The 69,750-nt window shown below is 51.7% G+C and overlaps 1 protein-coding gene across 2 annotated transcripts; it reads left to right on the forward strand.

Moving 5' to 3' along the window:
- The first annotated feature begins 8,191 nt into the window (after positions 1-8,191).
- On the forward strand, positions 8,192-52,573 carry TCERG1L (transcription elongation regulator 1 like). Of its 2 annotated transcripts, none has more exons than XM_085064574.1 (13): positions 8,192-8,541; positions 10,567-10,713; positions 11,558-11,738; positions 18,711-18,857; positions 34,194-34,319; positions 38,006-38,106; positions 39,110-39,198; positions 41,162-41,316; positions 43,902-43,968; positions 44,734-44,872; positions 48,710-48,799; positions 50,330-50,448; positions 51,665-52,573. In XM_085064574.1, exons 1-13 carry the CDS (start codon positions 8,248-8,250, stop codon positions 51,819-51,821), a joined length of 1,812 nt encoding a protein of 603 aa, XP_084920700.1. In that variant the 5' UTR covers positions 8,192-8,247; the 3' UTR covers positions 51,822-52,573. The 2 variants fall into 2 exon arrangements, with proteins under 2 accessions (XP_084920700.1, XP_084920699.1); XM_085064573.1 differs by having other exon boundaries at positions 8,193-8,541; positions 43,899-43,968.
- Positions 52,574-69,750: the final 17,177 nt, after the last annotated feature.

Below are 69,750 nucleotides of genomic sequence, written 5' to 3' on the forward strand. Positions count from 1 at the left end.
CACGTCCAATCCCAAGCTCTTGGATGATCCAAGAAGCCCACAAAGTCTAGGATCAATCAGCACCTCAGGATTTCACGGAATCCATAAAACCACTAATGAATTCTGATTTCCATCCTTCTGCCTGTGCCTGCTCTTGGGAGAAGCTGGGAAGGAAAGGAGGAGAGCAGCTTTCCCTTTGATTCCATCCAGGACTGGCTGTGCTCCGCAGCAACTCAGGATTTAATCTGAGAACACGCTCAGCATTAAGAGCTGAACTGAATTTAATCTGAGAACACGTCCAGCATTACCACTGTGGGATGCAATGTTATCAGGTGTTAATTCATTAATTAATTGCAGTGCTGAGCTGGCCACTCCAACAGGACATTGCGTGGGGGCAGCAGGTCACACATGTCCTGCAGATCCCTGTGAGCAGGAGCAGCCCTGGCATTTGCCGTGCTGAACTTCACCCGAGCGTTGCTGTGCCTCTGGGGTCTCCTTTGATCCGTGCTGTTTATGTTTGATTGGATTAAAACTGCTTTAATAACTGCGCAAAGCCCTGTTTGGATTAAGGAGCGGAATTAATGCTACGAGGAAGGAAATAATGAGGCTGATCCCACGCCTTGTGCCTCTGCTGCAGCCTCCTGCAGCCCTGGGGCTGGGGCAGGGATGGGTTTGGGGGGACTGAGGGGTGCTGCTGGGTTGGGGCTGGATTTGGGGGGATTTTCTGAGCTGAGCAGCTCCCTGATCCCATGGCTGGGGCAGCCTTGCCTGGCTGCTGCAGGATATCCATCAAGTGTCAGCAGGCAAACGAGGGGTTTGTTCAAGTGTCCTGAGCTCTGATGGCAGTTTGTCACTTGCTGTCGGGGCAGGAGGGACAGCAGGACCTCTGTGCAGAGCTGCCCTCAGCCCTGCTCTGTGCTTGGGGACAGTGATGGGGACACACCTTGCACAGTGCTGGATCCCAGCTTCTCCAGAGTGGAGCTCAGCCTGGGGAACAGAAGGCTCTGGGGACACCTCAGAGCTCCTGCCAGGGCCTGAAGGAGAGCTGGAGAGGGACTGGGGACAAGGGATGGAGGGACAGGACACAGGGAATGGCTTCAAACTGCCAGAGGGCAGGGATGGATGGGAGATTGGGAAGGAATTCCTGGCTGGGCTGGAATTCCCAGAGCAGCTGTGGTGCCCCTGGATCCCTGGCAGTGTCCAAGGCCAGGCTGGACATTGGGCTTGGAGCAGCCTGGGACAGTGCAAGGTGTCCCTGCCATGGCACTGGATGGGATTTAAGGTCACTTCCCACCCAAGCCATTCCCTGCCCCTGTGGGTTTGGAGCAGCAGAGTGAGCTGGTGCAAAGCCCAGGCTGAGGTGAGATGCTCCATCATGGGATCACCAGGACCAGCTGCTCCAGGGACAAACTGACCCCACAGCGATGGCCAGCAGGACCAGCAGGGGAGCACAGGTGGGAAATCCTCCTGCTCATCCCCATCCCATGGGAAAACAAGAATTCCTTATCAGGGTCCATCCACTCTGCAGCAGGCAGTGAGAAGTGCTGGTTGGGGTTTTTTTAAAGCTTTTATTGGTATTCAACAAACAATAATAATGTAATCAGAGCGATCAACTCCTCAAGTACTGTCAAATTATTTCTGGGAGATGAAAGCATGAAATGTTCAGTGCTGCTGGCAGTTTGTGCTACAGAAACGGAGCAAACTGGAGGGTTTGATAATGCATTAATGGGGCTGGTTTGAAGCAGAGCTGCCTGAAATGCCACATTTCCCTGTCACTGGGTGTTCTCCTGTCGTTTGATGCGTTGGGGTTTTTCTCTCCTGTCTCTGACCAACGTTCCCAGCCCTGACAGAAATCCCTGCATGTTCCCAGAAAGAGAAGCACCTCCTGCTCCCCCTGTCCTGCCCAGGGCAGGCTGAGCCTCACCTAGGGACAGGGCAGGTACAGGAATTGCCCCTCATGGTGACACCTGAGACATCTGGGGACTCACAGATCTCATGGTGACACCTCAGAGATGCAGGGAACCAAACCCTGCTGTAGGTAAATGTTTGGGCATTTTTTATATTGAGTTTTCTCTGAAAAACCCCATGAAAAACCTCAAAGAAACCAAGAAAAAACCCCAAGTCAAAGCCCAAAAAAGCCCTCAAAAGGCTGTGATACCTCAGGGGTCTTCCCCCCCACTTTCTCAAGGGTCACAAGAGACACAGAACTTCATCACCAAGAAGAATTCCCACGGCAGATGGAATTGTCATCTGCCAGCAGGACCCTCTGGAATTGATTCCCTTTTCCCTTTAGGACTTTGCTCATCAATTGAGCTTTGCCTGCATTGAAACACTTCTTTCTTCTTTCAATTCTCATCTGCCCAAAAATATCCTAAAAAGAAACATCGTTGTGTTTTTTTTCCCCTCTCTAGTAGAATGGCACTACCAGCAGTTACCCAGGTTATTTTTAAATGAAACAGAGCAGAGGAATTTTCTAATAGGATGGGAGGATTTCAGTCATTATTAGTGCCCCTGAAAGCCCAAAGCAGGCAGCTTTTCCTCTCCCTGGCTGTTCCTATTGGAGAAGGAAGGAACAAGTCTGTTGTGTCAGGCATGGGGTTGTATTTTTGGTTTGGTTTTTTGTTGTAAAGCTTCTGTCTTGAATTTGCAGTGTTCAAGGTGTCTGGAGAATCCAGTGCCTGACAAGGTCACTCACGAGCCTTTGCTGAGCAGTGACAGTGATTCTTTCAGTGGCTATGAGGGGATTTCCTCCAAAAATGCAGTAGTTGGGTTTTTTTAATGTTATTTAGAAATCACAGAATCAGAGAATGGATTGGGTTGGAAGAGACCTTAAATATCATCTCATTCCACCTCCTGCCAGCTGGAATTCCCAGGGATCCAGGGGCAGCCAGAGCTGCTCTGGGAATTCCATCCCAATTCCTCAGGGGATGGCTGAGCACTCCCATGTGCAGCCCTGAGCTGGGGCAGGGGCCTGGCTGTGACCCTGTGTCCCTGTTAAATAATTATTAATGAATTATTAATTAAGCATTCCCTGTGTCCTGCAGCCCCTCCTGGCACTCTCCAGCCCCTCCAGGACTGCCGGGAAAGCTCTGGAGCAGGGGAGGCAAAAGGCAGATTGCAGCCCTGCTCCAGGGAGTGCCAGCCTGGACTGCAGGAGATGGCACTGGGCTGGATGGATGGCCTGGAGCAGGGAAAATCATCCCTAATTAGCAGTGGGTGATTAGGCAGGGAGGAGAAGGGGCTGCAGTGAGGGGAGAGTAAGAAGCTCCATCCTGGGAACGAGCAGAGCTCATTCCAGCCCCATTGCAGCCATCCCGGGGCTGCAGTGCTGGGAATGAAATGGGAATGGAATGGGAATGAAATGGGAATGAAATGGGAATGAAATGGGAGTGAATTCTCCATTCCTGCAGATGGGAGAATTCATTCTTAGTGCCTTTTCCTGTGACTTGGCTCTGCTCTTGCCAGGCTGGGATCCTGCAGGCTGCTGGTGTGGTGTGGGATTTGGGGCTCTGTCTGCACCAGCCCACAGTAATGGTGATGTTACTTAAGAGCAATAATCTGCGAAGGGAAATAATTAGGAAACAAAAGTGTATTAAAGTTACTGCAAAGAGGATAAAGCCCATAAAACTGTAATTGCTCTGCTGATAAAGTGAAGTTTAAAACTTGCAATCAGCTTTGACATAATTGCGCTAATGTGGGGAGGTAAAAACACCTAATTAAGGAGCCAAAGCCATGTGTTTTACCTTGGGATAACACAGGAAAGGCAGAGGTGGTGATGATTTCCTCTCTGTGAGACACAAGTGCCCAAAACTCCCTCCCTGCCCTGGTGGATTTAACCCCTGAGGATGGGGTTGGGATCCTGGGGCAGCTCTGAGGGGCTGGAGGTGTCCAGGGGAGGGAACAGAGCTGGGAAGGGGCTGGAGAATCCTGAGGGAGCTGGAAAGGAGCTCAGCCTGGAGCAAAGGGGATCAGGGGGACCTTGTGGCTCTGCACAGCTGTGACAGGAGGGGACAGCCGGGGGGTCAGGCTGTGCTCCAGGGAACAGGGACAGCAGGAGAGGGAACAGCCTCAGGCTGGGCAGGGAGGGGCAGGGTGGACAGCAGCAGGAATTTCTCCATGGAAAGGGTGCTCAGGAGCTGCCCAGGGAGGTTTGGAGTGCCAAACCCTGCAGGTGTCCAAGGAATTCCTGGCTGTGGCACTGAGTGCTCTGGGCTGGGGACAAGATGGGCATTGGGCACAGCTGGGACTCAGTGGTTCTGTGATGACACAACCATCCCTCAAGGACCAGCAGTCCCTGACCATCCTGGAAGCAGCAGGATGTTTGGAGCTCCCCACACACAGATTTTGCTGAAATTGGTGAAAGAGTTAATTTCCAGACAGGTCGTTTGGAGTGAACTCATTGATCTGACTTCACTGAGAACCTGCAATGCTCAAAATTTCTTCCTCAGCTCCCTGAGGTTCCTGGAATGCTTATGAGATGAGTGGTGATGCAGAGGACCAGATCTCCAGGCTTCCAGGGATGGCTGAGGAATGTCAATGAGGAAAACATCCCTGGGAGCACCCGGGGCTGGAGCAGCTGCAAACCAACTTCTCCTCAATCCCACGAGTGTCTCGGTGTTCTGGAGGGCTGAAAGGTGTAATTCTGACTCTGAGGGTGCTGTGTTTCTGCAGTGTCTCCTTGGAGATCCACAGAGTCTCCAGACAGTCTGGTGGCTCTGAAGAGATGGGAGGGAATGAGGAAATTAGTGTCTCTCTGCTGTGGCCAGCAGTGCTGCCAGGAGAGTTTCCATGGAAAGGAGAAGTGTTGGCCTCTAGGAAAGCTCTGGGGCCCTTCTGGAGCAGTCCAGGGAGCAGATCCATGGGATCAGGGAATTCCAGACTGGATTGGGTGGGAAGAGACCTCAAATCCCACCCAGTGCCATGCAGGGACACCTGCACTGTCCCAGGCTGCTCCAAGCCCAGTGTCCAGCCTGGCCTTGGACACTCTGAGTTGCTGCATCTGCTGATTGCTCACCCCAAACTGGGCATGGAAATTGTTCTGGAGTGTTTCAAATGCATGCCCAGACCCAGGAGAGCTGTGTGTGCTCTCAGGAGAGCTCTGTCCCAAAACCAGGGGAGAGGCAGATATCGTTATCCTGGTTTTGTTTTATCCTCCTGCTGCTGGGGGGTGGCAGAGGGAGTCACTCCCCGAAAGGGTTAAATCCCTGGACTGGAGGTGTATCCCAAAGAGCTCCTTACAAAGCAAACCCTCTGTGCTCTTTATTCTGCCATTCACAAAGAGAATGTTTCCAGCCTCTCCGTCTCTCTCGCTTGCCTTTTCTTTTTAATGTTTTTATTTTTTTCCTATTTCTCTTGGTTTGAATGTTTTCTGTTTCTTTTCACAGCTACCTGAGGTGATTTTCCTGTGTGCAAACTCTGCTGGGCCTTACCCTGGATCTGGGCTGGTTTTAAAGAAGAAAAGCTTATTTGACTTCTACATGCAGCAGGATTAGAAGAAATTCAGGATCTGAGTGGACAAATCCAGATGTTGCCCAGCTGCTGTGGTGCCTCTGGATCCCTGGAAGTGTCCAAAGCCAGGCTGGAGGTGAAATGGGATAAACTTTCATGCTCTTCACACCAGTCTGTGATTCTGGATTTGCCTCTTGATCTGCTTCCAGCTGACCATGAAGTGAAGGGCAGTGATCCCTCCTTTGTTTTCCCTTAAAAATAACCAGAGGCTGAAATTTTGGTGTCAATAACTCCATCTTCGGATAGAAACAGCCTGTGAATATTGGATAAATACCAGAAAACAAGTTGATTGAAGTACAATAGAAAGGAAATGATGTTTTACAGGCAGAATGCTGCTCCGTTGTTTTCTCCACTGACTTTGCCAGAGGTCACCTCCTGCCAGAGAGGTGGGAGAGCCTCCTGAGGAGCCCAAGGCAATTCCCACCAGCCCAGAGACTGAAAAAGGGCTCCTGGGAAGGCTGAACTCCTGCATCACAGGTTTTCCTGCAGTGATTTTTATTGCACTGAAGCTACTCTTCATTTACCTCTTTTTTTTATTATTTTTTATTTGATATCTCTTAATAGGGTTGAAACAGGGCTCATGGAAGTCAATGGAATTCAGCAAAAATCACATCAAAGAGTGGGTATTTCACATGCCAGGGGCTGGAACAAGGGGTCATTTGATGCCTGGGTTTTGATTTGATGTGTTTGCCTGGGGCTCTGCTTGACCTGTGCTCCGAGGAGCAGTGGGAGTTTCTGCCCCACCCACAGGGACACCCTGAGCAGCCTTGGGATCCCCTGGGAACCCCAAAATCCCCTGGGAACCCCAAAATCCCATGGGAACCCCGAAATCCCCATGGAACCCCGAAATCCCCTGGGAACCCGCTGTGGTTTGGGATTTGAGCTTTAATCCCCAAACCAAAAAAGGGAATTTGTCAAAGCTTGTGATGAGCTGTGCAGGAGGATGAAAGCAGCCGCTGTGCTCGAGCTGGAATCACAGCCTTGGGACAATCGAGTCCCTGTTTCAGGGGGTGCTGGTGGCCTCGGGAGCTCATTGCCTCCCTCGGTGGCTCTGCACAGTTAGGTGCAAAGTGGGTTTATTGGATACATTCTGGAATCTCAGCTCCTCAGCGCTGCTGGGAGCAAGAGAGTGAGGCAGAGAGAGGGATGGACCCAGGGGTGAAACCCATCAGGGTGGGCTGCGGAGGGAAAACCCGATGGAAAAATCCCCCCGGGTGACCCTGCTGAGCTCTCCCAGGTGCCTTTTCCTCTCATGGCATTCAAACCCAGCCAGAGCAGCACTGCATTTCATAGGAAACAACCTTTTATCTGTTTGGTGGTTTTTCTGTGGTTGATTCTGTCACTGTGTTTCCGTTCCTCTGCTCCCAGTTACCAGGATGTGGTTTGGAGTTCTACAACAACCACACACTAAAACATTTAGCAGTGATCCTGTTCATCTGATTTCTGTCACTTCGGGCATTACTCCAACCTCCAATTCCCACTGTCTCTCGGGGTAATTCCAAGGAATGTATTTTCCTGATCTCGTGTTTAGCCACAGATCGTCATCGCTTGATTCCAAACTTCCTGGGTATCACCTTTACTGAGGTTATTCACCGCCACGGGAGATCCAACCCTCTGCAATGAGTTTAAACAGTGAAGCTGAAACATTCGTGTGCTCTGCGAACTCGGGCTCAGCCCGTTCTGCTGTTATTCATTCCTTTAATTTCTGCCGGAGCCGCTGGAAGCTGCGCTGCCGTCAGCAGAGGCTTGCTCAGCTCCTCCATCTCACAGCGGGGAGGAGACGGCAGGAGAAACAACCCCACAGGTTGTAAGGGAACGCGCGGATGGCCCTGAGGGGGTTTCGCCCCAAATCACCTGCACTGGGCTGCCAAAGGGACATCTCTCCCACAGCAGCAGCCGTGCCAGGCTCGTCCCTCTTGTCTGCCCCAAAATCCATGGGATCCCAGCCTGGTTTGTGTGGGAAGGGATGGTAAAGCTCATCCCATCCCACCCTGCCCTGGCAGGGACACCTCCCACTGTCCCAGGCTGCTCCAAGCCCAATGTCCAGCCTGGCCTTGGACACTGCCAGGGATCCAGGGGCACCACAGCTGCTCTGGGAATTCCATCCCATCCCTCCCATCCTGCCAGGGAGAGATTGCTTCCCAATATCCCATCCATCCCTGCCCTCCGGCAGCTGAAATCCGTGTTCTGTTCCGTGCCCCAGAAGGCTCTCAGCTGAGGGGCACAGTGGGTTTCCTGACCCTGCTGTGCTCTGATCCGCCGCACTCGCACGGCCTGGGGAACGGGAGATTTGGGGGTCGGGAAGGCTTGGGGGCTGCGGCGTCTGGGGACGGAGAGGAAATTGGGGACCTTTGGGGGTCGGAGGTGTTGAGGGGTTTGGCGGGTCTGGGGGCTTTCCGGGCTGAGGGGGCTAGGAAAGGTTGGGGTGCCAGCCCAGCCCAGCCCAGCCCAGCCCAGCCCAGCCCAGCCGCGTGTGCCACCGCGCTGCCTCCCGCAGTGACACCGCCAGTGCCACTTGTTCCTCCTCCGGCCCACGCCGCTGGCCGCGCTGGCACCGGGGGCTGCACGGGGGCTGCACCGGCGCCCCTCCCTCCGCCCACCGCTCCCCAGCCCTCCCCCTGGCCGGGCGCCCCCGCCCCTCTCCCCCGCGCCGGGCGGAGCCTGTCCGCGCTGCCGCGGGCTCGGAGTTGCGCCGGGCGGCGGAGGCGAGCGGAGCGGAGCGGAGCGCTCCCGGCCCCAGCCCGGCCCGGGCCATGCAGGATGCTCCCGGCCGCCGCCCCGCGCCCGCCGCCGCTGCTGTGGCCGCCGCCCGCCGAGCCCCCCGCGCCCCCCTGGGCCTGGGTGCTGCCCGCGGCCGCGGGGCTGCTCCGGGTGGGCGCTGCCGCCGCCGGGGCTCCGCACCCTCCCCACCCTCCTCACCACCCTCCGCCGCCGCCGCCGCTGCTGCTGCCTCCCCCCGCGCTGGTGCGGCCCGGGCCGGGCTGGCGCGGCCCCGCAGAGCCCCCGCTGCTGCCGCTGCTGCCCGCCGCCGCCGAGCCGCTCCTGCACGGCCAGGTAAGGACGGAGCCGCCGGGCGCAGACACAACTTTCCCGGAGGCGCCGGCCGGTGCTCAGCGCCAGCCCCGGCACCGAGACCCCCGCCCGAGGTGGAGACGGGATCGGGGCGGCGGGACAGATCCCGAGGGGCGGCGGGGGCTCCTCGGGCGCTGCATCCCCCTTTCCCGAGCTCGGCATCCTCCCTTCCCCGAGCTTTACATCCCTCCCTTCCTGGGCTCTGCATCCCACCTTTCACTGCTTCTACATCTCCCCTTCCAGAGCTTTACATCCCTTCCTTCCTGGGCGCTGCATCCTCCCTTTCCCGAGCTCTGCATCCTCCCTTCCCCTGGTTCTACGTCTCCCTTTCCCGGGCTTTACATCCCTCTCTTCCCGAGCTCTGCATCCCTCCCTTCCCGGGTTCTACATCTCCCTTCTCTGAGCTTTACATCTCCCCCTTCCCCGGATTCTGCATCCTCTTCCCGGGCTCTCCATCGCTCCCTTCCCGGGCTCTCCATCGCTCCCTTCCCGGGCTCTCCATCGCTCCCTTCCCGGGCTCTCCATCGCTCCCTTCCCGGGCTCTCCATCGCTCCCTTCCCGGGCTCTCCATCGCTCCCTTCCCGGGCTCTCCATCGCTCCCTTCCCGGGCTCTCCATCGCTCCCTTCCCGGGCTCTCCATCGCTCCCTTCCCGGGCTCTCCATCGCTCCCTTCCCGGGCTCTCCATCGCTCCCTTCCCGGGCTCTCCATCGCTCCCTTCCCGGGCTCTCCATCGCTCCCTTCCCGGGCTCTCCATCGCTCCCTTCCCGGGCTCTCCATCGCTCCCGTCCCGGGCTCTCCATCGCTCCCTTCCCGGGCTCTCCATCGCTCCCTTCCCGGGCTCTCCATCGCTCCCTTCCCGGGCTCTCCATCGCTCCCTTCCCGGGCTCTCCATCGCTCCCTTCCCGGGCTCTCCATCCTCTTCCCGATGCTCTGCGCCCCTCGGGCTCGCTCGCCGCTCCAGCCCCGCGTGTGTCGGATCGCGGCACTTCCAGCGGCTCTGCAAACGTGCGGCGGGGGTTTCTCCGGGAGCAGGAGGGCTGGCAGAGGGGCTGGCGGTCCGTTCCGGGTCCCTGCGGCGGGGCTGGGCTGGGCTGCCCGGCGGCTGCGGGATGCGCTGTCCGCGGGTGAAGGCGGAACGCGGGGGATGCTCCGGGCGCGCTCCGCCAGCATCGCCGCCGTGCGTTCTTTGAATATTTATAAAGACGAAAGTTTCGAGCCGTGTCACTGGAACCAGCGTGTCGCGCCAGTGCTTCCCCTGATGAATATTTCAATTATTAATTGCTGCCGCGAGGCTGCTGGCAGGAGCGAAGCCTCCAGCCGGGGGTTCATCCCGTCACAGCGGAGGGCTCGGAGCGGCGCGCTCAGTTTTGCCTCGGCTTTATGCTTTTTGGGTAGACAGAAGTGCAAATAAACGCGAGCTGCGAGCGCTGTAGTGTCCGCTCGATTCCGCGTGATGATTTCCAGCCTTTTCGAGCTCGAGCGTCTCTTGTGGTTCGCGAGAAAACAGTCGGCGCTGCTCTAATGAAACGGGAGCATCAATTATTCCCCGGCGGGAGCCCACCCGACGGACCTGCAGAGGTGGTTTTGCTGGGGGAACCCATCTGCCCGGCGAATTTCAGTGGACAAAAACCACATTGCTGCCGTTTCCCTTAGCTCTCAGGCCGCGTTTTGAAGGCGCTTCGCGGTGCTGTTTTGGGTTTGTGAGATTCAGTGTGAGCACAGAAACCCGCGCTTGCAGCCACTGCAGCCACTGCCCGTGCTGCCCTGCTCAGGCTATGGTTTGTGCCTTCCTGAGCCACGCTGTGCCGCCAGGGCTGTTTGCTGCTCGCCCCGGGATGCCCCAGGAAGCACAAACCCTCGCTGGGCTGAAGGGATGTCCTGAGATTTTCCATGCTCATCTCTCCCATAATTAGGAAATCATGGAAAGCATCGCTCACTCAGGATAAAATCCCTTTGTTAACTCCTCCTCCTGTGTTTTTGTTTTTGGCTTTTTTTCCCCTCTGAAGTGGATATTTGGAGGTCATTCCCCAGTCGTGGGATTTTCCCCTTCTTCCAGCGTGGAGTTTGTTCCCGTTTTCCCTCCCGTGTACACAGCCACGGTGCCACCCCACGCTGCCAAAAGCTGGATTGATAAACGGCTGCCCAACTGCAAAGTAAGTGATCCTGGCGGGCTGAGGGGATTTCAGGCTGGAGGACATCGAGTACAGAGCTGAGGAGTGGTGTGGGCTGAGTGGATGGGAAGGGTGGGAGAGGTTGGTGTTTGTCAGCAAAGCCCTGCGGAGGAGGAATGCTGGAGGGGCAGGGGATGGAGCAGCAGCTCCAGCTGCTCTGTTCCCAAGTTTTAATAAGACTAAAATATCTTTAATATTTATTCCTTCGAGTAGAATGTCTTTGTGATGTAGAATGTGATTGTGGGAGTTTTCCATCTTCCTCTCCCCCTGGTTTTCCCGCTGTGTGTCCCACAGGGTGCCGCAGGCAGCGCTGGCAGAGTGGTGTCACCATGGGCACTGCCACGTCCCCAGTGCCAGCTGTCCCTCGGGGTCCCCAGTGCCAGGTGTCCCTTGGGGTCCCCATGTCCATCCCACCTCTGCTCCCCACACTGCCCACTGTCACTGACTGCTGGCCACCCAGTTCTGTGCCCCTGTCCCGCCCTGTCCCTCATCCCCGTGTCCTGATCTGGGAGGTGACCGCTGTCCCCAGGTGCCATGGGGTCACTCGGGGTGGCAGTGTGGGGTCAGCGCTGCCTTCAGTGATTCCCTGCTCTCTGTGCTGCTGCAGCAGCTGATGAGTCACGTTGAAGCCAATTCAGCCTGAAGTGGTTGCTTCAATTCAGCCTCAGCGCTGAGGGAGCAGAAATCCATCTGCTCTGGCAAGTCTGTCCCCAGCTGAGGCACTGCCTGTTGCAGCACTGACTTAGAGATGCTTCATTCTCACTTGTATTTCTGAATTTTGGATCTCAAACTGTCATATTTGTCTTTCTTTCCTTCTCTTGGACAGATCTACTTGAACAATGCCTTCGCCCTGGATTCAGCCTGGGTCCAACCCGAGGAGTCCAGGCTGTTCCAGGGGGCTGAGAAGCCTCTGCTGCTGAGCAATCAAGTAGCCATGGCTGTAGCCAGGCCAGCTGCTGCCTCCAGGCCACTGCCCACGCTCGTCTTGGCCCCTCAGCTCATCCCAGGTCAGGAAATAAGTGCATCAATAATTAAGTACTTGCTGGTTCTCGGTGCTTTTCCCTTAATGCATCCCCCAGAGAGGCAAAGCTGCTCTCTAAAGCAAAGGTTTGCTTCCATTCAGCTGAAAATCTCTTGCTTTAGCAGAACCTTGGTGGCCAAATGCATTTCATCCTCTAAATGACTCGGAGAGACAGAAAAGGCTGTGTGTAACCACAGCAGATTGTGCCAGGCTGTTCCCTGGCTGCCTGCTGACCTCTGCAGGGAAGGGACCAACCACTCCCCACCTACTGGTTTATTTTTCCAACAAGAAATCGCTGACAGCCTCAGTGATTCTGTGATTCTGTGCCACAGCCCAGGCAGGATTCTGCTGGCTGCTCATTTGAGGGGTTTGGTGGGGTCTGTGCAGAGAGCCAGCAGGAGAGAAGAGCAGGAGATCCATCATCTCATCAGGGCTCAGTCATTTGTGAAATAAAGTCCATTCATCTGCATAGCTTAACAGAAGAAGTATAAATACAAATATTAACTGTGCAAATATTCCGTGGTGCTTTAGGTAACTAAGATTTATACCCGATAAAGCTATAAAGAGGTGTATCAGGTTTATACCTGATGAAAAGAACATTTATCCTTGGGCAAGAACAGACCACTCATTCCAGCAGGGCTGAGTCTCTGTTTTGTCACTGCAGTAGTAAATTAAACTAGCAGTTGTTCCATACAGGAGGTTGAGGAGTAAAGTGCTGCTGATATTTTAACTCCTAAATACACTTTTAAATGGAGAATTGGAATTACCGGCTTGCAGCCCAGCGTTCCTGCCTCAGTCAGACCAGAGGTGCTGTCCCTGGTGCTGAGGGCAGAGCTCTGCTGGTGCTGAGGGCAGAGCTGCCCTGGTGCTGGGAGCAGAGCTCCCCTCTCCCTGCCTCTCCCCAAACGCAGTTTGTATTTCAGAGCTGTGCAGCACCCAGCAGGTAGTGTTTGCCATCTCTGCTGAGGCTCAGAGTGTGCTGGAAGAGCTCCTGGCTCCTGGGCTCGTTTGCCAGCCTGATTAATTAGCAGGGAATGCTCTGGAAGGTGTTGGCTCAGTCAGGCTGGTCCAGGTTTGGGTGTTTGAGCAGAGCTGTGGCTCAGCTGTCCTCTGCTCTGCCAGGACTGCCCAGTGCTCAGCTGGAGTCACTGCGGTGGGGAAAGGCTGGTGTTAATCCATTTCTGTTTATCAGGGTGATGATTTGTATTTATTCCCAGCAGCTGCATGCCCAAACTGCATGCCTGGGCAATGACCCAGCTGTGCCCCAGGCAGGGGCAGAGGGTCTGCAGGATGGTGTGATGGGAGGGAGGGGATCTGGGCAGGGCAGCCACAGCCCCTCCTCTGTTTCTGCATGTTTGAGAGATTTCAATATTTTACAATATTTCGATATTTTAAACGTGCACGAGCACATTTTAGCCCATGTCAGATGTCAGACATGAAGCAGCAGCATTCCTGGCAGTGGCTCAGGGGATGTGCCAGGCAGAGCAGGGACATTGCCAGCCTGGTGTCACCTCTGTGGGCTGCAGGGAGCACCGGGAAGGGTTTCTTCCCCCTGGCCAAGACGTGTGGCCATGGCTGTTTGCACTGCAGACCTGTGCAGCTCTGCCTCCTGCAGCAGCCTCAGCCTTGGCTGCACCCTGAGCTCCCTGGGTGGGAGAAGTGCAGGGAGCAACACAAATCCCCCAGACACCTCTGGGGATAATGGGATCTGCAAATAATGGGGTGGAAGGGATGTTAAATGCCATCCAGTGCCTCCCTGCCATGGCAGGGACACTTTCCACTGTCCCAGGCTGCTCAAAGCCCAATGTCCAGCCTGGCCTGGGACACTGCCAGGGATCCAGGGGCACCACAGCTGCTCTGGGCACCCTGTGCCAGAGCCAGCCAACAATTCCTTCTCATCCTTCCTGAGATCTCCTTCCTGTCTGCTGTGCTTGGTGCCAATCCATCACATCCCAGGCTGTGTGGGAACTCCAGACCTCCAGAACATCATGAGGGATGTGTGGCCATTCCTGCAGGGTGGCTCTGTCCCTGGCTCTGTCCCTGTCCCTGTCCCAGGAGCTGCTTCTCCAGCTGTCATGGCAGCACGGGAAGTATTTCCTATATAATCTTTACTCTTAACGTGAAGAGTAATAAAAATCCTGGGAGCAAATTGCTCAGTTAAGTGGGCTAAAGGGGAAGTTAATCAGGTTTCTGCACGGGGTTCATTCCAGGAGCTGCAGCTCTGCCTTCCCCAGTTATCAGTAATGATATAATTGTTTTCTCAATGGAGCTGCAGTGCTCTCAGATAAAGCAGTGAGCAGGGGCTGGCGAAGGTAATGTGCATAATTTAACAGCTGCAGCTCCAGCTACTCCAAGGTGTTATTTGCTGTAAGGAGCAGCAGTTACTGCTCTCTCACAAGCTGCAAAACGTGGATTTATGGGCTCTGTGTTGTGTTTCTGAGGAGAAGGTGGCCTTTCCTTCCCCCTGGCAATGATATGTTTTATGTCAGCAGGAGGAGATTCTTTGGGGAGGAAGGTAGTGTTTAGATGTTTCTGCAGGGAGAGGATTGGTGTTTTTGTAGAGAATGGACTCAGATTTCTGTCCCCTGCACTGTGCTGTGTTTTGCATTCCTGGTTCTCAGCAGCATCGGCAGCAGTGCTTCTTGCACTTCCTGAAGAGTGTTTGGGGATGTTTTCATGGAATCAGGGCATGGCTTGGGTAGGAAAGGACCTTAAAGGTCATCTTGTTGCATGTCTGTCCTGCCTGGAGACAAGGATGTTGTGTGGGAGATGCCAAGGAGATTGACTTGTTGATCCTTCTCATCCATGTCTTTGCTTTCCCTCAATCCCAGTAACCTCTGCAGAGCTGAGCTGGTGTGTCTCATAGCCACTGTCAGCGTTGGCATTGGTGTGCAGATCCAACCCAAACCCAGAGCCAGTCTGATAGGTCATTTCAGCTTGAATTTCAGCTCCCACAAACCTGTGAATTATAAAGTGTTGCTGTGTGTTGAGTTTGGGTTCTCTTTCCTCATGGAATTCCCAACCCAGGACCTCAGCCTCTGTTTCCTAAGCACAGCTGTGTGTTTGCAGCACACCTGCACTCACAAGCACTCAGCTTTGCTTCCCAAATTGGATTATCTTGTATTTACCTCCCTGTGCTGAGGCTCCCTGCTTGGGGAGCAAGAATAGCACAGCAGGACCTCATTCATGTCCCTGGAAAGTCACCAAACCTCTCTTTGTGGAGCTTTCAAGCACTTTATTAGGGCTTGAATTAGGGAGTGCTTTATTAGGGAATGCTTGACTTTAATTATAGCCTTCACAAAGTTTTTGTTTTGCTTATTAATTTTATGGGGTTTTGGTGGTTTTTCTTGTCTCTCTCCAAATCAAGACAAACTTTGAGTGAAGTTTGTTTTCCCCACTTCAATTACAGAAATAAAACTGAGCAATGTCTTTATGGGCAAAGCTGGTGGTTCTGACCTTTCCATAACATCATCCTACCTGACCCTGAGGCCTCCTGGTGAATAACTCCAGCTCTCCCAGAGACTCTGGGATTCAGCAGAGCAGTGTCACCTCACTGCAAAAGCAGATCTGGGGAAAACACCATTGCCAGAACAAACCCTGCATTTCCCCCTCATTGGTATATCAATTAAAATATTTTACTCCTATTTTCATGGCATTTAACTCTGGAAATTCTCCCTGTAAATGTGGGCTGATCAAGGATGGCTCTAAAACCTTTCAAGGCTTTTTTTTCCATGAAAAAGCTTCCAGCAAAATCTGCTTTGCTCCTGAGGAGAACTTCCCAGCTGGAAGCTCTCAGGGAGTCCTGGGCCAGCTCCCAGTGGCTCTGGCAAATCCAGAGCTGTTTGGGGTGGGTGAGCTGAGGGAGGGCTGTGGGCTGAGGCAGAGCAGCAGCCTGGCTGGGCTCTCTGTGCAGCACTGACAGCCACAGGGATGTCCTTCCTCCTCGGAATTATTCAGCAGGAGAGAAAACTTCATCAAAGGAGGGGAAACCACCCAAACTCCTCTTTCAACTGGCTGATGAAACTTTAATCAGGGACTGATGAAAGTTTGATGAGGAAGCCCAGCTCCAGGAGCGTTACTCATCCGGCTGGCCAAGCAGCCCAGGCTGACATTGTTTTCCTGTTTTCCTGCCTTCTTTGGGGAAATCACATCCTTTTCTCCAGAACAAAGGAATCAGATGAGAAGTAAACAACCTTTCTGCTCGTGTGCCCTGCAGGAAGCCACAGGAAAGTCCTGTTTCCCGCCAGCATTAGTTTTCCTAAGAGCCACAGGAGATGTTTGGTGGTTTTTCCCAGCAGCAGACAGCTGGAACTGGCGATGAGCACAGGGAAGGTGTTTGACCTCCCTGAAGGGCTGTTCAGGTTCCCAGGTGAATGAACAATGAGCTTGTGTTTAACACCTGGGTTAGCTGGACAATGATAGTTCTGGATTTGGTTTTTTAATTTCCATCGTCACTCTGGCAGAAAAGTTCTTTTATTTATCAATTGTTTAACAATCAAAACTTGGATATTTGTGGGGTTTTTTTTTTTGGTCTGTATGCCTGTTAGCTGGTGCCTCTGCAGGTGTTTCTTGCCATGGAGGAATAAAGTGGAAATTATGGACTTTCTTTTGGTGACACTGAAAACATGAAACTTTGATTTTGCTAATGCAGGGCTTATTTCACTGGGAAATAATTGTTTGTGAAGGGTTGGGACAAAGCTGGGAGAGCTGGGGGTGTTCACCTGGAGAAGAGGTGAGCTTCTTCCAGAGCCTAAATGAGCTCCAGGAGAGCTGCAGAGGGACTGGGGACAAGGGATGGAGGGACAGGACACAGGGAATGGCTTCCCACTGCCAGAGGGCAGGGATGGATGGGAGATTGGGGAGGAATTGTTCCCTGGGAGGTGGGGAGGGCTGGGATGGAATTCCCAGGGAAGCTGTGGTGCCCCTGGATCCCTGGCAGTGTCCAAGGCCAGGCTGGTGTCCCTGCAGGGTGGCACTGGGGGATTTCTAAGGTCCTTTCCCACCCAAAGCATTCCCTGATCCTGAGATCTTTCCCAAGTTCCCTGGAGCAGTAGAACTGCTGCATCTCCCAGCCCACAGCCAGCCTGCCCAAAGCCCCATTCCCTGGTTTCCTTGCTGGGATACCCCTGGAAAGAGGAACCCTCAGAGGGAGGAGTGTGTCAGGCAGGGATTTGTGGAGCCACAGTTGTCTCCTGCTCCCTGCAGGGTCTCACCCCAGCCCAGAGCTCTGTGAATGCCAGCAGAAGCTGATGATTGCTTAATTTGTGAGTGCTGAGCTCGGCGTGGAGTGAGGAACAGCTGCTGTTTGTCAGATCTGCTTTGCTCCTCAGGAGTTTTATGACTCCTGTTCTTGTTTATTTAACATATTTGGCCAAGATGGAGCTCTGAAGGTCTTCCTGCCACTGTCAGATGGGAGACAGAAGGGTGCAAGGGCTAAAAGGTGTTTGAGCTTTGATTTGGGAGAACTGGATTTGGCAGGAGCTGCCCAGGCAGGTTTGCAGTCCCCAACCCTGCAGGTGTCCAGGGAATTCTTGGCTGTGGCACTGAGTGCTCTGGGTTGGGGACAAGGTGGGGATTGGCACAGCTTGGACTCAGTGATCCTGGAGAGCTTTTCCACCCTCAGCGATTCTGTGGAGTCTCCTGTGGTGTTTTTGGGGTGAAGGAGATGAGGTGCAGAGCTTGTCAGACTCAGGGCTCTGTGTGCAGCACATGGGAGAGCAGGGGGTGCTTCCTGTAGCAAGGAATAAATTCAGATTTAGCATCAGACAGTTGCACTTAGGAACGTTCAGAATAATTGTGTTCCATGTGTTCAAATATTTGGCTTCTTTATTAAGTTTTTCATGTAAATTTAATAACTCTGCAGTTTGTGTGAGTCACTGCTGCCTCCTCCCTCTGGGTTCTGGTGATGTGCTCACATCTGTGGGGTTTGATGGCTGAAAATGCTGCAGCCACGAGCTGGGACTGTGGAATCACCATGAGCAGAGGGCTCTGGGAGTCCTTGGGGAACATCTCACAGCCACACCACAGCTGGGCTGGAAGGAACCTCTGGGGATCACCCAGTCCATCTCCCTGCCCAGGCAGGGTCACCTGGAGCAGTGGCACAGGAACACATCCAGGAGGGTTTGCATGTCTCAGGAGAGGAAGACTCCAGCCCCACTCTGGGCAGCTGTTCCAGGGCTCTGTCCCCTCCTTGGGAAGAAGTTCTTTTCCATGTTGGGGTGGAACTTACAGTGTTTCAGTTCGTGGCCATTGCTCCTGGTCTTGTCTGTGGCACCGTGCTCTGACGGTGGATAACCCTTGGGGATGTTTGTGTGGATTGATGGGATTCCCTCCCAGCCTTCCCTTCTCCAGGCTGACCAGGCCCAGCTCCCACAGTGTCTGCTCAGCCCAGAGATGCTCCAATCCCAAAATCCTCTCTGTGGCCTCTGCTGGACTCTCTCCAGCAGCTCCTTGATGTTCTTTCTTTGTTTCTTCTCCCAGGCAATAGTGACAGGATGACAGAAAATGGCCTCAAGGTGGGAGGCTTCAAGGGCAGGGGCAGGGTGGACAGCAGCAGGAATTGCTCCATGGAAAGGGTGGTCAGGATTGACAGGAGCTGCCCAGGGAGGTCTGCAGTCCCCATCCCTGCAGGTGTCCAGGGAATGCCTGGCTGTGTCACTGAGTGCTCTGGGGGGACAAGGTGGGCATTGGGCAAGATTTGGACTTGGTGATCCTGCAAGTGTTTTCCAACCTCAAGGATTCTGTAGTTCTGTGATTGAGCTCTGGAGACCAAAACCAAATACAATGTACAGATATTTTCCACATGCTGGAGCTCTGGTGTCTCTCTGGGGGCTGTGCAGGGCCAGGCGGGCTGGGCTGTGTTCTGTTCCATTTCCTGTCAGCATGCAGAGTGCTGAACTCACCATTCCCCAAAGCCCTGCTCTCCCCTCAGCTCATTCTGTGTTTCTCTCTCCCACAGGTGGTTGCCAGAACAGCCTTAAAGCAGCCAGTGGCACTCAGAGCCTGTCCCTGGTGTCCCTGGAGCCCGAGGGACCCAGCCTGCAGCCCTGCCACCTCCTCACCTTGTCCCCCATCAAAATCCCACTGCTGGCCTCGCCCTTCCCAGGTAAGGAACCTGCTGTGGCTCTGGGGCAGCTCTGGGCAGCTCAGGGGATCTGTGTGGGGTGATGGGGGTGAATGTTGGGGGTACAGGGGTCTGTGTGGGGTGAACACTAGGGGCACAGGGGTTGTCCCTGGTGGTGAACACTGGGGGCACAGGGGTTCTGTGTGGTGATAAATACTGGGGGCACAGGGGGTCTGTGTGGCGAACACTGGGGGCACAGGGGTTCTGCCTGGGGTGAACACTGGGGGCACAGATGCTGCAAACTGGGATTAGTTGGGGTTTCTGCCCCGTTTGGGGCTGTTCTCTGGAGCTGTGTGTCAGAAGGTTCAGAGCTCTGTGGATGTTTGTCACAGTTGTGTCCCTGGGACATTTGGGGACAGCCAATGAACTGAGCTGCTTCCTCCCTCATCTGATGGGTTCTGTAGGAACCTCTGAGCCCCCAGGGCTGTGCAGCCCATCCTCAGCTGCAGCTGGTGCTCACAAGGAGTGTGCTCAATGTTTGATCAAGTCCTCACCCTTCTTTGGCTGTTCACAGTTATAAACGTGCTGGGAAGGTGTAGCCTGGCTGTTTCCCAGAGGCTGAGGTGTGTTGATGCCTGGAAATGTCATTACAGAAATGGAAACTTGCTGGAGGTGGCAGCTGAGGAGCTGCTGGGGGTTCCCTGGCTGGGCAGCTCTGGCTGATTGGAACTCCTCAGGGTGATGTTTTAACTGCTCTCCCAGTGCTTGAGGCTATTTTTGGAACAGTTATATGCCAATTAAGTTAAAAATGTAAATGAGGGTGCCTCTTCCATCTTTTTGGTAATTGAAGTGCAGCACAGCAAGGCACAGGGAGATGGAATTCTGCAGGAGGTGCAGCTCTGGTTTGCTGCTCCTGGGAGATCTGATGAGAAATGGATCCCAGGGATTCCTGTTCTGCTGAGCTGTCCTTGGAGCCCCCTGGAGAAATCCCAGGGAGTGAGCAGGGATTTGGGATTTGGGATTTGGGAAGAGCAAACTGCCCCAGAGGAGTGAGGGTGCAGGGGAAGGAGGCTCAGGGGGTCCTGTGGCTCTGACAGGGAAGGCACAGCTTGGACTCAATCCTGAAGGGCTTTTCCAACAGCAGGGATTCTGTGGAATGGCTGAAAATGTTCTGTGCTTAGTCCCAAAAGGCTGGAGCTGAACTGAGAGCAGAAAGCAGGATTAGTGCTGTAGGGCAGGAAATTTGCTCTGCTTCCTGTGGAATATCCTGTTGGAAATATCCTAGAAAGCATTTTGCCTGTTTGGGAGTATTTGAGAGGAGAAACCAAAGGAGGAAAAAAATCACTGCTTATTTAAAAAGTGGGATTGCATTTGAGGATTCCATCCCAGTGGGGCTGGGGAGGAGCTGATGTGCAGCTGGGGGAGCTGAGCACTGCTGGGAGCTGCAATCCCAGCAATCCCAGGAATCCCAGGAATCCCAAGGATCCCAGCAATCCCAGGAATCCCAGGAATGTCTGTCCCTCCAGAGCCTCCTGTGACAGCAACCACGCCAGGCCATGGGTAGTGTCCCCTTGCTGGGCCTGGCTGTGTGCTGGGCTATCAAAAACCACACTCAGAATGCCTCAGCATCATCCCAAGTCAGTCATTCATGGCAAACCCACACTGGCGTGTTTCCTCCTGCTGGGCAGAGAGCAGCTTTTTGGGAAAGAAGCCTTGGGAATGGCTGATCTGTGAGCAGTGACCCTGAGACTCAACTGCCTGTTTTTCTCCATTATCCCCATCTCTGGAGGGAAGGCTGGGCCTTGGCAGAGCTCACATAAAACATTTTTATGGGATTCATTTTACTGGGCTGGAGGAGGAGAGCACAAGAGGTGTCGGGGTTGGATTTTGTCACCATCAGCCTGAGAAAAAACTTTCCTGGCAGGGTGGGAAGGAGCCTTGGGATGTCCCTGGGGTGTCCTTGGCCTGGCAGGTCCAGGGAATGACCTGGGAGGAAAGGCTGAGGGTTGTGGAAAGGCTGAGGAAGGAGCTTTGGACAGGGAGGGAAAAGGGAAAACTCCTGCAGAAACCTTAAATGGAGCTGAGCTGCATCCCACAGGCATTTTTGGGACAAGGGGGAAGGTTTGAAGCTGCAGGATGGTCCAGTTAGATGGGAGATGGGGGAGGAATTCCCCCTGTGAGGGTGGGGAGGATGAGTTTTCTGGATCCAGGTGTGACTTAAACAGTGACGTTGGAATTAATGAACTTCCCACTTTCTCCTTGTCTGAAGCTAATGAAAGGCCATGTCCACATAGTGGCAATGAACTTAAAACCCCAAAATTAAATGATTTCTAACGTCAGTCTCCATGTTTATTGGTGCCTGCAGGGCTGAGCATTGTGTGATTATACCTGTTAATTGATTATCCCCTGTTAATTGATTATACCTGTTAATTGATTATACCTGTTAATTGATTCTATTAGAGACCAGTGTTCTCTTCCTACCTTGTGCAGTCCTGTGTCTCTAGCCACAGGGATTTGCTCAATCTATAGTCTTAGAATTGAATATTTAATTTTTTTAGCCCTTTGATTATGGTTAATTTGGCAGCCTCACAGTTAATTAGTAACCTTGGGAATAGCAGCTCAGTGCCACGAGGTGGGAGGTGTGGGAAGAACACTGGGCAGGTCAGGATCCAGGGTTTGCTGCCTTTCCCTCACAGAGGGAATCCCTTGCAGCAAATCACCCGAATTTGGGAGCTGACAGTGTGCAGAGTGCAGTGGGCATTTTTACGAGTTCATTTTAATACCATTTATTTTACATTTTGTGCAGGAAAATCAGAAGAAAAGCTGTGAGGCAGCACAGGATATTTAGGGAATTTAAAGGCATGCCCAGCCTGTCCCTGGGCAGGATGCTGGGCAGGATCCCAGCTGGGAAATGGGGCAGAGCAGGGCTGGGATGTGCTGGGTGGAGCAGCTTGCTGTGCCTTGGCTCTGCAGCCACTTGTGCTCTTGGGGATGTTTTGTCACCGTGCTGAGCTCAGAAAAAACTGTAACAATAAAATAAATGTGTGGGAAAGGAGCAGCATAAAAACCCTGGCTTTAATAGCAACATAAAATCGTGGTTTATACAGAATAAAATATGGAAGCTTGAGGAACCTGTCCATGCAGGGATTTGTGGCTGGGCCACAAAAACCCCTGAAAGCTCAGGTTCTGTGCACTGAGAGGATCCTTGGCCCAACGTTTCTGTGCTCTCACAGCAGGGAGGGAATTGCAGAAGGTTCCAGAATGCTGTCTCAGCCCCATTCTGGGTTAGCATCACTTTTATTTCCTTCCTTCATTTCGCCTCTCCTGGTGGTGCTGCTCGTGCATCTCGCAGGCAAATGTTCCCTTAAATATTTGATGGCAGCCTGGCTGGGAGAGTGGGTTTGGTGCCAGCTTTGACATCAAGGCTAAACAGGAGCTTGTGGAGAGGCAGCTCCTCGCTGGGCTCAATCCTCATCTGCCCTGCTGGGGACAAACTGCATTTCCCAGCCCTGCCAAGCCCAGGCCTGCAGAACTGCCCCACAGAAACCCTAAATGCATTAAACTCTGCACATTTCTGCACTTACCTGCAGTAATTTAGGGCTGGGATGTCTGCTAATCTCTAACACCACTTTTGCAGCCACTGCATAAAGAAGTGGGTATTTATTTTCCTAACGTGGGGGTTTTTAATGGTTGGAGTGAAGCAGGTAAGGGATGAGTCTGTGGTTATGGACTCTGTAAATTAGCAGCGAGCACAAATATTAAAAAAGGCACCATCTGCCATGGAATCCATTTGCCACCTGTTCGCTGGCTTTCAGCATTATTTAAGGCTTTAAACGTGGCGGGTGAGGCTGCCACACAGCAGCTGGGAAGTGCCTGAGCCTTTTTCCTCCCAGCACCTCAGCGTGGGGAGCTCAGCCAGCTCTCGGTGCCAGCTCTGTGCCCAAACCCTGCCCTGGCTCTGGCAGTGCCCTCGTTAGCAGGGCTGCTGGTTGGGGATCAGCTCAGAGCAGCAATTGGGGATTGCTAACGGGGGGCTGGAGAGAACAGCTCCTCTGGCCAGCAAAGGGAGTCCCAGAGTGCCCCAGAGTGGCCACAGAGCCTGGGGAGGGTTTGGTGCTGGGGGAGGTTTGGGCAGTGGAATTGCTGCCATCAAACCCTTGAGCTCAGCCTGAGATCTTCAGGGAATCACGAATCCCAGGATGGGCTGGCTGGGAAGGACCTTAAATCTCATCCAGTGCCACAGCAGGGACACCTTCCACTGTCCCAGGCTGCTCCAAGCCCTGGCCAGCCTGGTCTGGATGTTCCCAGTGTTTTCCTAGATGTTTCCTGACCAACCTCTTCCCTGCCAGTGTGTTACTGGGAGGGCTGGGCTGGGGACATTTGTCCAACCTCTGTGCAGACTGTAAACCCTTTCCTTCCTTTCCTTCCTCTCCTTCCTCTCCTTCCTCTCATTCCTCCCCTTCCTCCCCTTCCTCCCCTTCCTTTCCTCCCTCCCTGCCAAGGTTTCTCTGCTGCTCTCCCTCCATCCCCAAAGGATCCACTCTGGGAATTCTCCTTGGGCAGTTCTTAGCTCAGATGAGTCCAGCTCTTCTCTACACCAGAATTCCAAGATATTAGGTGAGCGCAAAATACCAAATTTGGGGAAATTGCCACTATTCCCAGCAGGACTGTGGTGTTCCTCTCCAGGAAGCTTCCCCTGGCCTCGCTGGGTGTCCCACATGCCTGCCAGGGAGACAGGCTGGGCTGGCAGTGCTGAGCAGCTCTAACCAGCTGGTTGTAAATGATCTGCCCAGCTCTAATGCTGTGTAACGAAGCAAGTAAATGAATGTTTATAGTTATTAAAGTGATAACTTCCTACTCTGGCTAATATTCAGCATAAAATCCCTTTTTGCTTCCCTGTCTGTGTTGGCAATGCAAGGCAAGGTGAGCTCACACAGGGCTGAAATATTGCCCAGAGCCACCAGAAATGCTCTGCAGTCCCTCCTGCCCTGCACAGGGAGTCTGCTGGAGGCTGGAAGTGCTCAGCTGCCCATTAAGACCCAGCAAGGAACGGGCTGATGGTTCTTTCAGTGTGAAATTCCAGCTCTTTCTGGTTAGTGAGGCACAGTGCAGGAGGAGGATGGACAGAGTGAGATCAGGCAAGGCTTTCTGATATTGCACATTTCTGCACCATCCGTGTTAAAAACCAGCCCAGTCATGGATATTGCTGGAAATGTGAGGATGGCTCAGCCTGGATTTGTGGCTCGTGGGGCACTGGGGTGGCTGGTGAGCAGGGACAGGAGCTGAGGGTGAGCTGGGCACCAGGGAAAGGTCACAGCTCAGCCCTGCTCTGCTCAGCCTCCCTCATGGTTGAACTGCTGCCTGCATGGTGTGAGCCAGGAGAGCTTCTTCAGTGCCTGGGAGGGAATAGCAAGGTATTGACAAAAGGAAAAACATCAATACCTCACGTGGCACTCGCCAAAGACAAACAGCCCAAATCCCTTCAGTCATGCCCAGCTCCTGGTGAATGTCAGGGAAGGCAGAGTTAATTTACTGTATCTGGAACTGCCTGTTAAAACACTGAGTTGGGGTTTGCCTCGACATTGCAGTGCTGTGGAGTGTTTAAATCAGGTTTCACTGCTAGGAGCAGCAATTCCACTGCTCCATCCCTGCCAGGTGGGTTTTCCCCAGCCAGGTGTGCAGGCTGGGGCTGCTGTCCCTGCTGGCACTTGGAGGGTTAACTCATCCAGGAGTGGATCATTTTCCCTCTGACAAACATGGTCTAGACTGGGCAGGTTGGGCTCTTTTTCTGTTGCAGACTCAGATTTAGTTGAGATTTGTGTAGCTTAAAAAAGCCTTCACTGAACTGGATAGATTTGCAGTAAATGGAGCAGAAATCGTAGAAGGAAAAACCAAATTGAGTGAAACAAAGGAGTAAATCTGGGAAGGATAAAGGAATTGCTCCAAGTAGAGTCCTTGCTTGTCCCTCTTTGGGAGAAGATGGATGAATGGGAATTCCTGTGAGAATTCCGGGAGTTTTAAACCAGAGCTGAGGGAACACCTTGTTTTGGTGGTGCTGCTGCTGTGTCCTTCAATTTATTTCTGCAATGAAACCATTAGGAGCTTTGCATGAGTGGCCAAAGCTTAGTGCAGCTGGGATGCAAAATAATTCCCAGGGGATGATCAAACCCAGTTTTTGGGGTGCCCAGCAGGAATACTGGGTACCTGGAGAGGGGAACAAGGGGGAAAATCTTGCTGAGGTCCCTGGAAAAGATGGGAGATGCCACAGGAGGGACATTGCTCTGTGTGCATTTGTCTTGCTCGTTATCAGGGAGAAAAAAATGCAGGTTTTAAAATCATTTTGTATGAGTTCAGCTGACTCTGTTCCTCAGCTGGTTGGGGTTGGTTTGGGTGCTGTAAGATGAAGCCACAGAGGGGATTTCAACCAACATGTTCCCAATGTTGGGACTGAATTTGCTGTCTGAATCAGGGCTGGATGGGAGGGGAACTCAGTGCAGAGCTAAACCCGATAGAGGAGGAAATTCCACAACCCCAGTGGATTCAAATCATCCAGATTTGCATCTGCAGAGTTGTGTACCTTCTGCTGGGGTAGGCAGGGGGATAATCTCCCTGGAACAGAGGGGATCCTGGAAGGCTGAGGATCCCATTTGCTCCAAACAAATCCATCTCCTCCAAAATGGGACAAAATCCCGTTTTGTCCGATGGGATTGAGAGCTGAGCAAACCCTGGGCCTTTAAATAATTTAAAAATACTGCTACACTTAATGTTGAAATTAAAATTAATGCAGACATACCTGATTGGGAGTTTATTAGGAAGGAATAGGAATTCCAGGCATGATGTGGGGGGAGTGTAGTCTGCAAGGCTGAGAGCTCAGGGTTTGGTTTACTATTATTATTATAATTATTGTCATTATTTTATTATTTTATTTTTATTATATTATGCTATTATTAATGATAATTATAATGATTATAATAATATTGCAGTCAAACAGCTATTCCTGTTCCTCCCCTTGGATGGTGGGAACCAAATTTAGAGGGATTTTCCTGCTGTTTGTAGCCAGTCATGCTCTGCAGGCTGTGGATGTTTTCTGGGTGACTTCCCCTGCTCCTCAGCCAGGCCTCACTGAAGTGCAAAGAAATGCAATGAGGTAAAATGAATCTTCCTTCTTAGCCAGAATATAAATAAGGGAAATTAATTACATTTCCCAGTTTTAAGTGTGCCATCGAGGCTTCCCCAGAGTACTGAAGGGAATTTCATTGATTTTATTGCCAGTGCAGCTCTGTTGGCTCATGCAGGATGAGGTGATGGTGGGAGGGGAAAGGAGGAGGATTTGGGGTGTTGGTGGCTGGAAGTGCCCAAGGCCAGCCTGGAGCAGCCAAGGTGTTCCTGCTCAGGGTGGGCTGGAATGTGATGGATTTAAGGTCTTTCCAACCCAAACCCTTCTGGGATTCTGCCAGAAAATTCCCAGAAATTCCCAGAAAATCCCCCCTGCCAGCCCCTGCTCCATGCTGAAGCTCCTCTGTGATTTCCAGAACCCAAGACCTTCAATCTCAGCTCAGCAACCACCACGAAAATTGAGCATGAGATTCACATTTCTGCTTTCTACTTGACTGGTTTCCAAATTCCAACCCTAATTTCTGACTCAAGCCCTCACAGAAATGAGTGCCTGAAGATTTCTCTCTGAAACACAAAGGATTGGCTCATGCAGAAATAATTACTCTGCTGTGATGGGGAGTGAGGGGAAGTTCGGAGGGTTTGATGCTGCAGAATTCAGTGTATTCTCCCAGAATTACCTCCCATTCAGACAGCAGATTGAAATTTGCTGCTGGAGTTTGCATGAGGCTGGAAATAATTCATGAAAGTTTGGGGAATGGGGCTGGATGGAGCAGGGAGCAGTGTGGGGGATGAACAGTGTGGGATCTTCATCATCATCATCAATCAGCATCATCATCATCATTGAGTTTGTGTGAGACTGGAAATAATTAATGAAATTTTGGGGAATGGGACTGGATGGAGCAGGGAGCAGTGTGGGGGATGAAGGGTGTGGGGTTTTCATCATCATCATCATCATCATCATCCATCATCATCATCATTCCCTGTTCTCCTGGTGTCATCCCTCTCTTTCCCCATCCTGGGTGCTCCCAGGCATTGGAAAAGCTCTGTGTCACAGCCCAGCAGACTCCCAGCCCCTGCCAGACCTGCCCAGCCACACTCAGCGTCAATCCCTGCTGTGCCTTTGGGCTCCTCCACCCTTATTTCCCAATTTTCCCTGCTGGATCCATGAATAATTCAAGAGGAGTGTTTAATCCAGCGCTGGCTGCTGAGTTCCCTGCTCAGGAGGTCACCCAGGTCAGCTGCTGCTCTGACAAAATGCCCCAAAATCCAGGATGGACTTTTCCCCCATTCTGGAGACTGTTGTGGTCTGGAGAGCAGCAGGAGCCAGCAGGGCCTGCAGAGATCTCATGGGGTTTTACACAGTCAGGAATCAGGGCTGGAGAAATGTGTGAAAAATCAGTGGCTGCTCTGAGCCCAGGGCTGTGTCTGTTTGGGTTTTCCTGGAGAGGGAAATGCCCCAGCTGGGCCTGGGATAATGGGAATTGGGATGGAGGAATCCTCCCAATGAGATCCCAGAAAAATTCTGACTGTTGCTTTGATACCAATATGAATAATGATTTATTTTGCTCTGCTGTCTGTGACTATGACTGACAGGACCCAGGGAATGGCTGGAGCTCAGTAACTCAGAGAAACTTGTCCTGACTCAGAATAATCCCAACGTGTCCTGAAGGGAATGGTTTGGTTGTGTTTCCCACATTTATTTCGGTGTCTGTTGCTCTCCAGTCCCTCTCTGCACAAACCAAGCTCAAGGAAAAGCCATCCTTGGGGCATCTCAGCTTTCCCAGGGCAGGGAGAGTCTCACAGCTCAGTTTAATCTCAGTGCAGTAAAAGCTCAGTGAATAAAGGTGAGTTGTTCTGGGTTCACAGCTCACAGAACACCCTGAGCTGCTCACGGAGCAGAAACACGAGCTGAGGCTGGCAGGATTTGCATCATTTGCTTCTCGAAGCAAAGCCTGCAAGTGATGTTTGATAGTCCTGCTATGGCTGTTGTGAAACGTGTCAGCTTTAATTCCATCATTGGGAGCTCTGCTCTTGCAGCCCTGCTGATGAGAAAGCTCATTAAAAGTTGGGAAATGCTTTCTGTCAGCTTTTGCTGGTCGCTGAGTTTCAGTTTGGGGGTTTTTTTTCCCAACCGAAGCCCAGGCTGGGATTTGGCACAAAGGGGGAATTCCTGCCTGGGATCTCTGGGTGCAAGGAAATCCCAGAAAATGCAGCACAGCCAGGGCTGTTTTGGGGTGAGAATAGGGGTTGGAACAACCATTTCCCCCAAAAGAGAAGAAATGAGGGTGCTAAACCCCCTTTAAAAGAATTCCTGTGAGGAATTTTTCAATCCAAAGCAGCAGTGAGGCTTTGAGGAGCAATCAGAGCTGTGATTTCCCAGGATTATCCTGTCTGACAGCAGAGCCACGGTGGAGAGGGGAGCAGGAGCTTCCAGGGTTTTTGGGGCTGTTTTGTGCCCCAAACAGGGCAGGCTGGGCTGTCTGGCTGTGCTCACTGTGCCTGCTGCTGTCACTGTCACAGAACCACTGAGGAGTTTGGATTTTGGAGGTCATGCTGTCCAAGCCCTGCAAGGTCTCCTCAGGGCAGGGAGAGTTTCCTTGGCTTCTTTCAACAGAGGATATTTCAAACATCAGTAGGACAGAATTGTAAGAAGTGGCTGAATGTGACACCTCAGCTGTCAGGGGTTTGACTTGTTTTGATTTCCCTTTGCTTCTGAAGCCACTGTGGCTTGCCTGGTTTTGCTGCTCATTTGGTGGGAATTGCAAAAAAACAGGTTGTTAACGGAAGAGAAAGCAGAGAGGGAAATTTTCCCCTCATTGCAGAAGGTGCTCATTGACACTCAGTCCTGACTCTGCAGATTTGCAGGAATTCTTGCTGACTTCCCATCTCCCATCTTCCCTTCCCGCTCCAATAAGCAATTTACTCCAGCTTTTCCCAGTTCCTGAAGTGGTTATGGCAATGCATATTGAAATGAAGCTCCACATTACCCTGCAGGAACAGAAGGGTTTACCCTGCTTTGCTGGGGGAGGGTGCAGGGCTGGGCTGGCAGCCAGCAGGAGGTTGGGTTTGCTGGAGAATCTTGGAATGGTTTGGGTTGGGATGACCTTTAATCCCATCAGTGCCATGGCAGGGACACTTCCACTGTCCCAGGCTGCTCCAAACGCTGTCCAGCCTGGCCTTGGACACTGCCAGGGGTGGGAAATATCCTACAGAACAGATTGGTGATAACTCTCCATGTTGTCATTCTGCTGTACACTGATTTATCATCCATCTGCAGCTCTGTGCTTCATGCTTCTATTTTTCATTTTGCAGACCCTCCACTCATTTTCTGACCTCGTTCTAGGGCAATTTATTCATCTGAGGGAATACAGAGGGGTGACTTGACTTCTGTGCCATCAGTTTTAAACTGAGAAAACAAAGCATTTCCGTGCCAAAATCCAGCAGCAGCTCCTGCTTCTCCTCGTGTCCCCTGTGGCAGTGCCAGCCTGAGCCACCCATGCTGAGAGCTCCTCCTTTCCCAACAAATGTTCTCTCTGGTGTCACCCTTCAGCTCATTGTCATTCTGTGCTCCACCCTGGGTCACTGAATGGATTCACTTTGTTTCTTGCCAGTACAGGAGAAAAGGAGCTCTTCAGTAGAAATTTCCATACTCTTTTTTCAATTTGAAAATACAAAAATTCAAAGAAAATGAACCCCAGGAAACACGGATGAAGAAGTGCAGAGCAGTTGGGGTAGTTCTGCCAAAACCAGTGATGCTGCCAAAATTCTGAGGGTTGTTTCTCCTTGGATAGAGAGACCACAAATGTTGGATTTATAAAATTCTGCTCCTTCTTGCTCATTGTTGATGGAAGTGGCTGCACAGGGACTCTCCATCCCTGGCAGTGTCCAAGGCCAGGCTGGACAGGGTTTGGAGCAGCCTGGGACAGTGGCAGTGTCCCTGCCATGGCACTGATGGGATTTAAGGTCCTTCCCACCCAAACCAGGCTGGCACTCTGGGATTCTGTGCTGCAAATGCTGTCTGTGCTGCTCTGTCCTTTCCAAGCAGCCAAAACAATTCCTGCCTGCCCCTCACTGTTCCATTTGCTCATTTCCCAGTTTCCAGCTGGGAATTGTGGTGCTGTTGGCATTTCCCAGGTGGGACAGAGCTGTGCCCATCATCAGCACTGTGGGGTGAGTCCCAGGGGAAAGGATCAGCAGGGATTGCCATTCCCACCCCGGTCTGGCTGGCTTTGGGCTGTGAGGTCCCTGAGGGCTGAATTTGGGGTGGGGTGAGGGCAGGGCAGCTGTGCTGAGCCCCCGGCAGCTGTGCCAGCTGTGCCAGCTGTGCCAGGGATGTTCCCCCCAGCCCCTCTGCAGGCAGCCAAGGGCAGCTGCTGCTCGGGAAGCTCCACACGTTCCGAGGGCTGAGGCACAGCGAAGGGCATAATCAGATTCAGAAAGTGCTGAATATTTTTAATGAACCTGCCTGGGCCTTGCGAGGAAACAGAGGAAGGAGGAAAAATTCTCAGAGGTGCTTCTGGGCAGCCTTGTGTTTACCCAGTGAGGAGAGCCTTGAGGAGGAGCCTGGTGTGTCCTTGAGGGGTGAACGAGGTGCCTGCTTGGTGAGAAGTTGATTTTTATTTTTTGTTTTATTACTGCTCAATTCTTCCTTTTCTTCAAGCAAAGAGACTTCTCTTGTCCTTTGCAGGTAGGCAGAACTGCCCTGAATTATCTCATCAGGACAGGCTGATTCTGAATTCAGCAAGTTCCTTTGCCCTGATCTCCAGTAACTTGTGGGGTCAGGAATTATGGCAGCAATAATAACATTAACAGGGGTATTTCTGGCCTGGCTTTGGACACAGCAGCTCTGGTTGCTGATTTCACTGCTCTTTGCCATTAAACTGCCTGTTTATATCCCAGGATGCTCCAAACTGCTCCTCCCTGGTGCTGGGAACGATTTGGTTGCACCAGGATGGGTGCAGGGATCTCCTGAGGAGCAGAGCAGGTTGGATCAGATGTTAGGAAAGGAAATTCTTTCATTGGAGGAGCTGTGACTCGTTGGAACAGGGGATGGTGGAATCAGCATCTCTGGAGGATTCCGAAGTCCTGTGGAGGACATGGTTTAGTGGTGACTAGGGTGGTGGTGCTGGTTGGACCTGATGGGTTAAAGGTTTTTTTCAGCCTCGGTGACTCTGTGATTCCCTGATCCCAGCTGGTGCCACTGTCACCCCCTGGCTGAGCATCCTTGGGGCTGGGGAGGGGCAGATCCTCCAAATTAATGTTCCACTAGTGAAAAAGTGGGTGAGGTACAGATTTGTTGTGATCCTTTCTCCCCAAAGCATCCTGTATCCTGGTCCCTTCCCCCTGGAGCATCCCCCAGCAGCACAGAGCTGGATTTCCCTGCTGCCCTTGGCTTGCATCGGGCAGCAGCTCTGTGCTGATGCTTTTGCCCGACCTGCCTCACCCTCATCTCACGGTGCTCAGGGTTATTATCTGCTCTGGCAGCAGCCCTGAACTCTACCCTGCCTCTTCCTCTCGGTTCAAGCCCGAGTCCCGCGGGAGATGCGGAGAGGCAGCAGGAATGAGTTAAGTGGGAAATGCTGGCAGAGGTTTGCTGAGGAGCTGAGGTTTGCTGAGGAGCTGAGGTTTGCTGAGGAGCTGAGGTTTCCCTGCAGCACCGGGCAGGGCATTCTCACTGCCGGAGCTCCCCGCGCAGAGCTGGGATTGCAGGCACTTCTCACATCCCACAGCTGGGGTTGCAGGCACTTCTCACATCCCACAGCTGGGGTTGCTGGCACTTCTCACATCCCACAGCTGGGGTTGCAGGCACTTCTCACATCCCACACCAGCTGGGGGAAGAGCCCAGCGCCAGATCCCTCTCGTGCCTTGAACTCAGCGCCAGCGATGGCTGCAGAGGGGCTGGAAAACGGGACAGACAGTGGAGTGACCAGGGGATAAATGTGTGCTGGGCACGGAGCTCCTTCCCCTCCTGCCTCCTCCTGGCCCTGCTCACCCCTGGGCTGAGCTTCTCCACGCCCTGCTCTCCCTGTCCCTCTCACTTCTCCTGTCCCTCTCACCTCTCCATTCCCTGCTCTCCCTGTCCCTCTCACCTCTCCCATCTCTGTGTTCCTACAGAGATTCCTTAGCAGAGCAATGCTTTGCTTGATCCCACTTTGGTCATTTGGTAGTTAAGGCAGAGGCACTGAGTCAGAGGGTGGTTTGGCTCAGAGGGACATTAAACCCATCCAGTGCCACCCCAGACATGGCAGGGACACCTCCCACTGTCCCAGGCTGCTCCAGCCCTGTCCACCCTGGGCTTTCCCGTTCCCAGCTCGGCCAGACTGGTGTCCCTGAGCTGCCCTTTCCCGGGAGCAGGGAGGGGACATTCCCTGGGGCTCCAGTGCCCCAGCAGCCCCTGGCTGAGCCTCCTCCCTGTGGAAGGTTTTGCTGCCAGAGACACACAGGAGCTGGGCTGTGGAGCTCCAGGAGCCCAGATGTGCCCTGTGGATTCCCTCAGACAGGGCAGTGCATCATTTGATCATTTGCAGTAGATCTGTTCAGATCTCATGCCCTTTCCCCTCCTGGCTTGTCTGCTCTGTCCCTGCAGTGTCCCTGTGGCAGCAGTGGCAGTGTGGGTGGCTCTGTTTGGGAAGTGCCCTGCAATCAGCTCAAGAACAGGAGATGTTCTCCAAAGGCATCATTTGCTCATCAGGCCTCCCTGGCTCTGCAATCATCCAGACTTCATAGGCAAGGACATTTCCATCCTCCCTCCCCTCCAGGATTGTTTTACAGTAAAATCTGCCTAAATTTAATCATAAAGCACTGCAGTGTGGGTTCACACTGAGGTGTAATTCCAGCCCGGGTTATGCTCAGTTCACACCAGAGGCTGATATTGCATCGTGACATTCAACTCCATCCAGCCTTTATTTGTATTCCAAAGCCATCCATTGCAAACACTGCTCTTTATAAGCACAAAGAGCTCCAAAGCATAAATATTTATTCCTTAAAGGTTAAGATTGCCTTAAATCATTCCAGCTTATTTGGTGAGCTGCAGTTATAATTAAAATAAGCAGTTGAACTCGATCTGCATGTATGAAATGCATATATATGTGTATATAAATATATATTTATATATACTTGACTCCGATGCGGATGGAAGCCGTGGGATAATTGCTTCCATCACATCAAAAGATGCACTGATATTGTTCCTGGATTGGATAATGAATCAACCTAAAGAAGCAGCTGAAATGATGTCATGGCGAGTCACGTTTAGCAGGCGGCAGCAGCCGAGGTGGGGATGAGCAGAGCTCGCCTCGAGTGCTGCTGGAACTGCAGGAGATAATTATGCAAGTTAGGGAAATTATTCCACTTCTGGGTGCAGAGAATTCATGGAACCCCAGACTGGTTTGGTTGGAAGGCACATTGAAGTTTATCCAGTGCCATGGCAGGGACACCTCCCACTGTCCCAGGCTGCTCCAAACCCAATGTTCAGCCTGGCCTTGGACACTGCCAGGGATCCAGGGGCACCACAGCTTCTCTGGGAATTCCATCCCAGCCCTCCCCACCCTACAGGGAAGGATTCCTTCCCAATCCTCACCCCAAACCTGCCCTAGATGGTGGTGCCATGAGCTCAGCCTGGGATGGGTTGGGATCAGCATTTCCCAGAGCTTGCCCAGGAGGTTTGAGCTCCCTGAGCCCAGAGTGCCCACAGGGATGTCCAGCAGCAGGAGGGCACTGGGCCAAGCCTGGCTGGAGGCACAGATCCCATCTGGAGGATTGGCCTTATGGGAAAACTGCAGATTGCCCACCTTGCTCAGCCCTTGCATTTTGGAATTTGTTGCTATTTCTATGGACGCCGTTTGGGATAAACTCAGAATTGCTGCATAACCTTTTCCAAGGATATTGGTGTAGACAGCAGGATGTTCACATCCCCAGCAAGCTGAGAGGATGAAACACCAATTTCATCTGTCTTCAATACCTCCGAAATCCACAGGATTAAAGTCTCCTTCTTGTTGGTATTACAATTAATTGGAAAAGCCAAAGAAACCCCAAACCCTCTTGCTGTCTAAAATATTATTCCCTGGATTAGCTGTGTGGGAATGTCTGTGTTTTTTACAGCTGGAAGTGATTTCCAAGGATGTGGAAAGCAGAATTTCAGGCTCCTCACCATGTCCACCAGTGCCAAGGGTTGGGGAAAAAGCTGAGCAAAGGCATTTGTCAAGGCAAATTGTAAAGGCATTTTTGTTCACTGGGAAAATTCCATTCTTTCTGCTTTGCTGGCAGGTTCTGCCTCCAGGCTGGACACGGCTGTGGGTCCCTTGGTGCCAGCTCAGGTCACTCGTGTCACCGCCGTGGCCACACCAGCTGTCACCTTCATGGCCACCAACCTGATGGAGCAGCCTCGAGCAGGTGGGTCCTGTTTGTGTGACCTCATTGTGTGCTGAGGGATGTGCTGTGTCCTTCCAGGCAGGCCTGCAGGGATTGGGGCACTCAGGGAGTCACCCCAAGTGTCATGGGGTTGGGCTGGCGGTGCCTTTGCCTGCCCTGGGGCCACTTGGTGCCACCCTGGTCACCTTTGAGGCACCGTGGGGAACCTTCCCAGCACTGCTCCATGGAAAAAATGGTGTTTATGTGGAATTGCTAGGGATCAGTTCAGATATAACTCATGTCCTTCAGCCCCAGGGATGACACTTTGTCACCCAGAGGAGCTGTGGCTCTGCCTGGATCCCTGGCAGTGCCCAAGGCCAGCTGGACAGGGCTTGGAGCAGCCTGGGATGGTGGAAGGGCTGGGAGTGGATGAGCTTTAGGGTTCCTCCCAGCCCAAACCCACGATTTCCAGGGCTCTGGCAAACAGCACCTCTTGGGCAGTGCTGGCTGTGTGCCTGGAAAACCCAACCATGGGATGAGTTTGTCCTCAAACTCCACTCCACCAGAGAATTTCTCTTTGTTGCTCTCCTGTTCCCATTGCAAACCCCTGAACAAGAACAGGAAGGGATTGTGGCAGAAGGAGAATTGTCCTGGAATTCTCTGGGAATTCCAGAAAGGAATTCTTTCCAGAAAGGAAAGGAGCTCTGGGAGACACAGCAGGACTATCAGAGCAGCAAACACCTGATAAAGGGGTAAACAGCTCGGGAAGGCAGGAGCTGGAGTGGGATTTGTGTCCCTGGAGCAGTGGGGAGGGGAAGGTGGATCCCACTGGCTGGGCAGGGCATGGGCCTGGCTGAGGGTCAGCACCGAAATCCCACTGGCTGAGGGTCAGCACCACAATCCCACTGGCTGAGGGTCAGCACTGAAATCCCACTGGCTGAGGGTCAGCACCACAATCCCACTGGCTGAGGGTCAGCACCACAATCCCACTGTCTGGGCACCAAAATCCCACCCTGGGACTGAGGAGGAGGCAGCAGAGGAGCTCAGGATCTCTCAGGAGGGGCTGAGGCTGAGCTCAAACACCAGAGCAATGAGGCTGGGAGGAGACAGAGCTGCCCTGTGGAGATTCTGGGTGAGGATAAAACCCACAGCGTGGAGATGTGGGCACATAATAAATCCAATTCTTGGGAGTATTTAGCCTCCAAATGTTAAACTTTTTGGAGATTAATGGAGCTTTGTCCTCTACATATTTTTGCCAAACCAATGTTTATTCTGGCTTGCCCACAGCTCCCTGTGGCATCAATCCATCTTCCATCTCCCTCTCTAATTCTGCTTTAATGAGGTGTTTGTGATCACACCCAACATCCTCCCTGCTATACCCAAGGCAGCTCTGCTGCTTCACCTTTCCCTGCCATGCTGTGAATTATTCATGTCCCTGGAGCTGCCTGGAGCCTGGGAGAATCCTCTTCAATCAGGAGCCTTCATCTCCATCTCCCTCCTCCGAGCAGCAGCTCGCCAGGGCTGGTTGTGCTGCTGAGTTTGGGGCAAAAAGGGATGGGGAACGAGGTGTGGTGGGTTCACTGCCAGGCTGCAGCTTCGTGTGTGCACTTCGGAGAGGGGAGAGGTTAGCTAATGAGCAGAGAGGGAATGTGAGGGAAGTGATCACCTCGTGCCCAGAGGCTCTGGGGCTCCCTGTCCCTCCTCAGAGTGCTCCTGGCCTCACCGGGCTGGGGTTGCTGAGCCTGGGGAGGAGAGACAGCCTCGGATTGTTTCCCTCTTTCCATCGTACTGAGGGTAAACATTCAGTGCTCAACTGCAGGTGTAAAACCAAGTGACTCCTGCTGTGCACAGGGGCTTTCGGGACTGTCTTTGTGATTTTCTTTTCTTTTTTTTGAATTTTTTTATTCCCATCTCCTTTCCTATCTGCTGGCTGCCCAGCACGCTGCAGCAGTGTGTTCCCCAGGGGAATGCCAGCAGAGCTGCAGGAGCTGCAGCACCCCAGGCTCTCCCTGGAGCTTTGGCTTTGCCAGGAGGATGCTGAGGGAGTTTTCACAGGAGAGGAACAGAGCTTGTGCTGCAGCACAGAGTCTCCTTCAGGAGTGAGGCTCAGGAGGAGCCAGGCTGTGCTCCCACTCCAGCTCCTCCCTGCTCTGAGCCTCAGCCTCATCCTCATTTATTAATGACTGAGGCAATTAGCATGGCTTGGAGCTTCCTTTGCACAAACCAGAGCTCTGCAGTGTGCTTTGGGCTCTTCTATTTCAGGGTAAATCTGCCAGTTGACATCTGGGTGTTCCTGGCTGGGATGGAATTCCCAAGAAGCTGTGGTGCCCCTGGATCCCTGGCAGTGTCCAAGGCCAGGCTGGACATTGGGCTTGGAGCAGCCTGGGACAGTGGGAGGTGTCCCTGCCACGGCTGGGTGGCACTGGGTGGGCTTTAATGTCCTTTCCAGCCCAACCCAAACCATTCCATGATTCCATGATGTGCATGAATGAATTTCCAAAGCCTGGGAACACTTTTCCTGTTCCTCAGGCCTGTGTGGCTCTAGATAGATGAAATACCTTGGCTGCCTCTTCAGCCAACATGGCAATGACAGCTGGAAAAGAACCACAATTTTAACAACAACAACAACAAAGGGATTTTGGTGGAGTTTCACTCAAGTGAGGTGCCCAGTCGTGGCTCTGGATGTCCCAGGATGTGAGGGACACCCCTGTCCCCAGTGCCCTGGCTGGTGTCCCCTGCCATGGGGTTTGGCTCCCTGTGGCACTGCAGCTCACAGGGCTGGGGCTGGCAGTGTCCCTGTGTCACCCTGCTGTCCTTCCCGGGAGGAGCCTGAGGTGACAGTGACACTGCAGTGACTCCCCTGTGCTCAGGGACCAAGGTGCCAGGGAAACCTTTGATTCCTGATTACAGATGCCCAGGGAAGGGAGATAAATTCAGAGTCCCTTTTGATGTGAATCAGCTGCTCCCTGCTCCTGCCTCCTTTAATGTGGAAATTAATGGCTCTGGCTTGTAAATCTTCTTTTTTGCTGCCCATAAAAAGGGAGCAAATCATCTTCTGAGCCAAACGCCATGGATTTGATGTTTTATCATTCTGAGATATTCCAAGGCAAGCAGAGGCAAAATGGGAGCTTGTTTTGTGCACCCTGAGTAAGTTTTAAATTAGTGGAGTAGCGTTTTGAGGTGAATCTGCCCCAGAGAACCACAGAATCCTACACTGGTTTAGGCTGGAAGTGTATCCCATATCCCATATCCTATATCCCATATATCCTATATCCCAAAAAACCCCCAAATTTAGAAAACACAATCTTTATTAATATGTCTTCCCCTGCAAGCTCCTTTTTTGGCACGGCTGGGTCTCTGTCTCTCACCTGCAGTCCCTCAAGGCCTCTCTGTTATCCACACACACTTTCTGTAGGCAGCAGCAGCTCCAGGGTTTGGGTTTCAGGATGGAGCCAGCTGTCTGGGAGGGACAGGGAAATGTTCTTTCCCTGCTGCCAGTGGAAATCAATCCAGCATTCCATGGGGATTCCCAGGAGGGTTACAGAGAGGATGGATGGATGGATGGATGGATGGAAGGAAGGAAGGAAAGGACACATCCTGGGCACGAGGGCTGGGTGTGGATAAAGGAGGCAGAGGAGGCCTCAGGCAGCAGTTTGGGGTTCCTTGCCCAGTTGTAGGTTGTGTGGTTTGTTTCTTGCACATGACAAAGGAATCCTTTCCCCTCACAGATCATGGCAAGGACTCGAGCAGAGCCTCCTGCGCCCCAGCGCTGCTCCTGCACACCGAGAGGAAGAGTGTCCCTGCAGGCAGTGACAGTGACAGGGACAAGGTCTGTGCTGCAGCCGTGCTGAACTCGGGATCCTCCCCTGCCCTGCATTTGAAAGAGCTGTGGATTTCATTTCTTCTGGAGCTGTGCAGGAGCTCTGTCCCTGTCAGTGGATCAGGGGAGAACATCAGGGCTGATCTGCTCCCCAGGGAATCCCAGAAGGTTTGGGTTGGGAGGGACCTCAATCCCACCCAGTGCCACCCAGCCATGGCAGGGACACCTCCCACTGTCCCAGGCTGCTCCAACCCCAATGTCCAGCCTGGCCTTGGACACTGCCAGGGATCCAGGGGCACCACAGCTGCTCTGGGAATTCCATCCCATCCCTCCCCACCCTCCCAGGGAACAATTCCTCCCCAATATCCCATCCATCCCTGCCCTCTGGCAGTAGGAAGCCATTCCCTGTGTCCTGTCCCTCTATCCTTGTCCCCAGTCCCTCTCCAGCTCTCCTGGAGCTCCTTCAGGCCCTGGCAGGAGCTCTGAGCTCTCCCTGGATCCTTCCCTTCCCCAGTGAACACCCCCAGCTCTCCCAGCCTGGCTCTGGAGCAGCTCCAGCCCTGGGATCACTCCATGGCCTCCTCTGGACTCTCTCCAGCAGCTCCAAATGTTATTTACAGTTTGCTGCAGACAGAGGTGCAGTTTGGGGACAATCCCTCTGTGAGATGTCCCTGAGCAGTCCCTGAGGAGCTGCTGGAAGGAGCAGAGCTGGCAGAACCTGCTGCTCCCTGGGCTCCTCTTTGCCCTCCTTGGTGCCACACGGAATTATCCCTCCCCTGCTCTCCCAGGGGATCTCTTGGTGTGCACAGGTCATGTTGGCTGCTTTTCCCCTCACCCTGCTCCAGCTGGGAGGTGTTTTATCCCTTCCTGTGTTTCTGGGCTGTTCCAGAGGCAGCTGGGTGTCCATAAAGCCCCTCCTGGAACTCTGCCCATGAGGGTAACCCCTCCATGCCGAGGGTGTTTGTCCCCCAAAGCCAGCTGTGTTTGCTGACTGTTCCCTGTGTCTCCCCAGGATCACTCCTTCAAGCTCCTGGCTGAGGCTGCCAGCCCTCCCCGCGGGAACAAGCCTGTGGCATCCACCCCAGTGCCAGGATCCCCCTGGTAAGGAGCAGCCCTGGCAGCTGCCAGGCCATCCCCAGGCATTCCCTTCCCAACGTGCCTTCCAGCTTCTGGCAGAGCTTTTCCTCATCAGTCATGGGGAGCATGTGGGAAGGAGCCACGAGCAGCCACAGCCCTGGGAGCTCGCTGTGTCCCAGCCTGGGGGCTGCTTGGATGGAGCAGAGAGAGGAACAGGATGGACAAGGAATTCTGCTTGGATGGAGCAGAGAGGAGGATTTATAAGGGATGCTGTTGGTTTTTAGGGCTCATCCTCTCTCCCCCAGTAGTTTCTGGTGGCTCTCCCTGCCTGGCACAGCTGGTGCTCTGCAGGTTGTGTCTCATGGTCCACATGCCCTGACCTTGTTCCCAGTCAGGTGACAACAGGAGCTAGGTCAAGTTTTGGGACTTTTTTAAAGAGATAAACTGTTCTGCACTTTCTGGCCTGAGTGCTTGATAGAAGGATTTTTGTTTCCTTTACCCACATGGTAATTAGTTTGTACTTAGGGATGATCCATTGTGCATGGGAAGAAACACAAAGTATTTATATCTATAGCATGTGGACTGTATATTATATATAGTTACAGAATATGGTAGAAAGGTTATTAAAGATATTGATCATGTGCATGTCACCGAATCCAGGATGCCAAAACTTCCACGGGTTTGTACAGCCAATTTTCTGGGATCCTCCCTGCCCTACACAGGGTGTGTTGGGTTATTTTATGGCAACACCCTGCAGTGAGGGAGCAGTTTTCCCATTTCCAGTCTTTTACCAGACCAAACCCTTTTAAACCCAGCTTTACTCCTTTTTAATAACAATTAAGCATCAGAGCTTCTAATGACAAGATTTGTTCCTTCCAGGTATTTTTGCTCCAGAGGCAGCAGCATTTCCCTCTCAGCAGTTTTTGAGTCTCAGTCAGAGTGGGTTCAGTTCTCATTGTGATGCAGGGAGCACTGCCTGGGATGGAAATGCTGTTTGTTTATTTACATACAAATTTAGGGACGAACATCTCCAGGTTTTGGAATGTCTATTAAGGACGGAGCCATACTTATTTTCATATTATTTTGGCTGATTCCAAATGAATGTCAGGACAAGCAGCTGAACTGCTGCCGTGCATGTTTTCCTGCGGCTGCTGCAGGGCTTGGCACGTTTGACAAATCCCAAACAGAGCCCTGAAAAACCATCCCAGAGATTTGGGACAGAGGGGGGACCTGTCAGAGCAGGTGGGAGATGGATGGGACACCATTGGGATGGCATGGGGATGGCATGGGGATGGTACAAGAATGTCATTGGGAATGGCACTGGGATGACATTGGGATGCCATTGGGATGGCACAGGGATGGCATTGGGATGGCATTGGGATGGCATTGGGATGGCATTGGGATGCTGTGGTCACACCCTTGGCCCCCAGCACAGCAGGCTACCTCCCATGTCCCCCTGCCAGCCCATGGCACCATGGCAATGGTCACTCACCCCACAGCCCCAGCTCCTGGCTGCCCCTGGCTGCTCTCAGCCGTGGAACCTGCAATGTCTTCTCCTGGAGCTGCTCCTCCTGGGAGCACCTCGTCCTTCTCCTCACCTGGCTGGTTTTCCTTCCTGGACTGTTCCACCTGCTGCTTTTGGGCTGTTTCAGCCCTTTGTGTGCCCAGGGGTTGATGAGGACAGAGCTCCCTGCCCGGGGTGCTGGGTGCCAGGGCAGGCAGGGCTGGGTGTCCCCAGGGTGTCCCCGGGCAGGGCAGGCAGGGCTGGGTGTCCCCAGGGTGTCACTGGGCAGGGCAGGCAGGGCTGGGTGTCCCCAGGGTGTCCCCAGGGTGTCCCCAGGCAGGGCAGGCAGGGCTGGGTGTCCCCAGGGTGTCCCCAGGCAGGGCTGGGTGTCCCCAGGTTGTCCCTGGGCAGGGCAGGCAGGGCTGGGTGCCCCTCGGGGTTCATTTCTCAGGGACTCTCTCTCAGGCCGGTTTCTCCCGGCAGGTGTGTGGTCTGGACCGGCGATGACCGCGTGTTCTTCTTCAACCCCAGCATGCAGCTGTCGGTGTGGGAGCGGCCGCTGGACCTGCGGCACCGCGGCGACATCAAGCGCCTCCTGGATGACCCTCCGCACAAGCGCAAGCTGGAGGCGGCAGCAAGTAACTAACTGGGACTGTTTGCCTTCCCGAAATTCCAAAAACTAACCTGGGGTTGTCTGCCTTCCCAAAACTCCAGTAACTAACCTGGGACTGTTTGCCTTCCCGAAATTCCAGTAACTCAGCTTGGCAGTGTTTGCCTTCCCAAAACTCCAATCAAAACTCCAGTAACTAACCTGGCATTGTCTGCCTTCCCAAAATTCCAAAAACTAACCTGGCATTGTTGGCCTTCCCAAAACTCCAGCTCATCAGGCTGGGCTTTGGTTTGGATTTATAGGCACAGCTCCTGATGAACCCCTGCAAACCCCAAATAACCCCTGCAAACCCCAAATAACCCCTGCAAACCCCAAATAACCACTGCAAACTCCAAATCATCACTGCAAATCCCCAATTAATCACTGTAAACCCCCAAATAACCACTGCAAAACCCCAAATAACCACTGCAAAACCCCAAATAACCTCAGCAAACCCCAAATAACAGCTTCCAGCCCCAAATCATCACTGCAAATCCCAATGAACCCCTGCAAACCCCAGTGAAGCCCTGCAACCCCCAATTAACCAACGAGCCCCGTGTCTGCAGGGAGATAAAAGCGAGCCATTATCAGCTTTTCTGTCAGCACAAAAGCAGCTCCAAAGCTGGGCTCTCTGTCAGTGTTGTCCTTATCGACACAGCCTGTAATTACATTTTTCTCTATGAATTTCCATCCTCAGACGCTTGTATATCCATTTATATATAATTTTGGTGCACGGCTTGAAGGGCTGTAGCTGGATGTCTAATTCCTCCGAAACCAATCTGCCGAAATTCACTCTCGAGGAGAAAAACAGAGCTTTCTACTGCAGGATGTATTGAAAGCTCAGTTAATTCCTGCCAAGAGATGGCCAGGGACAAAGATGAGGGTCATTGTTCATGGTCCAGATCGTTGTTCCTGCTCTGTCATTAATTAGCAGAAGAGTCTAAAGTCGGGGCTGATAGGTGCCACTTCAAAAATCTATTTTTTGCTGCGTTCCATCCTTTTTATTCACTATCTCCACCGCAAGGGTTTGATTCATGCTCTGGGTTTTTTATGGCTGTGACATTCATTGTTGCCAAACAATCTTCATCTCCTTTGCTATAATTGGGCCTTGTGGTTGCTCAGTGCTGGAGCAGTTTATAATTAGTGTAGATTAACTCTGAGGTGAAGGGGATTATTTGTTACCTCTTCTCTTAGCTTGTAATCTCCAGTAAATAAATAAAGCCAACGAGCTCAGTGTTCCCAGCAATGCTTCCCACATTTATTTAGCTGAGTGGCTGCTGCTGAGTTTTAATTGGAATTTGCAAATCAAACATCTGAAAAAAAAGAAAAAAAAAGAGAAGTCAGGTGAAGTTATTCGTGGGGTGCTCTGGGTTGTCTCTGCTGGAGGATCAAGTGCCTTTTAAATTTGGGCATAAATGAAAAATTACTCATTTCTCACTGCTCCTCCTCCACCAAGTGTTTGTTCCAGGAGATGGATGTGGCTCTTCCCTGATGGATTCCCAACAGTCCATCCCATTCCTGTGGGGCTGGAGAGGAGGAGCAGCTCTGCCATGGCCCAGAGCAAATTGATCTGCTTGGAATTCTTCCTCTTCCCTCAGCTGATCAGTGATCTGTCTGGGTGCTCAGGCTGAGGAAGTTTATGCAGCTAATTAATAGAAAATGGACTTCATGGAGTCATCAAACCATGGAATGGTTTGGGTTGGGATGACCTCAAATCCCACCCAGTGCCACCCAGTCATGGCAGGGACACCTTCACTGTCCCAGGTGTCACCAAAGCCCAGTGTCCAACCTGGCCTTGGACACAGCTGGTAGAATTGCAACTGAAAACCACTGATTATTAAACTTACTGAATTCCCACACATATTTTAGACCTTCTGGCATTCAGACAAACCCCTGATGCCCATCCCTGGAACCAGCACATCAATATTTCTCAGGCAGTGTGTTGGGACTGTTCAGTGCAGCCACTGCAGGGATGTGACCTCCTTTGGGATTTTGGGGAGAACTGCTGCTGAGGGGAAGAGAAAATATTTCAGAATCCAGGATTTGTTCCCCCTGTGGGTGATGGAAATCCAGGCTGTGAGTCCCTCAAGGACCCAGAGCAGAGCAGAGCTGATGTGGCTTTGGGGTTGCTCTGCAGCCTCAGGAGTGTGGGATTGCTGGTGCTGCTGGAATTCCTGGCAAAGAGGGAATCTCTGCTGGGAATTGCCTCCAGTGAATCCTTCAGGCTGCCAGCATGGAGATGATCCTGCAGGAATGTCTTTAGCTGCATTTCTGAAGGGAAGGCAGGAGGGAGGATCAGGTGAAACAATAACAAGATTGAAACCAATCATGTCATGAATGAAAAATGAGGCATTTTGCTGACTGGAAATGGTCACTTTATTGCTGCCACTTGCATTTGGATGAAGGCAATTCCAAGGGTTTTATAAAACTGTTGTTATTTTAAAAACCCTCTGTGGGGAGTGAAAGCCAGGAAACACCTGAGCAGCAGAGACAAGGGAGGAGAAGTCAATTTGAGGAATTTGTATTCCCATTTATCTCATTCAAATCTGATAATGACTTCTTCCCTTGCAGCAGACAAGTGTGTAAGCTCCTGTCCAGGGGATGAAAACGACGATCTGAGCATCAAAACCAAGAGAAACAAGTAAGTTCTGAACTTTCCTTGCCTCTGCCTAATGGTGGGAAGGGCTGGTGCAAAGAAGGGCAAATTAAATGCAGTTTTAATTCTGTGGGTAAATGATGGGAGCCATTCTCAAGGTGTCCTGTCCTCCTCAGAGCCAGGAGTCCCTGTCACCTCTGTTTCCTGTGGAAACATATCCATTTTTGGTGGATAACTCATGTTTGTCTGGGTAACTCTCCCCCTGCACTGGTCACAAAGAGCACCCCAAGGCTGAGCAGTCATTCCAAAGGCAGTGGATAGATTTCCCTGCACTGAAATCAGCAGTTTTCCTGCTCTCAGCTTTGCAGGCTCAGAAGAGCCTGAGGTGCTGCTGTCACTGACCTCTGTGACCATGCAGACTTCACATTCTCCTGAAATCACAGCTGAAAAAAAGCCATTTTGAGGTGTGCAGCCTCCCCAGATCCACTCCAGGTGGAATGGGCAGGCACAGGGTGTGTGGTGGGTTACTGTGGATGTGCTGAATGGAACTATTTCCTGTCATTTTTGGCACGAAGATAAAGACTCCTTTCCAGTGTCCCCTCCTTGGCAAGGTCTGTGTGAAGCTGTCACTGTGAATTCTGGGGTCAGCTGGGTCCCTGCAGCCCAAGGCTGGACACTCAGCTGGGGGAATTCCCCATCTGGGAGCTCCTGCTCCATCAGCTCTGCCTGGGGGGATTTCTGGAATGTTCCAGGGAGGATGCAAAGCCTGATCCAAGCACTGCTGACCTCTCTCTCTCTTGCCCTGTAAAGAACAGAAAAGAGCCAGGCTGCCCCCAGCGGGGCTGAGGCTGAGGCTGAGGAGGGAGGGGAGGAAGGCTCTGCTGCTCGTGTCACACCACCCCTGGAGGAGAGGATCACACTCTTCAGGGACATGCTGCTGGAAAGGGGGGTAAGGAACGGGATATGGAGTGGGAAATGCACTGGAGAGGGGTGAGGAATGGGATATGGACTGGGAAATGAACTGGAGAGGGGTGAGGAATGGGATATTCCCAAGAAATGCACTGGAGAGTGGTGAGGAATGGGATATGAACTGAGATATGAACTGGAGAGGGGTAAGGAACTAAGGAATGGGATATTCCCAGTATATGAACTATAGAGGGGTAAGGAATGGGATATTCCCAGGACATGCTGCTGGAGAGGGGATAAGGAATTACAGAATGGGAGCTCTGGCTCAGCAGCCAAGGAGGGATCAGGGATGAGGTTTCTCTTTTTGGGGCACTTTCAGTGGCTTTTCCCCACTGCCACCCGTGGGAACTGAGAGCTCTTTCCAGAGAAATTCCCAGAGAGCCCCAGGGATATCCAGAGGCACAGCCAGGGGCTCAGCAGGACATGGGGCTGTGACACTGTGACACTGTGGCACTGTCCATCCCAGGGATCCCACAGGAGCCCCAGAGAGCACAGATGTGTCCTGCTCAGCTCCTCACCCACCAGGAGCTGTACTGGGAGATCCTGAGTGTCCATCAGCACAAATCCCAAGGATTCCAGCCGTGGGGAGCCAATTTCACCCACTAAATCATGGAATTGTGGAATCCCAGCATGGTTTGGGTTGGAAAGGACCTCAAAGCCCATCCAGTGCCATGGCAGGGACACCTCCCACTGTCCCAGGTGCTCCAGCCTGGCCTTGGGCATTCCAGGGATCCAGGGATCCACAGCTTCTCTGGGAATTCCATCCCATCCCTCCCACCCTCCCAGGGAACAATCCCTCCCAAATCCCATCCAAACCCCCTCTGACAGCACAAAGCCATCAGTGCTGATCCCAATCCCTGGGAAGGATGTTCTGGAGAAGTTCCCAGCTGAGGCTGAGCTGCAGGAACAGGGAACTCTCCGGGTTTGGGCTGAGTGGGGACAGGGAGGTGGGCAGGCAGCAGTGGGTGCAGATTGTCCTCCTCTCCACTCTGCCATGTGGGTTCCATAAAGGGAACGTCATCCCTGCGAGGAAATAAAGCCCAAGGTGGCTGTTGTCAGGCAGTAAAGCCTATAAAATTTATCCCAGTAATCAGCAGGCTTTAAAGGGGGATAATTAGAGCTTCAGCAGCTCTGCAGTGAATTATCTCCACGCCAGAGCTGCTTTATTAATACATCTTGTTATTTATGCTTCAGAAAGGCAGAAGGGCCATAAATGAGCCCTGGGAGGAGGCTTGGCTGGCAGGTTTGAACTCGGGGGGCAATAAGTCAATATTTGGGAGGATTAGGGATGCTCAGGATAGGATCCTCAGGTGTTTCTATGGAAGATTTGCTCCTAGAATGGAGAAATTTGGGGCATTTACTGTTTGGCTCTGCTGTTGTTTACAAATGGGGAGAGGAGAGGTTATTTGGCTTTTGCCCTGAGTGTTTTTGAAGTGTCCAGCTCAGCACCAGCTGCTGGCCACGACTGAAGCACAGGGAGACCCTCAGTGCCACTTTAATCTGAATATTTAATGCCCAAACCCTGCCCTTTCCTCCTCGTGGTGCTGTTCCTCGAGGAGTTCCTGGATGGAATCACAAAGAGCTGGGAGCAGATGGAGTTTGCCAGCAGAGCTCTGCAGCTTCCTACAGAAATTATGGCAACAGAGGAATATTTATTGTACCATTTTAAAAATAGCTGGGGTTTTGGGGGAGCTCCAAGACACTCTTCATTCTGAAGTCTGGGGCAAGTTTTCCTTGTGTCCAAATGGGATCTGGATATTCTTCTGGAAGTTTCAAAGTTTCCACAAAATTCTGAGAGGAAGAGGCAAATTTAATGCTCATGGCCTCAAGTCCCCAAAGGCAATCTGAACTTTGCATTTCCCAACGGCCTCACATCCCCAAAGGCAGCCTGAGCTTCTCATTCCCCAATCTCAAACCACTCTGAGAGGAAAACGAGTCCATTTAAAACCACTTTGCTTCATCAGAGCTTTCCTGCTGGAGTGTTAATTACTCTGTTTAATTATGCTTCTTGTCCTTGGTTTGTTTTTTTTTTTTAGTGAATTTACTCTTTTGTAATTAGATGGAGTGATTAGAATATTTTATTTCCTTCGGATTTTTCTGTAGCCAGCAAATTACCAGGGATGTTGTAGAAGGTTCTGGAATAGTTGGAATTGTCACTGCCCAGGCAGGGAATTGGTCTGGGTGCTCTTTAAGGTCCTTTCCAACCCAAATTAAGAATTCCATGATTCCCTGGAGCTGGAAGAACCTCTGCAGGATGTGATATTCCCATCCCAGGTGGCTTTGGAGATGTTCACTGCCAGTTCTCCCCGTGTGCCTCAGCTGGGTCACAGTTCCAGTTCTGGAGTTAAATTGAATTATTCCTTTGACAGGAATTGGTGCTCCTGTGGCACCAACAGCCCCACAAACATGCACGTGCATTTCTATTGCACATGCAGGTGTCATTAGCCATAAATTGTGTTTAGGCTTGGGGTTTGGTGCAGGAGAAACACGATTTCACAAAGTTCCTGTGAATGCCATGCCATTAAATCCGTGGAATGTGTCCCTGCCCACGGCAGCAGGTTGGGACAAGATGATCTCTGAGGTTCTCCCAACCCAAACCCTTCTGTGATTTTGGGATTAAATTAAAATTTCCTTCCTGCTGGGGATTCTCCTCACCCCAAACGTGGGGAGAACACTGAGGTGTCCTGGAGCAAACCAACCCTGGGGCTGTGGGAACAGCCAGAGCTCTGCCAGAGACATTCCAATCCAACTGCAGCATCTCTGAGAATCCCGAGTTCCTCAGCTCTCTGAGCTCCTCTTTGGCTCAACCCCAGAACATTTCCTTCTCCCCCAGACCCACCAACCCCTAAGGCTCTGTCTGTCCCGCAGGTGTCAGCACTGTCTGTCTGTCTGTCTGTCTGTCCCGCAGGTGTCAGCGCTCTGTCTGTCTGTCTGTCTGTCCCGCGGGTGTCAGCACTGTCTGTCTGTCTGTCTGTCCCGCAGGTGTCAGCACTGTCTGTCTGTCTGTCTGTCCCGCAGGTGTCAGCGTTCTCTGTCTGTCTGTCTGTCCCACGGGTGTCAGCACTGTCTGTCTGTCTGTCTGTCTGTCCCGCAGGTGTCAGCGCTCTCTGTCTGTCTGTCTGTCTGTCCCGCAGGTGTCAGCACTGTCTGTCTGTCTGTCTGTCCCGCAGGTGTCAGCGCTCTCTGTCTGTCTGTCTGTCCCACAGGTGTCAGTGATCTCTGTCTGTCTGTCTGTCTGTCTGTCCCACAGGTGTCAGTGATCTCTGTCTGTCTGTCTGTCTGTCTGTCCCGCAGGTGTCAGAGTTCTGTCTGTCTGTCTGTCTGTCCCGCAGGTGTCAGCATTCTGTCTGTCTGTCTGTCCCGCAGGTGTCAGCGTTGTCTGTCTGTCTGTCCCGCAGGTGTCAGCATTCTGTCTGTCTGTCTGTCTGTCCCGCAGGTGTCAGCATTCTGTCTGTCTGTCTGTCCCGCAGGTGTCAGCATTCTGTCTGTCTGTCTGTCTGTCCCGCAGGTGTCAGAGTTCTGTCTGTCTGTCTGTCCCGCAGGTGTCAGCACTGTCTGTCTGTCTGTCCCGCAGGTGTCAGCACTGTCTGTCTGTCTGTCTGTCCCGCAGGTGTCAGCACTGTCTGTCTGTCTGTCTGTCCCGCAGGTGTCAGCGTTGTCTGTCTGTCTGTCCCGCAGGTGTCAGTGCTCTCTGTCTGTCTGTCTGTCCCGCAGGTGTCAGCGTTCTGTCTGTCTGTCTGTCTGTCCCGCAGGTGTCAGCACTGTCTGTCTGTCTGTCTGTCCCGCGGGTGTCAGCACTGTCTGTCTGTCTGTCCCGCAGGTGTCAGCGTTCTCCACGTGGGAGAAGGAGCTGCACAAGATGGTGTTTGACCCTCGCTACCTGCTGCTGAACCCCGAGGAGCGCAAGCAGGTGAGCAGGGCTGCCCAGCAGCACCTCCCAAACTCACCAGGATCCTCCCGGGAGCATCTGAGAATTCCCGAAAATCCGGATTTACCTGCGGAGACTCCTAGGTTTGGCTCTGCCCAGTGGGGGTGATGCTCAGCAGGCTCTGGGTGGGATTTTTGGAATAGGAATAGAAATTTAGGAGTGGGAATTGCACTCCAGGATCCCTGTGGGTTCCTTCCCACTCAGGAAATCCTGGAATTCCCAGTGCTGTCCCCTTGGACAGGCAGTGCCACAAGGAGGTTTGATCCCAAGGAGATCCTCCAGCCTGGGGGCTGCAGGGACAATGGGAAACTTGGGTATGGGGGGAAAATGGTTCCACCCTAAATGATTGCAGTATTGCATTGAATTGTTGCAATATTGCATTGAATTATTGCAGCATTGCATTGAATTATCGCAGCATTGCATTGAATTATCGCAGCATTGCATTGAATTATTGCAGTATTGCATTAAATTGTTGCAATATTGCTGAATTCTTATTTTCAGGACAATTCCCAGGAGTCTGGCAGGGTTTGCTGCTGTGGTTTGCAAGAACAGAGCCCACTGGGCAGAGCACTCTGGGGATCTTTGCAAGGGTTGGGTTTTTCTGGGGAGCTCCAAAGGGGTGTGGAGCTTTGCTGCCTTGATAATTTGGGTGTTAATTATCACCAGGGATCCCAAAATCTGCAGATGAGTCTAAAACATTCAGGAGAGGTGCAGAGAAGGTGAACACTGCTGGTCTGTGGTTATTTCTCTCCCTTGAAAGTCTTTTGTCATCCTGCAAAAGGGAATCATTTCGAATGTGGAATTGTCCATTTTTTAAAGAAACAGGATGAAAAATGAACTTATTCCATATTGTGCCATGGCTCTCCAGAGAGCTTCCTGTAGGTATTTACCCGAGGACTGCTCACATACATCTTCATTTACTCCCTTCCCAATATTTTCTCTCCTAAGGAAAAAAATAAAAAAACCTGAAACAAAATAATAAGAAAATACAGGAATGAAAATGTATGAGGAGCTGGCAGGATGGAAAGTGCTGCTAAAGAGCCTGAATAGGGAGTTTGGGATTTATTTCAGGGAACCAGCAAGGACAACACCTGGACCATGAGGAGTCAATCTGACGTGTTTTTGGGAAATGATGGAATTATTTTATCAGCCTTGGAGCAGCAGTGAGCCATGGCAGGGGTGGAACTGGGGGGATTTAAGGTCCTCCCAGCCCAAAGCAGTGTAGGTTCTGTGATTAACACAAACACTGCTCGTTTTTAATGAAATCCCCAATTCCAGCCAGGACAGGCAGCCCGTGGAGGTGATGGAATGAAAACAATTCTCCATCCATGGGGAGAACTGCAGACCCTGGGCTTGGCAGAATATTATTATTTGTTATTGGTTAATAACTTGTTATTTGTTAATAACAAATAAAAAATTTTTATTTGTCAATAACTCCTTATTTGTCATTTGCCAATAACTCCTTATTTGTTGTTTCTCAATACCTCCTCGTCTGTGTCTCTCCCTAACAAGATTTTTGAGCAGTTCGTCAAGACTCGCATCAGGGAGGAGTACAAAGAGAAGAAGAACAAGCTGCTGTTGGCCAAGGAAGAGTTCAAAAAGCTTCTGGAAGAATCCAAGTTATCCCCCAGGTGGGCATTGCCTCGGGAAGGTTGGGAAGCTCAGCTTTGCCATTTAGGGTGAAAGTTTTATCCCAGAACACTTCCTAGCCAGTGGAATATCTCTGTTCCAGTGCTGGGATGGCATTTCTGCCCTGGCATTTTGCAATATTTTGTATTCCTGGGTGAGGAATTGTTCCATTTCTCTGTCCCTCTCTCTCTCTTTCTGCCCCTTTCCCTCTCAGGATGTGCAATTCCTTGCACACCACATTTATTGCACATTCCTGTGCGTGCTGTGATCAGGGAACACACATTACTCCTGTAAAATCAGTGCCACGATGTTCAATCTCATTTCTATTGCACATGCAGGTGTCATTAGCCACAAATTGTGTTTAGGCTTGGGGTTTGGTGCAGGAGAAATATGATTTCACAAAGTTCCTGTGAATGCCATGCCATTAAATCCATGGAATGTGTCCCTGCCCACGGCAGGAGGTTGGGACAAGATGATCTCTGAGGTTCTCCCAACCCAAACCCTTCTGTGATTCTCCAACTCTTATTAAATTAAAATACACCATACAAGGCACAGTTTATTTTGTACTTTGTTTTGCAAGTGATGGATCCAGACTCACACAGTGGCAGTGCTCAGGGCAGGTCTTTCTCATTTGTAAATTATGTGAAAATAAGAGGGTTTATACGATAAATACTGTTAAATTGTTGGAACAAAGAAATGAGACTTTTCTCCACTAAAACATGCAGTAATTATTCAGCTCAGCCCGTGTTGGCACACAGATACAAACAGCACACTGGGCTGTAATAATTGTAATTACTAGAAATATTTTACAACAAAACTGGGAATACTCTGGGCTAACATCCCACCCAAACACTGACACTCCAGCACTGATATTCCCATTCCCAAGGGAAAAGCCCAGAGGCCAGGCAGCATTTCACCCCTAGATGGGTTTGGGAGCTGACTGTGCCACCAGAGCATCCAGGAGGCTCCTTTCCCTGCCTTGATTTAGGCACATGGTGAGAGAAATAAACCCCAAATATTTCCAATAAAAAGCAAAGAGTCGCCTTGGGGAAGGAGCTGTGAATGGCAGTGAAGGTAGGAGAGTGGAAACACCAAATACCCTGCAGCTGAAATCCAAACTCCAAACGAGTAATGGCTGTGAGCTGATGGCTCAGCATCCTCCTCTCCCCCTTTCCAAACCCCAAAGTCATCCCATTTCCCGAATTCCCTGTTCCCCAGGACAACCTTCAAGGAGTTTGCGGAGAAGCACGGCAGGGACCAGCGCTTCCGCCTGGTGCAGAAGAAGAAGGACCAGGAGCATTTCTTCAACCAGTTCATCCTCCTTCTCAAGAAGAGGGACAAGGAGAACAGGATAAGGCTACGGAAGATGAGATAAGAGCAGCTGGAGGTGGCAACGAGGACGTGAATTCGGGCTGTGGCTGCAGGAAGGGATTCCGAGGAAGGATGAAGAGTTTGGGGTCCAACAGCACCACCAGGAGTGGTGAATCCTGAGGGCAAACCGCCTCAAGACGGAATTTATGGATGGTCCACGGGATTTGGGAAGGCTGTGCTGCAGGAATGGGAAGGATATTTTGTTCTCAAAGAATTAATGTTTCATATTGAAGCTCTCTTTTGTACAACATCCAGAGTTTGATGCATTTCTAATTGCCATGATATGTGGATCCCTTAATTGTTTTAATTATGCAAATTACTTGTAATATACACAAGTTATGAATCCAATGCAGATTTATAATTAAGCAGAAGCAGATGCCATCCAGAGCAATCTCCAGGCATTTTCCATCCTTTTAGGGGAATTATCTCAAGCAACCTTTTGGCAACTCTGCATTTCCACCCAGAGTGGGGTCTGGTGGTCTGCAGGATCCTCGCCCGCTGCTCATCCGTCTGTCCAGTGCTCTGAGTAGTAGTGATCAGCTATTCATTGTAAACCTTGGTGAAGAGTGTGAGAATCTTGTTCCATGGAGAACTCTCTGGTCCAGAGCTCCAGGGTCGCTCCCCTCGGCCATCCAGCCCCAGTCCTTTGGTCAAGCCATCCCGGTCGGAGTTGGGTTCTGTTCCTGTGCGTGAAGAGTCTGCATGAGATTTTTCTCATCCTATTTGTATAAATAAATATTTAACTTTTCTATTTAAGAGGCATTGCCAAGCTTTGTTTGCAGGGGGATTTCAGGGGCAGAACTTTTTGAATTTTTTTTTTTTTTTTGCCAGAGCTCGGCAAGTGTTTGGGAAATGCTGTGAGGGACAGGGTGGGAATGTTGGGGTGTCTGTGGGGCCAGGAGCTGGGCTGGCTGATCCTTGGGGGTTCCTTCCAGCTCAGGGTATTCTGGAATTTTGTGAAAAAATGGGTAAAACAGCACAGGGCTTGTGATTTTCTCTCTGGAAAACCAGAGGAGGCTCCTGCCAGCAGCTGTTTGTGTGAAAATCCCGGTGAGATCCATCGGAAATCCGAGGATATTGGGAGCAAAAGTCACTCTGGCTACACAGGTAGGATGTCACAGCTGGGGAAAACCATTGAGCATCAGGATATCTCTGCCTTCATGGTGCTCTAAAGATACTTGTTTTCCACGGGTTGCTCTGTGTTTTCCATGGGTTGCTCAGTGGTTGGAATTTTTTTCTCAGGTGACCTAAATTTTAAGATCTTGCTCCTTAAATCAATCGATTTCTGTTTGCCTGCAGTGAGGGGGAGGATTTCTCTAACTCACTGTCATTTTTATTTAAATGTGTGCTGAATAATTTTATAGTCAAGGAGATAAAGGAACTTCCTACTACTTTGGGAAAGATGAACTCGGAATAATTCCGAGTGCAGGACACAGCGAGTGGCTTCCCAGTGCCGGAGAGCAGGGTTAGCGGGATTTTGGGAAGGAATTTTGGCTGTGAGGGTGAGGAGGGAGAAGGAAAAAGGCTGATCCAGGCCTTGGAGCTGCTTCTGCCCTGCCACAGCCCATGCTGAGGTCCTGCTTTCCTTGCTCCCTGCTGGAGCCTCCGGTTGCTCCATGTTTTCCATGAGTTACTCTGTGTTTTCCATGGATTGCTCAGTGTTTTCCGTGGGTTTCTCCATGTTTTCCATGGATTGCTCTGTATTTTCCTTTGGTTTGTCAGTGTTTTCCATGGGTTTCTCCATATTTTCCATGGGTTTCTCAGGGTTTTCCATGGGTTTCTCCATGTTTTCCATGGGTTGCTCTGTATTTTTCATGGGTTGCTCCATGATTTTGTATCTCTGACAGATCTCCAGGTTGTTCTCCTGCTCAGGTGAGTGTCTTGAGTGGTTTGGATATCTGCTATTTACAATTTTCCTGGTGGAAAAAGAAAACATTACGAAGAGTGGAATGGTTTGAGTGGTTTGAATGGTTTGGTTTGAATGGTTTGGTTTGAATGGTTTGGTTTGAATGTTTTGGTTTGAATGATTTGAATGGTTTGGTTTGAATGATTTGAATCATTTTCATCTCAACCAGCAGCACAGTGAGAACAGCCCTGACAGCAATGTCCACCCCAAACCCCAAATCCCCAGCCCAGGGCAAGGAGAGCAGCTTTACTTAGGGTTGGTTGGATCCCTGGAAAGGAGGAATTCCTCAGGGTATCTCCAGATGGAGCTCTGGGTTGGCCTCCCCTAGAACAAGACGCTGACAATTAGGGAGGTTGTAATTAAAAGCCAAATTAAGGTGGAATGGGCTGCCAAAGGCTCGAGCTTGTTCATTTGAGCTTCACCTGCCAATAAAATGCTAATAATGCCTTTGCCTGGATAATGCTGAGTGAGTGAGGAGCGATCTGTGTGCTCACAGCCCTGGCTGGGCTGTGTTGGTCTGAGCCCAAGATGAACAGGAGGGAAAATCAAAGGTGATAATGTGATGTGGCTTTTCTTTATTTAGGAAAAATGCAAAATCCCTAGGGAACAAGTTCCAAACCGTGTGGGCAATGTGAAGATATGCAAAGGATGAGTGTTGGGAGGTTTTGGTGAGTTTGGGATTTTTTTTTCTCTGCTTTTCAGCCTCCCAACAAGGCTGCAGGTTTTTTTTTTTTTTTGGAGAAACATTTAGTGGTTCAGCAAGAGTTAAAGCCATTTTGTTTCTCTTTTTTTTAAGTACTTTGTGACTTTTTTTTTTTTTTTTAACTTAGTTCTTCATATTTTGATTTCTTCGCTTGGGTTTACTTTGGCAAACATTGCTTTCATCCCACCCCCCTGGGAACAGCTCTTGCTGTGGCTGTGATCATTGTTGGGAGAACTAATCCTGAGCAGAAATGGAGAGAAGTCAGAGAAATGAAAACAAATGATGGCAAAGCTCCCCGGAGACTCCGAATTGACTCTTCTGGATTCACAGCGAGATGCTCTTGGTTTGCTCCTGTGAGCAATTCCACTTGATTTGTGCCTCTGAGTGTCAGTGGAATATCCACAGATTGTGTTTCCTCTCAGTGTCAGTGGAATATCCACAGATTGTGTTTCCTCTGAGTGTCAGTGGAATATCCACAGATTGTGTTTCCTCCGAGTGACACTCAGATTGTTTGCTCTCCAATGGCTTTTCCCACTGAATTCACCTCTGGAAACTTTGCTCAGAGCTCTGCTGCATCCAGGCAGTTTTTCTGGGTTTCTCCCATTGCTGGGCTGGAGGTGGTTTGTTGCTGGGCTGGTTGTGTTTAATGTCTCCACACCGGGAGGGAAACAGGGGGAAACTGGGAATGCAGCAGGGATGTTTTCCCGTGGAGAAGGGATGGAGTTTGTCCCTTTCTGCAGAGAGGCACCTGGAGAGTTTCAAGGGTTTGTGAGCAAAGTTCCTTTCAGACTGAGCTGGGCACTCAGTCTGCTCTGATTGAGTGTTTTCTATTTGTCTAAAGTGCTTTAATTTGGATTTTTCCCCTCCTATCCTGGGAGGGAGGGAGGAGCCAACAACTGCTTCCTGATCAGTTGTGTTTCCTTATCCAGGTGCTCAGCAGGGTTTGGTCTGGGGAGAAAATCAAGGAGATTTTTTGTGGTTTTTTCACAGTTAGAGAGGTGATCCTGTGCTCTCATCCTCCCTGCAGATCACAACCCCATCTCCCCTTTCCTTCTCCTCCTTTATTAAAAGTGAATAATTTACCAGTTGAAGGTAAATCATAGAATTTAGAACAGCCTGGCTTGGAAGGGAAGTTAAAGATCTTCTCCTTGCACACAATGCCTTCTGTAGCTGATCATTCTGGAGTTAGCTGCTGATAAAAATGAAGGGTTCGATTAAAAAAAGGCAAAGAAATCTTCACCTATTCACTGAACACTCTGAACACTTCCCTTCTTCCTGGGCTTGTTATTTATTTAGAGAGAAAGAACTGTCCTTGGAAATTCTCCTTTGTGCTTGAGGTGCACATTTCAGGCAGCTTTTCAGGGAGATTGGAGTCTCCAGTCCTACTGCGAAGTTTCTCAGCTGGAAGAGCTCATCTCAATCCTTCTAAATGAATTTTTCCACATTTACCTGTTGGAATCGATTTGGCCATTGCTGGTTTTGAAGCAATGACACCACTTGGGGATTAATCAGATTATTACATCATCATTCCCAGAGCAGCTGTGGTGCCCCTGGATCCCTGGCAGTGTCCAAGGCCAGGCTGGACATTGGGCTTGGAGCAGCCTGGGACAGTGGGAGGTGTCCCTGCCATGGCTGGGTGGCACTGGATGGGATTTAAGGTCCTTTCCAACCCAAACCAGATCAGGCTTTACCCCACAAAAAAGAATATTTTTAATATATTTCTCCTTTTTCTCCTTTGAAGAGAAAAGCCTTTCCCTGGAATCACAGCGAAGCTGCTGCTTGGAACAGGCACTGCCTGCAAAACAAGAATATCTTTAACTTTAAAGAGCATTTTTAATAAAGACCTTCTCCATCTGAGCAGGCTGTGATTGTCGGCACGGTAGGCTGAGGCTTTCAAGGCCCGTGTTTTGTTTGTATTAAAAATAATTTTCCCCTCAGATGTGATATTTTTCCTCCTGAAAGAATAAAATATTGATTTAATAATTCAAACACAGTCAACTGGAGGTTGATGCGTCTGCATCTTCGGCACAGATCTCCTTACAAATTGCAACTCTGTGTTTTTATGTTTTTGTTTGGAAACAAAAGCTGCTCAGTTGTTCTCCAAAATATCCAGTGTTACAAACCCATGGAAAATCCTCTTCCTGCAGCAGCTGATGGTGATTCCCAGAGAGAGGAGAGCTGAACAGGGAGGGTTTGCTCTGTGTCACCTCCTGAAATTGCTACACCAAAAACTCCATTGCCCTGGGATGCTTTGGGGAAAGCAGAGCACTGAACTGCTTAAAAATTAAAGTCTTTGCTTTGGGCCATTTAAAAAAAAAAACCAACAAAACTATTCTGACTTTTAATTTAAAAAAACAAAGGAAACCACAAATTCCAACCCTGAAATGCAGAGCAGGAATATCCTGCTTGCTGCTTCCTCGAGCTGCACGAGAGAGGTTTTCCTGTAAATGATTCTGTTTGTGGTGAGCAGTAAGTCAGAGCTGGCGTCCAACATCAGGAGATGTGCAGCTGCTGGAATGGAGCTGCTGGAATTCAGTGGAAAACTTGGAGAAAAGTTTTGCCCCTGGGGGGATCCTGGGGAAAAGCAAAGCAGAGAAGCTGGGAGATTGTTTCCTTCACAGCCTGGGAGTTCCAGGGGAGATGCTGCAGAGAGCCAGGAGGAGAGGAATGCTGCTTTCCCACCAGTGCCACAAACCTGCATCCTGCTGCTCCCCTCCACATTCCTGGGGTTTGGGAATTCTCCCTGCAAGGAGCTCCATTCCCATCTCTGCCCATCCTCCTCCATGCCTTTCACCCTGGCTGGGAGCTGGAAGGGTTTCCTTTCCCTCTGGAGCTGCACGAGGAGCTGCTGATTATCTGTCTGTGATAAAACCTCCGTGCTGATAAAGCCTTTGTGTTCTCCAGCTGGAGTTTGCTGCTGGGAGGATTAGGGTTTTTCTCCAACGTGTTTATTTTGAAGCTGCAGACAAGGTGAGGAGTGTTCCTCCACTCTGGAAACTCAGCCAGACAAGACTTTTTACATTCCCAATCTCCCCTGTTTCCTCCCAGTGCCTCCTTGCAGTGTTTTTAGCAGTCTGTCTCCCAGCAATGGGAGCTGGCTCCTAAGGAATAGGAACAATCAGTGAATTCCTTGGCTGGTTCATGTTTTGGGCTCAGCCCTGGCCGGGGCACTGAGGGCCACACTTCCCCATGAGCATCCCCAGGGTTGCCAGGGAAACCTGAGCACCAGGCTGACTCCAGCCGGCGGGAATCAGACACATTGTGTGGTGCAGACAGCTCCAAGCTGACTCCCGATTAACCAACAGCCAGCCAAGGCAAACAAACAAGCTGCAGAGCCCTGGTGGCTGCTGCCCTCGATGACTGCAGAGCGAGGAGCTGGAGCTGAGGGCTGGCAGCCTGGGGTGACAGCGGTGGCACCAGCAGATGGCTTGGCACATGGCTTTTGTTCCTGTCGCTGTAAACAAGCATTTGCTCTGCCTAGGCTGAAGAGATGGATGTGTGGAATGGTCTGAGCTGGGAGGGATGGGAATCACCCTGGGCTGGTTAGAGCTGATGGAATGGTGTGAACTGGGAGGGATGGGAATCACCCTGGGCTGGTTAGAGCTGATGGAATCACCCTGGGCTGGGTTAGAGCTGATGGAATGGTCTGATCTCTGAGGGATGGGAATCACCCTGGGCTGGTTAGATCCACAGTGTGACCCTGACTGACAGCAAATCAATCTGGGATCCATCACTCCCATCAATGTATGGCTGCAGTGACGTCACTCCCAAATTTCCCAGATGCTAATGAGCAGAGCCACCTTGGCTGGCACTCCACAGGCAGGGTAATTCCCCAGCAATACCCCTGTGCTGCTGAGGGTCTCTGCCATGAAATATTCAGCAGCTCTTCTTCTTCCCCGTGCTTGTGGCACAACTCTTGTGATGGGAAAACAGAGAGAATCCCTTCACAGAGCATCCCTGCAGCTTCCCAGCAATCCAGGGGAATGTTCCAGGGAAGAAGATGTTCTTCTCTTCCACTGAGCCACGAGAAATCACGTTAGCAATCAGCTAACGAGGGGCTGGGAGAGGAGGGATGTGTGCTCAGCGTGAAGGACAGTGAGCTGCTGCTGCTGGAGCCTCAGGAGCTCTGGGAAACAAGGAAAATATCCTGGATAGCTATGGGAAAGGTGACAGGGGGTGGATGCTGTGGGACCCCAAACCCCACTGGGGTTTGCCAAGCTGGGTGATTCCCTGGAGGTGACACTGATCCTGGCACTGGGGACATCCCAAAGCTGGGAAACACAGCAGCAGCAGCCAAAACCACCCAGGACAGGGAAACTGGCCCAGCAGACTGTGTGTGGGGTGGGAGAGCACTGAGCACTCACCCTGCTCACTGGGATCATCCTTGACTCGACTTTGCTGAGCTCTTTGTATTCCACTGCCTGGATGTCCTTCCAAACTGCAGCTCCTGCTTTCTCACTCTGATGCCTGAACTCCATTATCCACTCTCCCCTGTGTTTAAGCCAGTTTTGGTTCATTTACTTCACACTTATCTTTTTCAAAACCTGTTTGTGTTTACAGTTTAACTCATTTAACTTTTGTTTTCCTTTCTCTCTCGCCACCATTTCCCTCTCTCCTCACAATTACGTGTTATAGCTGATAATTAATGCTCGGGGGATAAAAAATGGGAGATTTTGTTCCAAAGCTGCCTGGCTGCTCAGCACAGCCCCTTCCAACAGTGCTGTACAGCTGCTGGAGAACCACCTGGAATTCTGCCTGCAGCTCTGGGATTCCAGGACAGGCAGAGCTGGAGCTGCTGAGAGTCCAGAGGAGGAGTTCAAGGATGAGCAGAGCATGGAGCAGCTCTGCTGGGAGAGCTGGGGGTGTTCACCTGGAGAGGAGAAGCTTTGGGGTGATCTCAGTGTGGCCTCAGAGCACCTGAAGGAGCCAACAAGAAACAGGGAGAGAGACTGGGGACAAGGGATGGAGGGACAGGACACAGGGAATGGCTTCCCAGTGCCAGAGGGCAGGGATGGATGGGATATTGGGGAGGAATTGTTCCCTGGGAGGGCGGGGAGGGCTGGGATGGAATTCCCAGAGCAGCTGTGGTGCCCCTGGATCCCTGGCAGTGTCCAAGGCCAGGCTGGACATTGGGGTTGGAGCAGCCTGGGACAGTGGGAGGTGTCCCTGCCAGGGCACTGGATGGGCTTTGAGGTCCTTTTCCAGCCCAACCATCCAGGATTCTCCCCCTCAGCCCAGTTTATCACCCTCCCGCCCTTCCCACATCCCATCCCAGCCCTGCCCAGGACTGTGGGAAGTTCCCCAAACAGGGATAACAAACTGATGTCAGGCAAATATCAATTTCTCATTTCCCAGGTTCATTAGGCAGCCCAGTGTCCTCATCCATGTGTGTAATCAGCATTTCCAGCAGCTCCTGCTCCCCTCAGCTCCTGATGGAAGGGGAAGTGTTCAATTAGCACGGAGAGGCTGGAACAGGGTGATTAACCAGAGCTCAGGAAATAATAAACCCATCTAACGAGCAGGGCTTTTCTCAACCTGCCATGGGAGCTGCTTGTGTTCTCTGCAGGCAGGAGAGCTGCAGCCAGGGGATGTCACTGGGCTGTGCTCTCCAGGGAGCTCTGTGCTCCCACGGGCACAGCTGGGACCATCCCAAAGCTGCTCCTGGACACTGACAGTCCCTGGTGGCTCCTGGCTCGGGAATGGTTCAGTCCAAAGCACAGGATGCTGAGTTAGAAGTTCACAGCTGCTGGAGGAGGACGAGGAGGGCACAAAGCAAATGAAATTTTGCCTTTATCCTCCTTTCCAGCAGCATTCCCAGAACTGTTTTCCAGGAAGTGACCTCTCCTGGATCCTGGAGAGAAGTGACCACTGCTGGGACAGTGAGCAGGGAGGGACTGGGATGTGCTGATTCCAGTGGCTTCCTCTGCCCCTCCCACCCTCACTGAGGCCACCAGGGACCCTTCTGGGAATGCCACCTGATATCAGGGCTGCAGCACTGGGGACTGGCTGGGACTGGAAGGAATTTGATTCTATGTGAATTTATTTCATTCTTATTACATCCAGACAAACCTAACTGTGCAAACAACCTGGGAAATTAGCCAGGCCCTAATTAACCCAATCCAGCCGGGCTGGGAACAGAACTGATCATTCCCAAACCTTCAGCAGGGACATTCTTTGGTTGTCACAGTGTCCTGGTTTGTGTCCTGCTGCCCTTGCCCTGGGACTGAGCCAACCCTGGGCTGGGCAGGCTAGAGGAGAGGTTTGCACCCCCAGCTCACAGTCCCTGCTCTGCAGAGCCACACCAAAGGAAATTGGATTTTGTTATCACTCCAGAGTCTCATTTGTGCAAAGGAGTGTCACTGCAAAAGTTTCCCTTTAGCAGGAGAAAATGTTCTTCCCTGATTGCCTGTGTGGCTGAGCCAAGCCCAGGAAGGGGAGCAGATTATGCTTGATGGAAGTAATTTCTTTAATCTTGTGGCTGCTGAGGCCTGGCAGTGTGCTGTGAGGATCACAGGGAGCTGCTCTATTACTGCTGCCAGGGCTGATCTGCTCGGGCTCAGGCACTGCTTAGTGCAAATCCCTGGGCCTTTTGCTGCGGATCACATCTCCCTCATTCAGCTTTTCATGTGCTTCTGAGAGAAAGGAGAACAAGGCTGGCCTTCTTCCTTTTGTGGCACAGTGGTTGGGGTTTGTGTTCTGTGCTTTCCGTGCAGGGAGAGTTCTGTGGAGCAGCCTGGGCTGCTGTGCCGTGGGCTGGAAATGAAACAGAGGCTGTAAAAATAAGAAATATGTAAATAAGAAATCCTGTCATCTGTAAATAAGCAGATGGGAATAGTTTGACTGCCCCTCACCATGTCTGAGTCAGTGAAGTGCACATCTGAAGGGTCAGGGAGGGTCTGGCAATGACCCAGAGTGAGCTGCAGCAGCTCAGGAGGGTCAGCAGGGTCAGTGCTGCACAGCTCAGCTGATTGTTTAATTGATCCCACCCTTGATTGGGCTCAGCTAATGAGGGTTGTGCCTTCCTTGCCCCTTTCCCCTCGGGCAGAGGGGATTTTCAGCAGTGCACAGACAGCAGAATCACTCAGAGCCACAGAATCCTGGAATCACTGAGGCTGGAAAAGCTCCCCAGGATCACTGAGTCCAACCTGTGCCAATGCCCACCTTGTCCCCAGCCCAGAGCACTCAGTGCCACAGCCAGGAATTCCCTGGACACCTGCAGGGTTTGGCACTCCAAACCTCCCTGGGCAGCTCCTGAGCACCCTTTCCATGGAGAAATTCCTGCTGCTGTCCACCCTGCCCCTCCCTGCCCAGCCTGAGGCTGTTCCCTCTCCTGCTGTCCCTGTTCCCTGGAGCACAGCCTGACCCCCCGGCTGTCCCCTCCTGTCACAGCTGTGCAGAGCCACAAGGTCCCCCTGAGCCCCTTTGCTCCAGGCTGAGCTCCTTTCCAGCTCCCTCAGGATTCTCCAGCCCTTCCCAGCTCTGTTCCCTTCCCTGGACACTCTCCAGCCCCTCCAGAGGGAATGTGCAGTGTCCTGCCCTGTCCTGCAGCTCCCCTGGATGTCACACACTCATTACACCAGGGAGAAGGGAGAAGGTTTCCAGAACTCCCCTGGAGGCTCCCGTGGTTTCCAGGAGGCCTTGGAGATGTTTACAGCACGGTGAGGTGTTGGTTGGTGTGCTGGGTGAGGCATGGCACTCACAGAGGTTTGTCCCCTCCTTGGGGACATGCAGAAATGAGCCTGGAAGGGATTAACTTCTCCACACCCAACCTGCTCACAGCCAGCCTGGCAAAGCTCCGTGAGAATGCTCTGTGTCAGGGTTTGATTCCTCCTGAGGGAAAGCCAGCATGGAATAACAGCACCTGCAGACATTGCTGAGGGCAGGGAAGGGCAGGGAAACTGCAGGAGGCAGAGGGGATGAGGGCTGGATAACTGAAGGACAGGGAAAAGTTTAAAAAGTGGTTTTTAAAAGGCTTTTCATGAACAGCCTGCTGTGTGTGACACTCACATGGCACAACCATGGAGTCAGGGAGTGGGTTGGGTTGGAAAGGACATTAAATCCCATCCAGTGCCACCATGGCAGGGACACCTCCCACTGTCCCAGGCTGCTCCAACCCCAGTGTCCAACCTGGTTTGGACACTGCCAGGGATCCAGGGGCACCACAGCTTCTCTGGACACCCTGAGCCAGTGTTCACATCAATATCTGAATTAATTAGCTGTTCATATTTAACCTTTGTCTTTGGAAAGCAGGAGAGGCTCTGCTGCACCCCAGGTCTGGGCTGTGGGGAATGAGCTGCTCCTCTCCGTGGAAAATCACGGAGAGACCTCATCCCAGGAAAAGCAAACTGCAGGAGGTGCAGTGGGAATAAATCCTCCCAATCGGTCAATTTATCAGTGGAGTCACAGTCCCTAATTCAAAACGAGGGAAGTAATTATTGAAAGAAAGTCATTAATTGAGGGAAAGCTCTTTATTGGGTGTGCTGCTGGGCTGTTCTTGCAGACACTTGGGGGTGGTTGCTTTGTGTGTGAGGTGAGGGAAATCACTGGGAGGTCACTTGAAGGAGTGTGGGGAGGGAGGAGGTCCCACCTCAGCATGGGAAAAAGCTCAGATCTGATAAAATCACCAATTTGAAATATTTAACAACTAGAGTTCAGGGCTGAATGAAGCTTGGAGCAGCCTGGGATGGTGGGAGGTGGCAGGGGTGGCACTGGTGGGTTCAGTGTCCCTTCCCACCCCAGCAGCTGTGGGATTGTGTTTGTGGATCATTGCCCAGGGTGCCCAAAGCACAGGGGCTGGAGGAGCTGGCAGGGCCAGGCTGCTGCCCTGCTCCCAGCACAGAGCATTCCCTGCTGGCTGCTCCTGCTGGGCTCAGCTGGGACTGGGATCTGTGCTTTGCACTGGAACAGGGAATACTGGATGTCTCAACATCCCCTGGAGCTCACCTGGAGAGGCTTTCCAGAGCCCCAGCCTGGCAAGGTGACACAGGCAGGGAGTCTGCTCTCCCCACACCTCCAGAAATAGAGCTCTGGGGGAAAGAGTCATTTTCTCCTCGGTGGATAAAAGCGATGAGAGGATGAAACAACCTCTTCTCTCATTCCAGCTTCGTCTGTCTGGAGCTTGCTGCTGCTGGGCTTTGTTACTGAGTCTGACTTTGTTCTCTATCAGCTCTGTCTGCCTCCCACCCTGTTGTGCTGCTGCTGATGGAAAGCACTGAGTGCTGCCTGCCTCTGGTCAGGCTGGGGTGTGCTGGGATGTACTGGAGTGTACTGGGGTGTACTGGGATGGGCTGGGATGTACTGGGATGGGCTGGGATGGGCTGGGATGGGCTGGGGTGTGCTGGGATGTACTGGGATGTGCTGGGAGCCAAGGTGGGTCTGGCTGCAGCCAGCACTGCTCTGGGAAACCTCCCTGTGCCTTTGGGGTCCCAAATTTCCTCATTCCTGGGGAGGCAGGTGGGGATTGCTCAGCTGGACAGAGGTGTTTTCCAAAGGGAGGTCCAGGTGGGAGGTGGGCAGTGGGGCATTGGTGTTGATTTCTGGTTAAATTTAGGGGTGAATTTAAGTTTGTTCAGAGCCCCTGCTCCCTCCTCAGTGCTCGTGGGGAGAGCTGCCATCAAGGTGGGTTTCCAACAGGATGAAATTGATAACAAACTGAACAACCAACCCCAAGCTGCAGGAGTTGCTGCTGCTCTGAACAGGCTGTTTGGGATCTCTGAGGCTGAGCAGGGTTTTATTTGCTGAGGAATTAAGAGAATTAGCTGAACAAGGAGACACCCAAACCCCCCCCAGCCCCCAGTTTGTGTTTCCAGCATTCCCAGTTCTGCTCCTCATTCATTCTTCCCATGGTTCCTCTCTATGTGGATTCAAAGCTCTACCTGCTCTCCTCACAATCACACCCATCAATTAACCCCCAAACCGAACAGTTCCAGGGATTTATCCAGGAAATAGATTTCAGCAGATTGCTCCCAGCTCCCCTGCTATTGCAGCAATGTGTTCCCAAAGTGTGGGGTCAGGAGTGGCACCAGGGGACACACGAGCAGGTCTGCAATGGCAGGGCAGAACCCAGCTGATTAACGTAAATATTCCATCCTTTCCCCGAGCAGAGCTTTGTCTGGAGCTGCAGAAATTAAATCATTGCTTTCCATGCCTGTAATGGGGAGAAAAATGACATCATAAGCAAAATGGGATAAACAGCAGAGTGTAATTTAACGGTGCTGAAGGGATTCTAATTAATGCCCTGGCAGTCTGGGCACTGATCTGGATTTCACGTTCTTTTGGCTGAAAGGGAATCATTTCCCAAGGAATGGATAAAGGGGGGTGGCAGGATTTTGCCAGGTGTCCCGAGGGATGTTTTTTCCCATTTCTTCATCACCCTGAGTTCAGCAGGAATTTCTCCATGGAAAGGGTGGTCAGACCTTGGCAGGAGCTGCCCAGGGAGGTTTGGAGTCCCCAAACCCTGGAGGTGCCCAAGGAATGACATTTCCTGGTCCCTTGCTGGGTGGGGAAGGTGTGGCAGACGCTGCTGACACAGATAGATATATCTCATATTTACACTTTTATACCTCCCAGATAAAAACTGCTCCAAACAGAACCTTCTGGTGGCTCTGCCTGTGCTGAGGAGCTCCTGGCAGCTCCTGACCATGCAGCTCACCCTGCTGGGCTCTGCCTGCAGACATCTCCAGAGGCTCTGTGTGCATCAGGGTTGATCTCTTCTCATCTCATCACCCACTCGGCTGTGCTGAAGAAAAGCCTCTTAGCTGGGATTAGTCCTTCCAATGCCAATTAGTTAATCACGGGATCAGACTGTGTGCCTTGTTTGCTGAGCTGAGCCCAGCAGGTTGGGATATCCCCAGGGCACAGCAGGGGCTGATTTAATGGCATTTCTTTATCTGTTTGATCTCAGAGGTGCCCTGATCCAAAGCATCCCTGTGCCCAGCCATCATTCCCAGGGAAGGGAGGAACCAGCAGCTCTGGGCTCCCAGGATTCCTGCCAGCTCCTTTTCCGTGGATTTCTCACTGCAGGACGCTCTGCTTTACTCCACAGAAGGCTTCTTCTTCAGCCAAACAAAGTAAGTCAGAAGGAAAATTAATTCCCTGTTAGAAACTGGTGTTTCATCCCCAGCAAGAGAGATCAAGTGTCGGGTTTGATGTCTCTTGCTCTTCTCTTTGTAATTCTGTGAATCTCTGCAGGATCCCCTCTGATTTATTCCTCTTGAATAGACCTAATCCCATCTTTTTGATTTTTCATCTGCTGACTGATTATGGCATCTTGCTGCCTGCCCAGCTCCTCTGAGGCACTGAGAAATGCTCTTTGCATTCTCCAAGTGAGAACACTCTGGTTTCAAAAAATACAAATTTTAGAGCAAAGATTCTCCCCCAGGTCAGGTGGAATCCTTTGGGTTTGCAACCAGTGAGCAAACGAGCCTGAAAACCATTCCTGGGTCTGATCCCTGCAAGAAATCTTCCCAAATTTATACCAAAGTGTCTTTGGCATGATGGATTCCTCCACCACCATCCTGCCAACTCACCTGGACAGCTCTGGTCCTCTCTAAAAGCCCTCAGAGTTTGTTTTTCCTGACTCTTGCTTGGTTTCAAGGAATTTGGGGCATCAGCACTTCCCTCACTGTGTCACTCAGACTTTCCCAGAGCTCAGACAGCAAAAGACACGAATTTAAACCAATTGACATCAACATAAAAAACATAAAAACATAAAATTTATTTAAAACCACAAATTTAAACCAATTGACATAAACACGAAATAACACAAAACCATAACATTTATTTTAACCAATTTAAATCAACAAATTTAAATAGGAAATCTTGGCCACTCGTGCTTTGCCCTTGATTTGTGAGCGAGGAGGAATGAAAAGCCTGGAGTTTCTGATAAAACCCTCAGAATTTCCCTGGAATCTCGGCTGGGAATCTCTGCTGGGAATCTCTGTTGGGAATCTCTGCTGGGAATCTCTGCTGGGAATCTCTGCTGGGAATCCCTGCTGGTGCCTCCAGGCGAGCAGAGGGAGCCAACCCTGCTGTGTTAGGTGCAGGTGATGCACTCTGGCTGCACACCAATGAATATCCACTGCTGAGCCTCAGGAGCATCCCGAGCTCCCCACAGCTCCTGGGCAGCTCTGCCAGCTACCACCGCCCAGGTGACAAGCTGGGGACAATCCCCTTCCCCACTTCCAGCTGAATTCCAGGCTGGTATCAAACACTCAGGCAGGTCTTAACATCCTCTATTTTTATTTTTTAATATTTTTTTTTAATTTGGAAATCATCTCAGATGAAAAGAGTACTCTGCACTGATTGAAACTGAGATCAGGACAATTGGAGCTGCTCTGCTCTGGAGCCAGGCTGGGAGAGCTGGGAATGTTCATCTGGAGAAGGGAAGGATGCAGGGAGAGCTCAGAGCCTTCCAGGGCCTGAAGGAGCTCCAGGAGAGCTGGAGAGGGACTGGGGACAAGGATGGAGGGACAGGACACAGGGAATGGCTTCTGTCCCCCATCTGGGACACAATCATGAGAGACACGAGACAGAAACTCTTCAATTAACCTTGGGACGCTCTGAGTCTGTCTGATTCCCAATTCCCCTCGTGCAGGATGTTCCTCCTCTCTCCCACCCACTGGCATTCCACCCAAGGATAACACAGGATTAATCAGGCAGCCATTGCTGGCTCATCTGGAGATTTATCTTGTTTGCCAAAGAGCAGAGCTCAGCCTTGTGCAGCCCAACAGCCGTGAATCACATCGGTGTCACTGCCCTGACAGCACGGAATTTATGTGTGTTTTCCTTCCAAATCTGATCTTTGGGAAAGGAAATCCTTCATGCATTTCGTGGAGTTGTTTTTATTACCTTTGCCACTCCAGCGTTTGGCTGCTAGGAGGGTTGTGAGGAGGAGGAGTTGGGAGCTGGAGGCAGAGCTGTGGGGTGCAGGTGGGTTTGGGGGCTGAGCTGGAGGGTGCAGGTGGGTTTGGGGCTGAGCTGTGGGGTGCAGGTGGGTTTGGGGCTGAGCTGTGGGGTGCAGGTGGGTTTGGGGCTGAGCTGGGGGGTGCAGGTGGGTTTGGGGCTGCACGAGGCAGAGCCAGGAGAAAGGCAGGCTGGGAACATGGAATTGTCAGGAAAATTCTAGAAGATAATCATAGAATAACAGGCTAACTTCTGGAAAAGTCTGGGATCGTTTCCAGGCTGACCCAGGCTGGGATTCTGTGGCCACCAAGTCCAGCCTGGTGGCTGTGCCTCCAACCAAGTGTCCCCACCAGCCTTTGGGGCTCTGCCCTGCTGGTGTCACACAGACCCCACAGCACTGTTGGGCAGTTGTGGTGCCCAGAGAGCTCTCCCAGCCCAGTTCCCACTCAGCCCTGTCAGCACTGTGGAATTTGCAGTGTGAGGGCAGCAAAAGCTCTGAGCTCTGGGCTCTGTCAGAAGGAATAACTGCTGCTTTCTCCTTTTCCACCCTTCCTAGATCAAGGAGCTTCTTTGTTTCCTGCCCAGGCCGAGTTTGCTGTGTTCCTTTGGGTCCTGGATGGCAGAATTTCCATCAGGATGGGCATGGAGAGGATGGAGAGGGATGGAAACGATGGATAATAAGCTAAAAGATGGACAATAAGAAACACAAACCTGCACTGCTGCTCTTTCCCTGAAATGGCAGAAATCTGCACCACAAGAAGGTTCTTGGCTGATATTTCCTTTTGAACATACCCAGAATTCATTGGCTCCATGGGCAGGTCCTGGAGGACAAGGGCACAGCAAAACTAGTCTGCAGCCTGGGTTTGGTGGGGTTTTCTGGTTCTGAAGGCAAATATTCTGTTTTCTGTGGGGAAGGCGTGACATTCCCATCCCTTGTCGTGATCCCATCGCCCATCAGCTGAGGAGAAGCTGGGGGTCTCTCAGCAGAGCCCCTTGCCCACCTGCAGCTGCTCAATGAGGCTCCCAGCACATTCCCAGGACGTGAACTGCTTTCCTCCTCCCCGAGCTCCCTGGAGCTGTCTGTGTGATGGGAAGTTGGACAAACCATGCAGCTCCTTGCTGAAATTCCTGCATTTCCTCTGCAGGAATCCTCCCTGAGCTCAGGATTGCATCCCCTGGCAGGAGAAGGTGCAGACCAGGAAATCAGGGCACTGAAGGGTTTGTTCACCAGAGCTGCTCCCTCTGAGGTCATTCCCAACCCAATCCCTCTGGGATTCCACAATCCTGCTCCACTCACACCATTTCCATCAGGCTGTCACTGGGCTGTATAAATTACTCCTAATAAAAACTCAATACAAATTCTCAGTGCCCAAAAAGCTCAGGAAATAAATCCATCACATTGAGCAGATAGAAATACAGGCAGTTCAGCGAAGGGCTGTGTAGCAAACCAAGATATATTGGCTTATTCCAATTTTCTCCCTGTTATCAGGAGCTATTTTGCCTGGAAAACTCCTGACCCTTTGAGCAGAATCTCCTCTGGCAGCAATTCCGAAATGGAAGGGATTTTCTTATCAGAGCTGCTGGGCTGTGGGGTGATGGAAATGCTCCTCTCCTGGGTGACACTGCCAGATAGGCTGGAGGAGGAGGGAGAATGCAGGAGCATCCTGAGGAGAAATTCTGTGGAGAAATCCCTTGGAGAAATCCTCTCCAGAACTCTCCTCTCCTGGGTTTTTTCCTGTCACACAGAGAATCTTCAGCACCACGTCCTGCCTGGTGCTGCATCCGGTTTTTGACACTCTGCTGGAAAAATCCAGCTGGGATTTGTCTCTGAAGGTTTCCTGCTCAGCCAGCGTTCAGGATGGAGAAGGCTGGCAGAGCTCAGAGCTCATTCTCCTCTCTCACAAAGGATGGCAGATGAAAGCTGGCTGAGCAGCACAAGGTGAGGTCACAGCTCTCCCTCTGAGGTCACCTCTGAGCACAGGGAATGTTTGGGGTTTGGGATATGGGAAAGGTTTGGGGTTTGGGATATGGGAAAGGTTTGGGGTTTGGGATATGGGAAAGGTTTGGGGTTTGGCAGCAGGGAGAGGAGCCTGGGGAGCTCTGGGCTCCTGCAGGGACTCTGAGCCTTCCCTGGAATCGGTGGCATGGAAGGTTTGTCCTCCAGAAACTGCATTAATTGTGTTTGATAGGGGAGAACATGGAGTGGGAGTCTCCACATGGAGAAGGTTTGAGATCTGCTTTTTCCTTACATGGCTATTTAATCCAGGGATCTCTCCAGGCTCCAAACCTGCCCTCATTTCATGTATTTGCAGACCTGAGCTTTGACAGCCAAACTGCTCCAGGAGAGGAGTTTGTTTTGCTCCTGCAGAGCTTCAGTCCCGAATGGACCCAATTCTCCTCCGAGGCACTGTGAACACTGAG

This window comes from Lichenostomus cassidix, chromosome 6, assembly GCF_008360975.1.
Source record: "Lichenostomus cassidix isolate B80296 chromosome 6, HeHo_3.0, whole genome shotgun sequence".
Lineage (NCBI taxonomy): Eukaryota > Metazoa > Chordata > Aves > Passeriformes > Meliphagidae > Lichenostomus > Lichenostomus cassidix.

What these genes read in the sequence shown, in the direction of transcription:
- TCERG1L (XM_085064573.1), top strand. Translation starts at nt 8,248, where the DNA reads ATGCTCCCGGCCGCCGCCCCGCGCCCGCCGCCGCTGCTGTGGCCGCCG. An exon ending in AACGGCTGCCCAACTGCAAA is followed by an intron (nt 10,714 to 11,557) that starts GTAAGTGATCCT and finishes TCTCTTGGACAG; the next exon opens with ATCTACTTGAACAATGCCTT. An exon ending in GCTGGCCTCGCCCTTCCCAG is followed by an intron (nt 18,858 to 34,193) that starts GTAAGGAACCTG and finishes CTTTGCTGGCAG; the next exon opens with GTTCTGCCTCCAGGCTGGAC.